The 72,089-nt window shown below is 42.9% G+C and overlaps 1 protein-coding gene and 1 long non-coding RNA gene across 2 annotated transcripts; one reads left to right on the forward strand and one right to left on the reverse strand.

Annotated features, from left to right (window-relative positions):
• Positions 1 to 7,421: 7,421 nt before the first annotated feature.
• LOC132367813 (NUT family member 2G-like) lies at positions 7,422 to 14,995 on the reverse strand. Its single transcript, XM_059926403.1, has 7 exons — positions 14,980 to 14,995; positions 12,311 to 13,025; positions 11,229 to 11,357; positions 10,058 to 10,181; positions 9,260 to 9,505; positions 8,738 to 8,854; positions 7,422 to 8,216 (listed from the first exon to the last, which is right to left on the reverse strand). Exons 1-7 carry the CDS (start codon positions 14,993 to 14,995, stop codon positions 7,422 to 7,424), a joined length of 2,142 nt encoding a protein of 713 aa, XP_059782386.1.
• A 3,858-nt stretch (positions 14,996 to 18,853) lies between these two features.
• Positions 18,854 to 42,505, forward strand: LOC132366918 (uncharacterized). Its single transcript, XR_009503601.1, has 3 exons — positions 18,854 to 18,928; positions 22,938 to 23,083; positions 42,408 to 42,505. It is a non-coding gene; the product is annotated as an uncharacterized LOC132366918 (long non-coding RNA).
• Positions 42,506 to 72,089: the final 29,584 nt, after the last annotated feature.

The raw sequence follows: 72,089 nt of genomic DNA on the forward strand, positions 1-72,089 counted from the left end.
CACTGGAATTTTGATTGAGTTTTATTGAATCTGTAGATTGTTTGAGGAGTATGGACATTTTAATAATATCAATTCTTCCAATACATGAGCATGGGGTATCTTTGTGTCTTCTTCAATTTATTTCATCAATGCCTTGTAGTTTCAGTGTACAGGTCTTTCACTTCCTTGGTTAAATTTATTCTTATTTTATTCTTTATGATACAATTGTAAATGGGATTGTTTTCTTAACTTCTCTTTTGGTTAGTTTGTTATTAGTGTGTAGAAATGTGACATACTTCTGTATAATGATTTTATATCCTGCAAATTTACTCAATTCATTTATTAGTTCTGACAGTTTTTCGATGGAGTCTTTAGGGTTTTCTATATATTGTGTCATGTCATCTGCAAATAGTAAGAGTTTTACTTCTTTCTTCCCAGTTTGGATGCCTTTTATTTCTTTTCCTTGCATAATTGCCCTGGCTAGGACTTTAGTGGTCGTCTTTGTCTTGTTTCTGATCTTAGAGGAAAAGCTTTCAGCTTTTCACTGTTGAATATGATGTTATTTGTGGGCTTGTCATATATGGTCTTTATTATGTTGAGGTATGCTCCCTCTATACCCACTTCATTGAGAGTTTTTATAATAAATTGATGTTGAGTTTTCTCAAAAGTCTTTCTGCATCTATTGAGAGGAGCATATGATTTTCATTCTTCAAGTTGTTAATGTGGTATATCACATTGATTGATTTGCAGATATTGAACCATCCTTGCATCCTAGGAATAAATCTCACTGGATCATGTTATATGACCATTTTACTGTATTGTGGAATTTGTTGTTTACTCTCCACGTGTTTGTGAATTTTCCAGTTTTCTTTTTGTAATCAATTTCTAGTTTCATACCATTGTAGTCAGAAAAAGAGCTTGATGTAATTTAAATCTTCTTCAATTTGTTAAGATTTGGTTTTAGCTTTACATATGATCTATCCTGGAGAATGTTCTATATGTACTTGAGAAGAATGTATATTCTATTGCTTTTGGATGGAATGTTATATATATATGTTAAATCCATCTGATCTAACATGTCATTTAAAGCCAATCTTTCTTTATTGATTTTCTGTGTGGATGATATATCCGTTGATGTAAGTACGATACTCAAATCCCGTACTATTATGGTATTGCTATTTTTCCTTTGAGGCCTATTAATATTTGCTTTATTTATTTAGGTGCTCCTATGTTGGATGCATAAATATGTACAAATGTTATATACTCTTATTGGATTGACCCTTTTATCCATATGTAATGTCCTTCTTTGTCTCTTGTTACAGTCTTTGTTTTAAAGTCTATTTTTTCTGATATAATTATAGATAGCTACCCCAGCTTTCTTTTGGTTTCCATTTGCATGGAATATCTTTTTCCATCCCTTCAGTTTCAGTCTGTGTGTGTCTTTAGCTGTGAAATGAATTTCTTATAGGCCACATATAGATGGGTCTTCTTTTTTAATCTATTCAGCCACCCTATGTCTTTTGATTGAAGCCTTTAGTCCATTTACATTTAAAATAATTATTGATAAGTATGTATTTATTGCCATCTTGTTAATTGTTTTCTGGCTATTTTGTGATTTCTCTGTTCCTTTCTTCTCTTGCTCTCTTCCTTAGCGGCTTAATGACTTTCTTTAGTTGTATGTTTAGATTCCTTTCTTGTTATCTTTTGTGCATGTACTCTAGGTTTTTGCTTGGTGGTTACCATGAAGCTCACATATAACAACTTATATTTTTAACAGTCTAAGTTGGTAACAACTTAAGTTTGAATGCATTCCATAGGTCAAAGTTTTTACTCCTCCCTCCTCACATTTTATGTTTTTGATGACATATTTTACATGTTTTTATGTTGTATATCCCTTAACTAATTATTTTAATTATAAGTCTTTTTACGAGTTTTGTCTTTTAACCTTCATACAGCTTTATAATTCATTAATCCACTACCTTTACGATACACACTTACCTTTACTGGTGAGATTTATACTTTCATGTGTTTTCTTGTTACTAATTAGCGGCCTTTCATTTCAGCTTAAAGAAGTTCTTTTAACAATTCTTGTAAGGCTGAGTTAGTGGTGATGAACTCCTTTAACGTTTAGTCATCTGGAAAACTCTTTTATCTCTCCTTCAGTTCTGAATATAACTGGGTGAAGTATTTGCTGGGTGAAGTATTCTTGGTTGGAAAGATTTTTCTTTCAGCACTTTGAATATATTGTGCCACTCCCTTCTGAGCTGTAACATATCTGCTAAAAAATCTGATGATAGTCTTATGGAAGTTCTTTTGTATGTAACAAGTTGTACTTCTCTTGGTGATTTTAAGATTCCCTTGTTATCTTTAACTTTGACATTTTAATTTTAATATTTCTTGGTATGGATCTCTTTAGGTTGATCTGCTTTGGAGCTCTCTGGGCTTCCTGTATCTGGATGTCTGTTTCTTTCCCCAAGTTAGGAACAGTTTTCAGATATTATTTCTACAAATGTTTTCTGCCCCTTTTTCTCTTCTCCTTCTGGAGTTCCTATAAGGTGAATGTTATTCCATTTGATGTGCCATAAATCCCTTAAGCTATATTAATTATTTTCATTCTTTTTTCTTCCTTATTCTCTGATTGGATGAGTTCCTCTGACCTGTCTTTGAGTTCACCTATTCTTTCTTGTGCTTCATCTACTGTATTTCTAAGTTCAGTTATTGCGTTCTCCAGTTCTGTGACTTCTATTTGGAACTTTCTTATATCTTCTATTTCTTTGTTGAAGTTCTCACTGTTTTCATCCATTTTCCTTCTGAGTTCAGTGAGCACTTTTATGACCATAACTTTGAACTCTTTATCAAGTAAATTACTTATGTTCATTTCATTAAGATTTTTTCCTGAGGTTTTATCTTGTTCTTTTTTTGGAGTATAGTCCTCTCTTTCTTCATTTTGCTTGACTCTCTGTGTTGGTTTCTACGCATTAAGTGAAATAGTCACATCTCCCAGTCTTGAAGAGCTGTGTGACAGATGAACCTTGTCATTTAACGCTGTCTACTCTTGGTTGTCTCTCAAAACTTTGTGATTGTCTAAGCAGTTTATTTTTAATAGACTTGGCACACCCTCTCAGCAGTTGAGGGTTTGCCAAGACCAGTGAGCATCCCAAACTGGAGGATCACAGTCAGCACCTAGATTCAGGTTGATAGGAAGCCAGACAATTTGGTAACAGCTTTTAAAGAATACAAATATATTCAGTCCTGTGAGATTGCAAGTGTAAGCCTTGCTGGGCCCCAGAAGCAAGTAATCTGAAGATATTCCCTGGGGAGCAGTCACAAGAAAACAGGGCTTCAGATGAGTGTACAAGCTCCATTCTGGGAGATACCAGTGAAGTGCAGTAAGGCAGAGTGAGGGTGGAAAGATGGTACCCCCAGCCTACCTTCCTTGAGAGCACATCCGTAGCCTCTAGATGTGTGCTGAACCTGAAGCCTGCTCTTAAGTTTTGTCCCTACTAGCAACTAGGCCTTTTTCATGTAAAGGCTGGGACTGTGTCTCAGTCTGATGTGTAGTGGTACATCCTGGGGGTGGTATCCTGCCAAGAACTGTCTCTCCAATTGTTACAGTCCCATGGGATGCAGAAAAGAGATCCCTCCTGGCCTCCAGAGCCAGGTGATCAAGGAGCATCCCCTGAGTGGAGGCCACAAAAGTGGGATCTCCCGTCTTGGAGATTCTGGCTCTCTGGAGCACATCAGAAGGAAAGTGTGAAGATGATGCTTACTGGCTGGAGTGAGGCGGTGGGAAGAGTGCAAAGATGACACCATCTGAATAAAGGGGAAAAGGGAAAAGAAAAAAAGAAAAAGAAGAAGAAGAAAAAAATATATGTATATAGCAAGACAGAGGAAGAGCAGGGAAGAAGGAGCCAGCTGGCTGGAGCACAAAGTTGTCACCTGCAGGAAAGGAAAAAGGGGGAAAAAGATGGCACCTTTCAGCTTTATCAAGGCAGAGAGAGAGCAGGAAGATGGCACCCGCCAGCCTCTGTCCCTGGGGAGTATTCCAGCAGGCCCCTGTTCCTCAGATTAATGCTTTAAAATTGGGAAGTGAGTCTCTTTCACAAAAAGTCAGAGTGCTTTTCAAAGGGCTGCTTCTGCACTTGGCCCTGGGACAGGTGAGTCTGTGCACAGGCCCTTTAAGAGCTGTTCCTCAGTCCACCACAGCCCTGTGGGTCTCATGGGATGTGCCTTGTTGGTCTTCAAAGTCAGATGTTTTGGGGGTCTATCTCTCAGGTGCCAGCCTTAAAAGTTGGAGTGCCCAGTGTGGGGTCCAAACCCTTCACCTCTCAGGGAGAAGCTCCAGGTTTTGAGCTCCTTCCTGATTGTGTGTCTCCACACCAGGGATGGGATTTATGGAAAAATTGTGTCTCAGCCTTTCCTACCTGTTTTGATGTGGTTTCCCTCTGGTTTTCCTGATGTGAAGGGGTTGCTCCACCATCTTTTAGTTTTTTTCAGAGGAAAGTTTTCCATATGTAGCTGTAGATTTGGTGCGTTTGTGGGAGGAGGTGGGTTCAGGATCTTCCTATGTTGCCACCTTGAACTGGAACCTATTTACTACGTTTTAAATTTTGGTTTTCAATCGTTCAGTTTGTTACTAGTATATGGAAATATGATCAATGTTGTGTATTAATGTTTACATATAGATCTTATATTCTGAGATCCTGCTACAGCAATTTATTATAATTTATTATGAGTTTTCTTATACATTCCTTGGAATTTTCTATGTAGACAATTATGTCATCTGTAAATAATGACAATTATATTTCTTCTTTTCTAATATGTATGCCTCTGTTTTCCTTTTCTTGCTGCACTACACTAACTAGAATCTAAAGTACTACATTGAAAACTAAGAGATGAGAGTGGACATTCTAACCTTGTTTTTGAACTCAGGGAAAAACATTCATTCTTTCACCATTTCATGTGATGTTAGAAGTAGGTTTTTTGTAGATGTTCTTTATTAGGTTGAGGTAGTGACCTTCTATTCCTAGTTTTCTGAGCATTTTTAATATGAATAGGTGTTGAATTTCGTTAACTGCCTTTTCTGTATTAATTGGTGTGACAGTATGTGTTCCTTTAGACTCAATATGGTAGATTACATTGATGATTTTTTACCATTGAACCAGGCTTGCATCCCTGGAATAAATTCCACTTGGTCATAGTCTGTTATTCATGTGGATTCTGATGGTAGGTATTCTTGTGGATTTCTTCTAGTAGGGTAAATTACGGTTCCCCAAAAAGGTCCGTGTTTAACCCCTCCTATGACAATATGTGAATGTCACCTTGTATGGAAAAAAGGACTTTGCAGCTGTGACCAAGTAAAAAATCTTGAGATGAAGAGATTATCATAAATTTTCTGGGTGGGCTATATATAAACACAAAGATTTGTATAGGAGGGACACAGGAAGAGTCAGAGTTGGAGAGACCATGTGATGAGGGAAGCAGAGATTAAAGTGATGCACTTTGAAGATGGAAGAAGGGACTAATTCCAAGGAATGCAGGCAGCCTCTAGAAGACAGAAAGGGAAAGGAAACAGATTCTCCTGTAGGGCTTCAAAAGGAACAAGCCCTGAGACACCTTGACTAATAGACTACTGAGCTGCAAAAACTTTCTTTCACAAAGGGTCAAGGAGGGCTGGGAGCACATATGTGCTGCCCACCTGGACAGAGGAGGACCTGTGAGGCTGACCTACAGATTAGTGGAGGTGGAGAGACATGAGCCCCTTTCTTCTCCAAGCTCTTTGCAGGGTCCAGCAGAGAGCCATGCCACCTGTGGAAGCCTGCGGCCCCAGTTTTGCATGCTGATGGTGTAGGGGTCATGTTCAGGGAGTCCCTGTTGTCCTAACCCCCGCCTGGGTCCTGGGGAAGGAATCAGAACTCAGAACCTGGAGAAGAGCCTTTGGCCAGCAGGGAAGGGGGGTGAGGCCCGGGGCAGGTCTACAAAAGATCAGAGCATCTGAGTGCTTTAGGAGGAAGGGGCTTCAGAGGTGGGCCAGCACAGGCTGTGACGGAAGCTAAGCAGACTGGGAGGGGGGGCAGTTCGGGGAGACAGCAGGGGTCTGCTCCCTGCCCCTCATTGTTTGCTCGTCTCACCCTTATGAGCGGGTCATTTCCCCTGCTCTGATGATTCAAAGTCTCTGCCGGCAACCGCAGGACGGTGACTGAGGCCTCCACACTCCTCAGCATGGATCCCAGCTCCCACCCAGATCTGGGGCCGCAGACACCTCTCCCCCACCCCTGCTGCCCCTGTGAGCAAGCTGTTCTTGTGAAACACGGTCATAGTTTGTCAGGAGGAACTGTTTTCTATGGGAATACAAATCAGTGTGGATACCAATACACACACATGTCCAGCCATGGGTGGAAAGGGAAGGGACAGTAGTTCTGGGGTGTCTTTGCACACCCCTAGGCCCCTAAGGCCAGTCCCCACAGCCACAGCCAGATGGGTCCTCCTCCCTCAGTTGAAAGAGATGCTGCTGCACAGAAATCCCACAAGTTCCACAAAGGGGCCCAACTGTCGTTTCCCTTAGACACACCTGTAACGGGTGCCCCATGAATTTCCCCGCGCCCATTCCCCTCGTTGCATCCTCACTGGGATTAAGAGGTAGCTGCCTCAACCACTCTCCACATTGCAATAATCCCAGTGGGACTAGAGAACGCTCCCGCTATGACGAGGCAGACAGTCCTGTCCCCATGGCCAAGACTTTTCCTCTCTGGTCAGGCCACCCACACAGGAAACCCTGGATGAGCGGAGGGTCACCCCAGCGCCATCGCCTGGCCACTTCAGGGAAGCAGAGAGCAGCTCCATAAAGACAAGGGCCATCTGCAGGCTCCGTCCTAGAAACTGGTTAGTGTCCAGAGGGCTGAGAGGCACAAAAGCAGCTCTCCCTCCCCAGACGGTTCAGGGATGCAGAAGATGCTACAGATGCCCCAGAAGGCCCCTAGCCAAGCAGGCTTTAGAGAAGCGGATGGTGAGGGGGTCCCTGGGGAAAGTGAGAGCTATGCGTTCCCAGGGGCAGCCTGAGGAGTCCTTGTCTATGTGGAGGAAAGGTTTGGCCACCTGTAGATCCATAGCTCCTGTGACCTCCCTCACCCTTCCTTCCTCTCAGGATCGCTCTCTATGGAGCAGCTCAACACGAAGAAGATGACAGTGGCCTGAGAGCATTTCCCACGAAAACTATCTTTATTCACAATTTACATACATCACTCCAAAGGTCCTGCCCACACCCACCTCCCCCACCTCCCTAACCCCCCACAATCGCACTTCCCCTCCCCGCCCTGCTGGTCCTGCCCTCCCTCCCGTCCTCCCACATCCTCCAGGATCAGCACTGGGGTGAGGAGGAGCCCCTAGGCTCCCCTGGGGGCCGCCCTGGGGGGCTCGCCCTGGAGGGCCGGCCCGGCTGTTCCCTACTGGCTGCAGTGCTTCCTCTTCTTCTTCCTCCTCTTCCCTGTGACAAAAGTGTCACGCTTTCTCTTTCTCGGCTGTGAGGGGCGAGCCAGGCCCAGAGCCAAGGCTGGCCTCGCAGAGACCCCGTGGCCAGCCCCGGGGATGGACAGCTTCTCAGCAGCGGCTGGGCGCCCACACAGAGCCCGCTTCCTCGACTTGGGAGCAGCTGGTGGAGCTGGGCTGGGGCCTCTTCTCTGAGGGGAGGGGGCCTGGGGAGCACTCTGGGCCCCCCAACCTCCAGGGGAGGCCAGGCCTGAGGCAGGGGCAGGACTCTGGGACAGCCCGCAAGGCGGCAGGCTCTGCGGAGAGGCCAAGAGGGAGGCCAGGCTGGGGAGCGCCTCCTCGTTCTCACTGGACGCGTCCCTGGGCCCTCGGGCCTCCGGAACAGGAGACGCCTCTCTGAGAACAGACGCATCCCTGGGTCCCAGTAGAGGGCCAGTGCGCATTTGACCCTGGGGAGGGGAGGGCCGTCCGGCCCGGAATGGAGAGACCTCCTGACGTCCTCGACAGGGAACAAAGACTCTGAGCACGAACGGGCCAGTGTCTGTTCGGATGGGCCTATGAAGAGCCTCAACATCAATCTCTGGTGGGCAGGCTTCATCACTGACCCCTCGATGGCGGTCTTGGTCGTGCCTCTGGGCACCTTGGCCGGCGTGGGACTCAGATGGACTTGAGCCCATTCCGGGTGCACTGTGGCTCGGGGCTGCCGGCCCACCCTCGTCCTCTTTCAAGGCCAGGAGTCGTTTCTGCACCAGCTGGTAGGAGGGAGGAGGACAGTGACGGCTCCACACGCACGTGTGAGAGGAGGAGCACTGGGCAGTGGGACAATGGCCCTGGGGGGGAGGAGGGGACGGGTGACCCCAGGACTAGACTCCAAATACAGACACGGTGGCATTCCTGCCATCCTCCTGCACCTTATTCCCAGCTGTGTGTCCTTCCCTCCGCTCCCGGCTCCCCATCCTCTCCTTCCTATCACCCTGCACTGTACCCACCCCAGAGAGGGCCCTTCCCCATGCCAGGTCTCCGAGGTAGGGAAGGGATGGACAGAGCCATGTGGGCCTCCTGTTCTGGGGCCCTAGCTCTCCCCTGCTCACTGGGGTCCCTCCGTGCCGTGGTCTTCCTGGGTGTCCCTTGTCTCCCCTGTTCTACCTGCGATCCCTCCCTCCTCTGGCTCCCCTGGGCCACCTGGTTTCCCCTGTCCCCTGGATCACCTGGGGTCCCCCCTCCCCTGGAGTCCCCTGGCTCCCTAAGTGTCCCTCTCCCTCCCCTGGCTCACTTCTTCAGGGGTGAGTCCTTCCTCCTGCTCCAGCTCCTCAGCAAGGGCCAAGAGATCCAGCTGTGGGTCTGGGGAAAGCAATTCTGCCAGGAATCGAGGGTGAATGACTGCCTCCACCTTGGACAGAAAGAAGAGGCTGTGAGCATCCTTGGCCAGGAGTGGCCTGTGACGCAAGAAGACCAGGAGGGAAAGTGCAAAGCAGAGACCCACCCCCACTCTCCTCCTCAAGGCGGGGATGGTCAGCACACACACACACACACACACACACACACATACACACATGCACATACACAGTCACACACAAAAGAGCACATATACAGATGCACATACACAGACACACAAAGGCATACACACAGACACAAACATATACACACATACACCTGCGTAAACCTCCCCTAACACCAGGCTCAGGAACAAGGAGCTGAGCTTAAGTCCCATCGGCCTGAGCAGAACCCAGATCTTGGGTGCTGAGAGTTCCATGCCCTGGCATCTTGTAGACCCCAGGTTCCAAGCCCAGCCTACCATGGTGACAAAGTCTTCCTGGGAACACAGCTTGTCAATGTAGCTCAAGAGACCCGGGTCCAAGTAGGTGCTGTCCTCTTCCTGCTTCAGCTCATTTCCATCCTCTCCACATTCTGCATCTGATTCGCCAGTGGCTGAGTGGACGGGCCCCACCAGCGCCTCCATGATGTCCACATACTCCCTCACAGTCTCAGGGGGAATCTCCTTGGGCGCCTTGGGCTCCGGGGGCCACTGGGATCTGTGTGGCTTCGGGTGCGAGGGCTGGGCCCTGGGGCCGCACATCCTGGGAGCACAGGCTGAGGCAGAGCAGGAGGAAGGGAAGGAAGGTGAGGGACTCCCGGTCCACCTCCTGACCACCGACCGCACGTTGGTGAGGGCATTGTTTGGGGGACATTGATGTGGGTGTGGGAGGGGCCAGGACCATCTGAAGCCTCATGCACAGTTGGAGAGGGGAGGTTAGGGGGTCATCTAAGAGAGTCACAAGTAAGGAAGTGGGGAACCTCCAATTTTCTAGGGGTCTCCCCTTCAAGCCCACTACTTAGGCAGACTTCGTGTGGGGTCCTTTGACAGGGAGGTGTGAGAGGAGTTACAAAACTGACCAAGTCAATACCCCGTAGTGACAAAGGGCAGCTGAGACCCCACCCCCCCAACCCCCGCCTCGGTGGCTGTTTTGGTTGAAAGACCAATGCCCCTGTCTTGAAAGAAAAGGATCCACATGGGGACGGTGGCCAAGCCTAGGCCCCTGTTACCTGTGCCTTCAGCTCCAGTGGGAAGCTGGGTGCCTGGCTGAAGGCCCACTTTCGGGGCTGGGGGCCCCCGAGGATCCAGCTTCGGTGGGGCTGGAGGAGGCAGGTCCTGCGCGCACTGCATCCACTGCAAATGCTGAATGTGCATCTCCTCCTCGGCCGCAAATTCCATGAACCTGGGGGGTGACGGAGGCACAGGCCACCCTGAGAAAAAGGCCTGGGTTCTGGAGCCCAACAAAGGCAGCCAAGAATGAGGCACTGGGAGAGGATGTGCCTTGGGGCCGTCAAGGCCCTGTGAGGTTCTGTCCACAGCAGAGAGCTGCTCCTGGAAGTGATAACAAGATCTGGGACCCTTCCTGCCTCACCAGCACTGGAGGGCATTCAACAGCATAGACCCAGGTCGCTGAATTGAACCAGGTCAACGGGACACATGGCTGACCCAGGGGGCACCCTCCTCATGCCCCCCATCCCCATCCAGAACCACATGAAGGGCTGACAGCCAGAGGCTGGAACAGGCATGTGTTCCCCACAGGGGTCCTTGCCCGAATCCAGGACCCTGGGCTGGGAATGAGAGTCCTGGAAGATAAACCTGGAGACAGGGCCCAGGAGAGGCTGGACGATGTGGATGCTGAGCTTAGAGGAGAGGCCTTCCTTTCCTCTGAAAGGCACTCGTTTGTTTGGTTTTGTTTCTTAAACCAAGGGGATTACCATGGAGCAAACACTGGAAGGGCCGGAGACCCTTGGGCTGACGACAGCTGGCTTCCCCAGCTTCTTCAGGGATTCCAGGGTACCCACTTAGGCCACTTTTCATAAGGAGAGGAGGTCCCAAATCTATGTCAGTGGCCGCCAGCCACCCACCACTAAGGAAGCAGCAGGCTGGCGGGTGGAGCTCTTTCCCCGGCCCAGCCCATATGGCCGGAGTTGGACCCCTACTGGACACACAGCTTCACCCTGCCCCGTCCTGAGACCTTCATATCAAGGCAAGGGTAGGTCAAAATCAGGGGAAGGCAGAGCTCCTGGTGGAGGAAGGACAGAAGTCTCAAACTCTCAAGGTGAGGGAGGGGTTTCTGGAGGACAGTAGGGCCCCTGGGCTGCGGGGACCCTGTGCTGGGTGACAGCCCTTCTCCTCTGTCCTCTCTGATGAGCACCCTCACGGCCAGACCCTGCCCTCACCCACTCACCTCACCCTCCACGCAGCCCCTGGGCCCAGGACGCTGACTCACTTTTCCGCCATCTTGTAGTAGATCATCCGGTCAAGGTTGCTTATGCGCCGCCATTCCTGCACGGCCCTCCACAGTCCCTCCTCCTGCGTCATGCTGGGCTTCAGGCGGGCCAGGGATCGAAGCACTGGGCTGTAAGCCCTCGGGGTCAGTCTCTGGGCACAGCCCAGCCCCCACCTGCCTGACCCCACCCGACAATGTGGACCACACATCACTCAACACAGCATGACTGAGCGACAGGAGGGTGAGAGGCGGCTGTCTGGGAGGGCAAAGACAAGCCTTCCCAGCCACTGCTGTCACCGCCTCACACTCACTCAAGGATGACCATCCACTCCCAGGCTAGAGCTGAGACATTTTGCCTTGGGGAGCTCTTTTCCTCTTCAAGCCTGCATTTTCATCATAAAAATCACTATCATCAATGAGGCGTGGCATGTGCCAAGCAATCTGCTAACACTTCATAGATTAGCCCAAGGCGTCTTCTGCACAGTCCTCTGAGTGAAGTGTAATTGTCCCCTTTTTACGAGGGACCGGAGGTTTAGGATGGAAATGCCTGCCAGGCTCACAAGTCTAGTGGGAGAGAGCCCACGCCCTTAGGAGAGCTCTACCATCAGCCTGTTCCTCGTGGAATTCTCCACAACGAAGTGGAGGCATGCATAAAGCGCCCTCCTGGGCCCCGCGCTCCTCCCCCTCCTCTGAAGTGACCTCCCCTGGCCATGTACGCTCAAGTCCTGTATGAAGGACACGGCACCACAGGAGAGTGCGGCATCCACTCCTTGGCTCCTCACCTTACACCACGACCCTCTCTGACTGCAAGTCTTCAGTCCATATTACCATGAGAATCATGGAAGAGCAAGCTGGCCAGACTCACAGGGTGGTGGGGCCAGTTGAGATAGGGCACATTTCAGTCCTGATGTCACGGACTGGTAGGCCCACCCATGTGACCGACAATGTGCCTTCTCATAGCATGGACATCGCCCTCACACCTTCCTTCCAGTATCCCTAGAAAGCTAACGTGCGAGTCCATCCCCAGTTCCTCTTTATCTAAAAGCTCCCATAAGCTGAGGACCCCCTGAGCGTTCACTCACATGAGAAAGCAGGAAAAAGCTTCTCCATCAGGACTCAGGCGAAAGTGTCTCCGGGCCAGGGGCTTGAGGTGTTGCCAACGTCGGAAGTTACTGTACACGCTCTGGGTGTTAGAGGAGCCATCCTGCGAGGCGTTGGACTGGTTGGTGGCCAGGCGGCCCTCCCTGGAAGTGCCATGTGGCCATGGCCCAGAGTTCACTGGGCGAATGATAGGGGCCAGCTGGGCAGCTGGTGGTGGAGCTTGAGGAGGAAAGCCTGGGGTCCAGCCTCCCTTGCCAGCCTGACTAACTCCAACAGCTGGAGCAGTCACAACGGTCCCCATCACAGGGGTTGCTATGAATTCGGGTGCAGGACATGCAGCACTCCTGCTGAGGGCCCCTGGAGCGCTCCAGTTGAGGGGGGCCTGAGTAACGACAAAGGTCTGAGTCTGGGGGGCCTCCACTGTCCTCCCTTGTGACCTGACTTGGACAGTGAGGTTGCAAGCCCCAGGGGCACTGGGGCCACGGCCACCATTAGCCACCAAAGGCGTCCTGGGGAAAGCTGGCAGCAGCAGGCTGCTGCCAGGAGGGAATGCTGGGGTGAGGGGACGTGGCAGGTGCTGCTGCCAGGGTGGCCGGTGCTGGGCGCCAGGAGTGGGTGGAGGGAAGGGCACTGCCGTGAAAGTAGACAAGGAGGCACCGGGGTTCACGGTCACATCCGTTCCCAGCACTGGCCATGCTGTGGAGGCAAAGGAAAGGAGTGAATGGAGGAGGAGAATGGGCAAGTGGGACTGAGGCTTTCTGTGGCATCAGAGTGTAAATCTCCACAGGTCAGGGACACTTGGACAAGGGAAACTGTGCAGCGTGCAAATGTCTTCAAGTGATTTTCATGCCCTGACCTCCAGTTGAGAATTATTCCACTGGCGACCCCGTGCCCATCCACCAAGGTCCCTGAACCCTGTCTGCCGAGAAGAAATCGCCTCAGCAAGCACTGACTTGGAGAACCTCCCTAAGGCACCCCCTGGCACCTAAGCCTCACAGGCTGTCTCCCAAGACCTGGAACTGGGTGGACATCCGCTCTGTGAGAAATGCCCCTCAGCCGGCGTACTAGCAGGTAGGGACCTTCTCCAAGGTAAGTTCTAGGCCCCCAAAGGCCCTTTGTGGACAGGCACTGTGTAAAATATTGGGGCCCCACCTCCTCCTCAGTCCTCCTTTTCCTGATGCTCAGTAGAAATCCCCTCTTTCTTTCCTAGCCTCACAAAACAAAACAAAATGCTGGAAAATATCTCTCTAATGGAATCCTGATACAAACCCTTAACACTGGCCCAGAATGCACCTGCATCTCAGAACAACCCACAGCAGACATGTAACATGGGCCAGGTCCTGCCACCCCCTCCCCAGTGCCCAGAGTCACTGTCATCACTCAGGAGTTCTGTTCCTAGGAGGCGGTGCGGGTTGGGGGGGGTCTGAGAAGTAGGTGCGTGTCCCTTAGATTCTGTCATTTCACAGCCAGTGATGGCTGCAGAGGATTAAACAAGGGCCAAAGAATTGTCATGTTACATTGGTCGTGGGAGTACAGACCGCCTGTGGTCCTTCCCCTTCCAGCTCCCAATAATGGAAAGACAATCTAAGAAGCAGGCATAAGCCAGGTGCCATGGCGATCAAGTTGTCTGGAACACATCCTTGTTCAGGAGAACAAGGTACACGCCACGGTGCACCTAATTAATTAGAACAGGTGTCATAGGACATTTAATAATAACACAGAAGATCGTCTTCCTGCCCCTGGGCTACACTCCTTCCCCCTTTAAAAGAGGAAGCAGCCTTCACAGACAATCCACCCATAACAACCCCACTCCACATCTGTCCCCTGTCCATGAAGGAGTGACATGAAATATGAACAAACTCTTCCTCTCAAGGCAGCCTGAGAGTCCACCATGAGATATGGGACGAGATGAAGTAGGTCTGAAGTACTGCGATTCCACAAAAGCAAGAACAATTCAGAGCAACTCAGGAATCTGAGCCCTCTCTTGGCTGAAGTTACACGGTTGCCCATCCCCTGTTGAATCCAAAGCAACAGTTGCCTGAACTGAGAAGTGAGCTCTGGGCTGGGAGGAGTGGATGAGGTGTGGGCTGCGGCAGTTAGAGTAACCTCCTGCCTAGCTCTCGGAGAGGACACTTCACTGCAGGTGTGGCCACACACAGCCCCACTGAATAGTTTTCTCACCAAGACCATCTCTCCCCACGGCCCCCTTAGATACAGTATGCTCCTGTTCAAATGCCTTAGAAAGATATGGTGAGGCAAGCTTCAGGTGTCTCAGGAACACAAGACAGGTCTAGGCTTTCCTCATGACCCTCCCTGTGTCACCACCAGGACATCACACACATCCTTACACACACGTTTCAAAGTGGCTTGTCTCCCTTCTAGAAAGAATCAACCTGCCTGCTGCCATCCTTTCTCCATAGCCAGGGCAATTCCTCTTGATCCACCTCCAATGACCCCTCCTCCCCAGTGCAGTCTCAGGTTTCTTCAGGCTCCCCAGTCTCCCCAGGTGAAATGTCCTCGTGTGTCCAGGGCTCTCTTCTCCCTCTACTTCAGTCCAACTGTGTGCCCACTGTGAAGTGTCACGTGTGAACCCGAAGGATGTGAGGGATGGCAGGGTCTCTGAGAACACACCCCCAGCCTATAGGCTTACCTCCTTCTGAAGCCATCCTGCAGGCTTGGGCACGGACTACTGCTGCCTGGTAGCCTCAATGAGAAAAGTCAAGACCAGGACCCAGAGAGTGACCTGCTTCAGCAGACGCTCAGGATCCAAGTGAAGGAGGGGCAGGTTTGAATCTAAACATTCTGCAGTGAGGGAGGGGCAGAGGGCACGTGGGTCTGGGTAGGGTGGGGGTGGGGAGACATTCCACGAGGGCTCTGGCAGGTAGGCAAGAACCGGAAGTTCCTTCCACCTCACACAGTGGCAACACAATTGGCGTGTGCCTCTTTATGCAGTTTATAAACTGTTTTTTTGATTCAAGGCACCGAGGTTGGACTTGATGTTCCCTTCCTTTCACTTCTTTTTCCATCAACCTAGTTTTGTGTCCCTCAACACACTCTGCTTCCTACCTGGCTCTTGACTTACTTCAACAGAGACTAGACTTTCTGAACAAAATTCAGAACTGTTAGTCTGATAAACACTTGGGTATTTATGGCCACATGGAACTGAGTATTTGAAATTAGGATTGTCTCAGCAGATCCAGTGTCTTTGACTGCTGTATATACATCACTCCTAAGGGAGTGGTCCTTGTGCTCCAACCAACATCCAGCAGGACCAGCCTTACTAATGATCCTTTGTGCTGGAAAGCCCCCGTCCATCAAAAAACCGTCATGCAGCCCCCATGTCCAAGACCAGAATTCACTAAATGTCTTTCTCATAGTATTCCATGGTTGTAAAAGATTTAGTTTTTTACCTTTTAAATGATTTTAGTGTAATATTTTAAGCGAGTAACACCTTCTCATGGTTCAAAATTAAATTGTGCAAAATGGAATATGCAGTGGCGAGTCCTCCTCCCACCTCTTTCCCCTGTCAACCCAATCCTCTTTCCCGGAGGAAACCAGTGTTATCTCTTTCATTAAAATCTTCCCAGAGATACGTCATGCAACTAAAAACGAAGGCAATCTGTTTTCAGTTTTTAAAATGCCTTCATTTTTTTTTCTAGTTGAAAATTCATATATGTTCCTATATATCTGAGGATATTTCCAATGATTGTCTTTGTACAGGTATCGTGGCTCCTCTGTTTCTGCACTAGATTCCTAGAACAACAATTTCTAGTCTCTTACATTTCAAAGACCTGAAAGAATAGGGTGGCTTGATCTAGTAAAGAAAGGTAACAAATGCCTAACTGAATTTGACTTTTGAATTTCACATAAACAATGAATTCATTTTTAGTACAACTTTGTCCCATGCAACATTTTGGACATAGTTTTACTGCAAATTCTTTCCCTGTTTATCTGAAATTTATGTTTAACTCGAAATCTGTATTTTATCTGGCAACACTACCAAAAAATTAGAACATACTAAGCTATTATCAGTTACTCATCCTTATGAGAAAGAGAACTTGGAGTGACGAGACTCAAGTGTGCATCTTGGCTCCAACAGAAAACACAATTGTAAACATACACAAAATCTGCAGGCTCTTTGGATGAAATGGATTTGGAAGAGCCATCATATAGCACTGAACATCTTGGCTTAGTAGGAGTAAGGACAGAAGTAAGGAACAAGAAGGCAGAAAATCTTCTTCTCTTTCCTTATGTTAAAGGGACTAAACATCCTAGAGCCCTGGTTTTTCTAGGTGTTAAAAGTCCACTACCCATGAGATGGATGTGCACCTTGACACAATGCCAAGAGTTTATCCACCAGTGTCCAATCCCCATTCAGACAAGCCCACTTCCATCTAAATCCTAGCCTGCAAGCCCTGCTTACAAGTTTGTTAATTTCCTGTCTGCATTACATACACTTGCTCTTTACAATCTAGGCTCATCGTTGCATATGGCCCCATCTGCATGGGAATGATGGTAGCATTCCTTTTACAAAACTTGTCTGATTATTATTTTCATATTGAGAATCCATGTCAGTCAGTTTACCACTATCAAAATGATATGAAAGAGTATTCGTGGTTTGTGTTGTGAGAAGAGAGGACTGTTAGGAAACTTGTCAAGGGAGATGAAGGCTGAAAACCTCAGAGGATGGCAACCAAATCTCTTGCGAGACGAGATTCTCTCACTGCTGTAGCTGCAGTAGAACTCCAACTGATTGTGGGGTGTTGGGGAAGGAAACAGAGGTTTAGAAGGACTGTTCCACAGTGTGAAAAAGACTCCTGTTGGTGCTTAAGAAGTTCCTTGCCCCTTGTCAGGAAAAATTGACTCAGAAGAAGATGAGAAGATAAGGTGAGAATATTTCAAGCAACAGCATGGTGAACTTTATATCTAAAGAAACTCCTGTCGGGGACTGAAAAAAAATAAACAGTTTGGGAATATCGCTCAGTACTGGAGCTTTTACAATGAAGGAAAACTCATATGATTTTCAACCAATAACTTCATACTAGAGGGATGGTGAGGCAAAATATTGTACCCAGTTACTCGAGAAAGGCAGGCTTCCTTGTTGCTTCCTCCCTTTGTTCAGTCATTCAACCAATTATTTACAAGATTCTCACTCATAATTCTGATACAGTATTTGAAGGACTCTTCTCAAGGCCACTGATACAAAAACTGCACTGTGCAAAAATTAGCCAGTCCCAATTCTGCAATCACTTTTGTAATACTTCAAAATCCTACACCCCAGAGACAGAGATAATCAAATTAGCCCAAATGTAATTTGGGAAGAGTAGTCACAGAAGGGAGTATCTAAAAGTCCTTTGGATCATGATCTCTGACTATTCCTGCACAGAGGCTGCGGGCAGGCATTGACTACTGAGAAAAAACATCTCTGGACATGCATCACAAGCCTCAGAAGACAGTTCATCTTCCACTCAATCACGAAACGTTAAAGAAATGAAGAGATACCATGTTTGTGTCTTGTGGAGTTTTCAAGTCTGTGCACTTGGAGGCGCTTAGTGCTGTTAGACGTGAGGGGTTTTCAGAGGCATCCTGTTGAGTGAGAAATGCTCTAATCTTGCAATTGACCAGAAAGAGGATCTGATGATTGAAGTTTCTTTGGGAAGTATTACAAAGTCAGGTCAGTAAGTTGATCCTGCTACTATTTTTGTTGTTGTTGTTGTTTTTAATGCCAACTGAAAGTCTGCAAGATATTACAAAAAAGGAGGGAGGGAAAGTAAAATTGTTCCCATACTACCTGCTGTGTTGAAATTGGCCCAGATTGTCCACTCTCTCTCAAAGTTATTAAAAAAAAAAAAAAAACCGTACAAAGGAAACACCTGTGAATCAACATTTATTGAAAAACCTCCATGTATTAAATACACTGAGAAAAAATATTCTAGTAGAGTAAATACGTTTGGAAAAACTCTAGGAATGGAGTCAGGAGACAGTATCTTAAGAGTGTTTCCCAGGTCTGAATTCTTTGCTAGAATTGTTCTTTAGCGGAAACTTCAGGCTTGCTAGGAAAAAGGACCTACTGTTTTTTGAAAGGCATAAAGAAGAACCAAGGAACTGCAGTCCAAAGGGCATGAAAGCACTTGCCCCAATTTGAGGCTACTGTGCTTAGAGCGGAGCTCTCCAGAACTCTTTGTAGCTAAGTGCATGGGTTTCAGGTGTGCAATAGAAAAATCACGAGTGCACATCTCACAAGAGCTGGTTTTAAGAAGACACCGTCACGAAGGTTCCCGGCGAGGAGCGTCGCCAGAGATGCTGCGTAGCGTGCCCGACCCTGCATTTCTCTCCTCTCCTGCAGAGACCTCCTGGAACAGATCCCCGCGTGCCCCGCGCCTGCACGCCTGCGCACGCCTGCGCACGCCCACTGGGGCGGGGCTCTCAGGCACGTGGACCGCCGTCCTCCAACAGCTCCTGGCGTCTGTTGGGGCAGTTGGCTCGGCTCCAGAAGACAGGAGCGCATGCGCGAGCGCGGAGGTTGGGGCCCCAACGGCTGTCCAGCGGGGGCGGGGCCTGTCATGGCCGCCTCTGGAGTCAATTCTAGGAACCCTGAGGTAAGGGGTACGGGGACTTTTCACCCCTCAGGTGTCACCGCTCTGCGCTGGTGTTCACCCTGTGGGTTATTTGTGCCCTTGTCCGTGTAAGGAGACTCCCCACAATGTGGATTCACGCCCCCATAGAGCTCGATTCCCTTGAGGGGTTTACCCCAGGGTTATTGGCACCACTGGGGAGCCGGCTGCATGAAGGGTTCAGTGATTGCGGGGCCTACGGTGGGGGGTAAGTAGTGTGTGTGAGCTATTAAACAGGTGCCGTTCTAGGCTGCGCGTTCTGAAGAGTACAAAAGCTAGAGGGACGTTCTTGCGAGTTGAAAACCCTCATCTGATTCCAAAGGTGTAGCTCAGGTGATTGGAAAATGAGTGAAGATCGAAGGAACACACTCATGGTTTCACTAGTGTCTTCCTTCTTATCATAAAAACATCAATCAACACTTATGTTCAAACTGCATTCTTTTGTCAGTGATGGGAGCAACTTTGCTGAATGTGGTAATAAACATGTATTTGTAGTCTGATGTCAAATCATGATTGATTTGCAAGCATAGATGGGGTCTGTACATATTTAATTGGTTGGTGGGAATCTGATATGTAGTCAAAGGTGTGGGTTGGTTTTGTCTGTGGATGTTTGTGTCTGAAGGGAGGTCATGCCTGTGTTTTTGTGAGAGTGTGTAAGAGTGAGTGTTGTACTTGGAGGGTGTTGAGATGTGACGCAGGCATACTCAAGGAGTTGGTGGTTAGGTGTTTGTAATTAGGTGTTTGGGGAATATGTTTACATGTGTTTTTATCACCCATGAATTTGGGGATTTATGTGTGTCTAATGGTGGATTTGGAAGGATTATCTGCATATGCATAAGGGTAATGTCAGGAAAAGTAGTGGTGTATATTACTTTGGGTGTCCAGTCTGTTTATTTTGTATATTTGGGGAATGTAGGATGATCATTTGTGTATTCAGGGCACGTTGTATGGTTATGGGATGTTTGTGTGGGTGCATTTTCAGGAGCTGTCTATGTATATTTGGATGTGTAGAGGGCAAGTCTGTGACTATTTTCTGGGACTGGTGGATGTTGTATATGTAGGTATGTTGTGTTTGTATGATTCTGTATTCTGCAAGATGGCAGAGTTAATTGTGTGTGAGAGGTTGGGAATGTGGGGTTATGTATATGCCAGTAGTGTGGTACTGTATGTGTATTTGGAACAAAGGGCATATAGGGTGATATTATTGCATATTTGTAGTGTTCTGGGTAACTGTGGTTCTATTTGGGACTTGTGGAGAGTTATGTGTTAAATGAGTTTGTGTGTGTATTCAAGGGGCATGGCCACTTGGAGGAATATTTGCTGAGGCTGTGCATTTGTAATTTTCAGTAGGAGCCTCTTAAGCGTATGTATTTTGGGAAGTGAGTATATGTATATCTGATAAAGAGGTGGGGTTCTATGTTTCTACAGGGAAGTTGGACAATTGCATTTCTATATATTAGAAATATGTGATACGGGTATTTGTGAGTATTTGCATATGTGTGAGCTGGCTCCTAATAGCTAGGGATAATTTGATATACGGAAGTTGTTTCATAAATGGTTTGCTGGAGATACTTGCATGTATCTTACTTGTGTATTCTAATCTGTGTGTGTGTCCATCATCAGGTTCATGCATTATCAAAGTTTGTTCATAAGGTATGGAGTTGTTAGGAGTATTCAAAGTGTATTTCTTTGGAGAATGCTAGGGTGTTTATACATGTGTTTGGTAGGAGCAAGAGGTGGTCTGTCTATATATTCAGGGTGAGGGTAGAAATATATATATATAAACACCCCCCCCCCCACATATACAGTTTATATGTTGGGGTAGTGGTGGGAAGCTTGTATTCTGGAGAGGTAGCATAATGTATAGTGTTTGGGAGGGGATCTGTATGTTCAGGGCTTGGGAATATTTGCATGTGTGTGTCCATAGGTGTGTGAGAATTGTGTATGTATATTAGTAAGACTGCAGAGGTTGTCGGTGTTTTTCTGTTTTGAGTGTGTCTGAGCATTTGGGGTGTATAGTCATGAGTAGTTTGTGGGTGTGTGTATTTGTGATTTGTGAGTATATCAGGAGGCTTAGAGTCCTCTATGTGTCTATTTCCAAATGTAATGCCTGAAGAATTTAGTGGTGTTGCTTGTATGTGTGTTCTCAGTATTAGTGAGGTGGACTTATATGTACAGTTGACCCTTGAACAACACACGTTTGAACCACACGGGTCCACTTCTAGTGGATTTTTTTTCCAGTAAATACTACAGGACTACTACACGATCCATGGAGGCAGAACCACTGCATGGAGGGTTGGCGCCCTAACCCCCAAGCTGTTCAAGGGTCAGCTGTATTTGATAAGAATAGGTTATTTGTGGCTGTGTGTGTTTTTGAGTTCCTGGGGCTTCTGGGGTATGTATTCTGGGGGATGTGAGAGTTTAGTTTGTGTGTTTGGAAACCAGTAGACGGTGTAGGTTATGTGTGTATGCAGGAATCCTGGAGTATATGTATTTTAGGGCTGTGGGACTGCATATGGGTCTTTTTTGGGTTGCACATGAGACAGTTGTGTACTTGGTGAGCCTGTGTGTTTAGGTACTCAGTGTGTAGATCTGGATGGCATATTGGTTGCACATGTTTGTTTTCAGGCCCATGTTGTGTGTGTATATATAGTTGTGAGAGTGGAATGTGAATATTCAGGGTGAGTAAGGTTTCGTCTGTAAAAATTTAGGTAGTAAGAGGTGGTCTGTTTGTGTATTTATTCAGGGTGAGGGTAGAAATGTACGTGTGTGTTCAGGATATATATATATATATGTATATGTACAAACACATATGTATATGTGGTATCCTTTTGGTTATATATCTGTGATGGGAGTTGAGGGTTCTACTTGGGGTGTAAGTGGATTGTGTGCACAAATTCATAGGAAAAGGTATGGGATGTGCTGGAACTTGTTCATACTATCTTGGGATAGTCAATGGTGCATATCTCTTCCCAGCTCTGTGTTCAGTGATGGCAAGTGGGTAGCTTGCGATTGGTCATGCTGGGAATATTTATACCATGTAGATAGCATAAGTGAAGTCTTTCCCACCTTTCTCGGAGAGTTTTTTAGCACTTACCAGCACACCACTGTTGTGCGTGTTTGGATGGATGTATGTATGAAGCAAGAATATTTGGGCATCGGTGGGTACGTATGGGACACCCATGTGAATTGTGAGTGGGGCATCTGGGGCTATGGGCCCCTGTATATGTGCATTGACCCTGGTAATTGGGAATCATTGCATTGCTTCTATCAGGTTGGTCTGTTCTTTAGGGCCAAAGAATCCCCATAAATGTTGTTGATTCCCAGTAGAAATCATGCAGATGGATACAGGGGTGTCTGTACCTTAGGCAGGTGGACACTCCTTCAGCATTTGGGTGGTCCTAGCATCTGGGTCCCTAGAAGGGGGGGCCTGGTGGACAAATGGTCATGCAGAGCAGAACCTTCACAGGTGTGTTGTTGGCGTGACAGGCAGCAGTCAGAAAATCACGGGGCTTCCTGGATAGGAGGTCAGATGACCAAGGGCTCTCCCAGGAAAATACCCTGAGAATCAGTTGGACAGCTACAGGCGTTACTGGCTCTTCTGGGGCACAGCTGACGTGCAAGAACACCCTCCACATGGGGTCCAGAGCCACGTGTCCCTGAGCCCAACTGCCCCAGGGTGGTGGGAACTGTTGCGTTTCAGGCTGGTCAACTGTATCACTAGGTCTCAACCAACCTGTCTCCGTGGAAACCTAAGTCCTCAGGGATAGGCAGGACCTCTAGGGAGCAGTGAGCTGACAAGGACAGAGGTGAGGAGGCTTTGTCCCTGAGGGAGAGTTGGGAACTGAGACCTGGAGAGCCTGGGGAGTCCCACTCTGAGGAGATATGACTCTGATGTTCCCAAACCCTTTAGACATGTTCTCTGTTCTTTTCTGAAGGCTCATGATGCTTCCAGCAGTGGGAAGCTTATCTCAGTTTCATGTTTCTCTGATAGGATGAACTGACCCTTTTATTCACTATTCCACATCGAGCTGCAAACCCATCAGATGGAACCATGTGATCATTGTGGCCACCAGCTGACCCCACAGCCACCTTGTGCCTCCCTTGGACCCACCCAGGAATTTCTGAGCCTTCTTTATGGTGAGTCTTGTGGCCTTTTCTCCCTCATTGTGAATCCTCCTGCCAATAAAACATGCTGTGAACGTTAACAAAAGGAAACCTCAACTAGAATTGGAGTCTGGAAGGCCCGTAGAGGGAGCTCTCATGCCGTGTCACTCATCATAAATTACCCCAACAGGAAGAGGTCATTTACTGACCCCAAACAGGAAGTGCAACCACTTTACTACCCCAGCTGGAGGAGGGAAGACTTCCTTCCTGGCCAGCAACAAGAAATAGAAAATAGAAATAGCTAATAGAAAATTCCACAGTTCAGCCAATGAGAAGCCATTGTCACCTGAAGTTTCACTTTCCTCCAGTGAACTTTCATTTTTTCCCTTGATGATGACTTTCTTTCCTTGTCCCACCCTCTTTACTTTAAAAGCCTTCTGGGACTTCCCTGGTGGTCCAGGGGCTAAGACTCTGCTCCTCCAATGCACGGGGCATGGGTTCGATCCCTGGTCAGGGAACTAAGATTTCCACATGCCATGTGGCGTGGCCAAAAAACAAAAAGCCTTCCATGTTGTGTAACCCGTTGGAGTATCTCCCTTTCTATCAGATGAGATGCTGCCTGATTCATGAATCGTTTAATAAAGCCAATTTATTCAAAATTCAAAGTAAATCTTCAAATTTACTCAGTTAAATTTTGTTTTTTAATACATCAGTGGCATTCAGAGGTGGCCACTAACAGTTGAATATGTATCCCTCCGGAAATGTTCTGTATAAAAATATGTATGTGCACTTTTCTAAAATCCACTCTTATGATTCCTCCTGCTAACAGGATGATTTTATGATTAATTGCTTATCTTTTTAAAAAGAAAAAGATAAATATATTGGTGGCAGTGATGGGATCTGAAGCAAATTTCTGATAACATTTGGGACAAGGAGAAACAGGTGTGGTGCCCACAACTCCTTTGAGTTCACTGTCTTTTGCCATTCCTGAAGGTTGTTGGTAAGCTCCTCTTGGTTTGAGCTCCATTCTCTTTGATTGAGTTTGTGCTCGCAATCTAATTGGCTTTCCTTTACAGGGCAGGTCAGTTTGGCTGGTAGAGGATTCTCCCTGAGGCCAAACCCCTAGCCTTTCAGAGGGAAATTCCCAGGACACAGTAACATCTCTTGGTTATTGCCAGTACATTTTTGAGTGGTAAAGCCTAGCCCCTAATTTTGTTCCCTGGATTCCACATTGGGCACTGCTGGCAGTGTAGTCTGCACTTCCCCATCTGTTTGGCATCAGCCCTCAGTTTCCATGCTTGGAACTGTTGGTGGCGGCTATAGTTCTCCATTTTGTTAGGCATCAGTTTGCAGTCCCCATTCCTTGGGATTTGCTGGTTGGATCTTTTTCCTCAGTCCAGGGATCCCTGGGAATTGGTGGTGGTGCATACCAGGCCTTCTTTTGGCCAGGACATAGTAACATCTCTTTGTTACTGCTGATATATTAAGGCGCAGTTCTTTTGTGTGTTCTTTTGGGTTGACAAAGGCTAGCTAAGGAAATGAGATCCTTTATCACCAAAGAGTTGAGAATGCCAGCTTCTGGCACACCTGCTTATTTTATATTTGAGAACTATGGTCCTGGAGGCTGTAGATATTTAGAAAGATGGCAAAATTATACTAATATTGATCTAGAATTACAGTGGTCATCGTGGGGAATGTTCCAGTTAGACAAGATTGTTCATTTAAGGAAAACACTAGAGAGCAAGGGTTCCCAAATTGGACAGGGAGAATGAGATGCCTGCTTTAATTGGTATGTAAAAGTTTACAGAAGGTTTCAAGATTCCAAAATAGCTTCGTTTAGAGACTTAGAACAAAAAGCTAATGAAAAATTAAAGAGAAAAAAGGTACCTGAAACAAAAGACCATAGGACAGATGTGACTGCAGAATCAACTCCTACTGTCCCCCCCTTTCCTTTTTCACCTGAGTACTCTTGTTTTACTCATTTTCTGTCTGAAATACTTTTCTATTCCCAAGAGAATATTTAACAATTGCCATTTAAAGTAAAACTAGCTGAGGTTGCAGGTGAGCCCCCTCAGGTGTCCTTTACCCCTTGGTCAAAGACTGAACTGAGAGCTATAGTCAAAGAATTCTCTAAACCTAGGGAGGAACCCCCAACATTTTTTGAAGAATTTAGAGTCACTGTCACGGCCTATGTCCCCAAACTGCTAGATCTTTATCCACTTGTACACATGTTGGTAGGACTGGGGGAAGCCCCAGAATGGACGCGGGAAGCAAAATGACATAATCCCTAGGATGATATTCAAGATCCTCAACCTAAAAAGGCTTGCAGAATAACAACTAACCTTTTATAAGCTATTCCTAAAATCTTCTCTGCTCACACTTGGTCTATTATTAATTGGCCTAATAATGATTGGCCTGTTATTCACTCATACAAACAAAAGAGGGGTGAATCTGTGGAAGACTTTCGAGCCAGTTTGTAGGGTCTCTTTTTACAGCATTTGGGGTTGCAAGCAATAAAAAGGCCACTCAGCCTACTTTAACTGCCCTCTTTGTAAATGGATTATCTTCTGAGATTAGTGGATTGATAAAAGGGCAGAAAATAGGCTGGGAGGCTGTAGGCCTGACTGAACTCCTGACTGTAGCTGAGCATTTTGAAAGGACCTTGGAGCAAGATCACAAACAGAAATCCACCAAGCTCATAGCCTTACAGTTACAACAGCTCTAAGGCAAGAGACACAAAATAACACCTAGGCCTCCCCCATTACAACCTCCTAGGGGTCCATGATCAATTCGATGACCCAAAGTTAATGTTTCATTTGTAATCAGTGAGGACACTAGAAAAAAAGGTGTCCTCAAAGGTGCTATGCAAACTCTTCACAAATGCTCTCATATCTGTCTCAAAGGGAGGGTCCCCCCATGACCCTCTCCCCTAGTTGGCAGAACTCCAGAGGTTCTCTGGTAAACTATTACCAGCAATTACCTTAAACAGCCCAGAGGAAAATAGAATGAAAATTGATGAAAAACTGCCAAATTTTAGTTGATACTGGAGCTATGCTTTCTACTTTAAACCCCACTCTCATATTTTACTTTGAAATCTACATTAAACCCTAACCCTAACTGTAAACATAATTACCTAACCCTTTAACACCCTAGCCCTAGCCCTAACCAGAGCTGTGCTTTCTACTCTAAATCCCACCCTCAAAGAACAACAGGTCCCTCTGAGTCAAGAGGATGTTTCCATAGTGGGAGTACCTAATAAAGTTCAGAGAGAATTTTTATCTCAACCAAGATTCCTTTTTGCTATGCAATATAGCCCCAGTTAATCTATTCGGTAGAGATCTCTTTTCTAACTTAAAAGGGCCAGTACATTTTGCCTCCAGTGGAGATCTCACCTTAAATTTTCCTGATCAACCTGAACCTGATTATTTATGTTCCTTACAATCTGTCCTGGACATAAAAGAGGAAGTTCAGCACAAGTTCTCTAATTTGGTGGAGATGCCTGCAAATTTGGGGGCTACTTCTGACAGTGTTAACATCAGAAGAATAAAAAAATGCAAACCTATAAAGATTCAGATAGGTGTAGCTAAACCTCTCCCTAGGTTTCCTCAACAACTATTAAAGCCTGCGGTCATACAAGGTCTCACACCTATTGTAGAAGACTTAATTTCCCGGGAGGGGAGGTAGTCATTCCTGTACTCGTCCCTGCAGCATGCCAATCTTGCCTGGTTGGAAACCTGGCAGGATGGCGATTTGTCCAGGACTTGGGAGCTGTTAATAAAAATAGTTATTCCCTGTTTTCCTGTTGTTCCAAACCTAGCCACCCTTCTGTCACAAGTTTCAACTGACTTGGAATGGTTTACTGTTGGAGACCTTTGTTCACCTTTCTTCAGCATCCCGGAGACCCAACAGCCAATATCTATATGCCTTTACTTGGAACAATCAACAATATACCTGCACTTTTATGCCTCAAGGGTTCACTGGGACCCCTTCTTTTTTCTCCCAAGTACTTCACCAAGATTTAAGTACCCTCTAGTTCCCTGAGAAATCAACCTTTTTACCATATGGAGATAACCTCCTGCTGTACTCAGCTACTGTAAAGATTCCATAAGGCATGCATAAAAGATTCCATTTATTTCCTGCAACAGTTAGCTGAGAAAGAACACAAAGGAAAAATTACAATTATCTCTAGATACTGTTCATTACCTAGGACATAATCTAAGCACTGAAGGAATTCAGCTATCTCCAGAGAGAATTAGGCTGATACAGGAACTTCCTAGACTCACAACTAAGTGCTAGCATTGTGGATTTCTAGGTTTAGCTGGTTATTGCAAGCTCTGGGTTCCAAATTTTTCTCTGTTACCTCTTCCACTCTATGAACTTATTAAAGATTTAGTCCCTGAATCCTTTGCTTGGGAAGATAAACATAAGCAGGCTTTTATAAGGCTAAAACAAGCACTGCAAGAGCTGCCTGCCTTAGGGTTACCCAAATGATCAGGTTCAGGTTGATCCGGAAACTTTAAGGTGAGATCTCCACTGGAGGCAAAATATATTAGCCCTTTTAAGTTAGCAAAGAGATCTCTACCTAATAGATTAACTTTAGGTTATGCAGAACCTTTTACTTGATTTGTGCATGAATGGCATAATCAGGCGCCGCGGAACTATGTGAGCATGGTAGTAAACATAGGCCTTTTGCCTATTATAGCATGCAACTTGAGTCAGTTGCTTATGCCTATCTCAGTTGTCTTAAGGTTATAGCCACAACTGCAAATTTAGTGGAAGCCTTGGCAGATTTGACTCTAGAAAATGAAGTTTATTTGCAAACTCCACACATTGTCCACAGTCTTCTTAACTCTGAATTGACAACGTTTCACTGCAAGTGTCACTAGATTCACTTCCTGTGAAATCCTGCTTTCACCACCTAATCTTTATCTTAAACTTTACAACGTTCTCAATCCTGCTACACTACTACCTCTGTCTCACAAAGGTGAGGACCATGACTGCAAGGTAACAGTGTCCCATGGGAATTCCCTGGTAGTCCATTGCTTAGGACTCCGAGCTTTCACTGCAGGGAGCGCGGGTTCGATCTCTGGTCGAGGAACTAAGATCCCACAAGCCACGTGGTCCAGCCCAAAACAAAAACAAACACAAAACACAAAAACAAAACAAACAAACAGAAAACAATGTCCCATTTTGTGACACCGTGTCCTGAGTAAAGATGTTACCAAGTCCAAGCTTGCTGTGCTTGCCGCACGACAGGCCAATAAGTCGGAGATGAGGTGTTGAGGCAAGGAATATGACTTTATTCGGAAAGCCAGCAGGCCGAGAAGACGGCGGACTAAAGTCTCAAAATAACCAGCTTATCGGGGTTTGGATGCCAGTTTGTTTTATAGCACAGAGATGGGGAGGAGATGAGGAGGTAAAGTAAAAGGGCCATAAGTTTTGCGAATATCCCCTGGAATGGCCAGCCTCAGGGAGGGGATGTGTTAATTTCTTCTTAATTGCAGCCATCCACAGGTGGGCAGAGTCCGTATGTTTCCCTGAACAAAGGCACTTTGGTTTAACATTCAGGCAGAGGAACAGGGTTCCCCGAGGCAGGCCATTATGTACAGACAGTATCCTTTTAGTGAACAAAAGCAGCGGAAGGCAAAGGTTAAAGTCAAAGAAAGAGATCCAACGTGTAGTCAGATTTGGTTCTTCCCTGTTCCAATTCCCTACTGTCAATGTCCATTCCACAGTCTTGTGGAAAAAGGGGTGACGGCCCTTCTAATTGCTTCGTCAGATGGAACTTTCCGGGAGTGTCCACCATCGGTGCCAGTGTTCCAAACGTTGTTTGTTTGTTTTTTTTTGTTCCTCTCTGGAAAGTGTCTACACCTGTAGCCTTAAAAAAATATTCTCAGCCTAAAAGTTGAGAGTTATGATCTATTTGACGGGAATTTTGAGAGCTTCAAGCCTGGGAAGCAGCATCTCAAGTTAAGGAATTTAGCAGTTTTCTATGTATGGGAAGATGCAAGAGTCTGGGCTCACTGAAATCATTCATTTGATATGTACCTCAGCTACCCGGGGCCTGTATCCTATATTCTCATATCCTGAGTTTCGTCAGGGCTCACCGGCTCACGTTGGAGGGCTGCAATCGCTAATGACTGATGTGTCAGGCAATATTCCATTTCTCAGATCCTCTCCTCTTGGTCAGGATTTTGACCAATATTTGGGAGACACTTCAGGATCAAATTTTGTCCCACGGTGCTGGGAGGCTCATCCCAGGTCAGGGGAGAATTCTTGATATGCCACTCTAGGTGCTAGTTTTTGGACTAGGCCCTATTGATAATTAAAGATCCTCTGGATCCTCTATCTAATTATGACCCAGGAGACATTTTCCCTTGTTGCTTCCTCCCATACCTAGAATCACACTATTACAATTATTTTATGTTATAAATGTGATCTATTTCCTCAAGATGTTTAGCCATAGAAGATATTGTTGGAGGCCTGGTTACATACTGGGTACTGTAAGAGACACCAATCTTATAAAATAGACAGGATATAAGTAATGCAGCTAGTAACGTTAACAAAGACACAGTGCAGCAGGGAGACACAAAGAGCAAACAATCTGGAAACAAAGAACAATGATCAGTATAACTACTTGTAATCCAATTGCAATAGCGAGCGACCAGAGGTACCATAACTGAGTTAGTGAGCCATCCGCTGTTTCAGTGTACCAGCAGTGCATACTTAGACATGCACGGCTTCATCTTTGAGACAAGCATACGCTACTGGCAGGATCAACCAGGTAGAGAGAAAAAGATAAATGTTTCAATTCTGCTTACAAGGGTATAATTTAACAAATTACTGTAAGTCATAGTTAGTTTAAGGGGAGGGTTTTGCTTACACCTGGAAAACACAGATTTAAAGCAGTCATTTTTCAGATAGAAATCATACAAATTATAACCATAGTCACCAGTTTACCCAGTCATGTGCAACTAATCGTTTTTGTTAACAGCTTTATGAAGCCATCAGGTTTCCCATTAGAATTCTTCAAGATCTTACCCAGTTCACCTTTATGGTCTGAAAACCAGAAACTTGTATTTATCCGAAGGTCCCTTCTATAAATCTTCTTGAAGAGGAAGCATTTTTGCAAAGGCATCAGAGTGAAACCATAACTGTGTACAATGACGAAAGACTTAAGAAGGCACTTTTTTTGGGGGGGGGGGTGGGTGTAATTCAGATTTTATTGCTTATTATGTCATTCCATACAACTTTAGGTAAACACGTTGAGAAAATATACTGGGAGTATTAAACAGATGATGGCAATATTGATGAAAATGTTCAAGTGTTTTACATAAGGTAGTTAAGAGGCACCGCTGCCACCATCATCCCCCCCCCCCGAAATTTGTACATTTCGTGTAAAAAGAGTAAAAATAGTTCATTGGCATTTAACTAGCATTATTCCTTGTAATCTATGAACCACTATATGCCTGAATAATTTCAGAATCTTCAGAGCAAAACAAAGCATTTTCTTCCACTAGCAGACATAGCAGTTTCCGTTTCTTTAAAAAACAAGCAAACAAATCAGCACAACAAAATCTATACACACAACCCCAAAACAAAAAAGTTGGCATATTCCAGTGGTCCGGAATTTTGACGTTTCTATCGCATTAATTCAAGAAATAAAATGTGATTCAGCATTTTAAAATGAGACAAGCTTCTTCACCATAGTTATACTTACTTTATAATTGAAACGATTTAACTGAAGCCAATGTTAACCCAGCAAAAACCATGGCTATAACTCAAACTGCTCTTTTGATAAAGAAACTTCTTTAAAAGTTAACTATTCTTTAAAAACTCAGACCCGAGCTGCACAGATGTAATTGAGGAACCAACAACTGACTCTTCCAGAAACCACAGCAGCAGTTCTAAGTGTTTTTGAAGCTGGGGAGTATATACAGAATCACTGTAAACGGCACATACGCATCAGTAACTTCCTGCTAAAACAGCATTTGAAAGACTTCTATGTCTATTTTTACAAAGATGAGTGGGCTGAGACATACATTTGGCTACTTGAAAAGAAACAAAGAGAAGGGACGTTTAAATCTGATTACGATGCAGTTGACAAAGTAACGTGGTTACTGCGGTGACATGCAACACTTTCCGATAATAAAGAGAATTCTGACTGGTAACATTTTACCAGGACATACCAAATTTTAGGAACTCCATATAATCTGTAGAATACCTGTATCATTTGGCATACAATGTAACCTAAGAAGATTTATTGCTTATTTGACAACACTTCCCGTGTAATTCAACATACCAAGTCAACCGAATTAGTTAATATCTCTCTTTGGGATGTTTCAGGGGCCCTTTGAAGCACCCCAAAGTTAGCTAGAGCTCAAAGGAACTTCATTATAATTTGATTTGGGAAGTTTTGTCCGAAAAATAAGAATAGGGTTTAAAACAGTCAGGATCACATGTCAGTGTGAAACAATAGTTATTCAGTTAGCCAAAGTAACAATAAAAGATTTCAAAGGCAAGTACAGAACAGATCTCTTAAAAGGTAGAAAAACTTAAAATCTGGCATCAAAAGCAGTCCAAAATCTTAAAAAACCTTGTCTTCTTCACAGAGAGAAAAGCGAAATTCAAGTTTTGCACCAGCTTACTTTTAAAATTTATTGACTCAATTAAACTTATTTTAAACTTAGTCAATCCTGACCACGTACAGAACTCTTTTTTTCAGGGTCCACTTTCCATAAACCTTCTGTCACTTATTTTAGCACAATTCTGACTTTCAAGTGGTCAAATATCTAGAGAGACTAATTTTAGATAGACCTTCCTAAAAGATAAGTATTTTAAAAAGTTCACCTAAAGCTCTTATTTCATTTGCATTTTCTTTCCTTAAAAGTTTCTTCACATCAGGTTATTTCCTTGCTGACAAATTTGCAATAGATATAACAAGATTTTATTTAGCTTATAGTAAACCTAGGCACAATAAAAGTATTATACTTAATGTTGATGACTCTAACAGCATGTCTATATTAATTAGATCAACAAACGACCGTTAGTACCAGGTCTTAATTAATACTGACTATTTCCCAGTTCACATGAACCTGAAGCTCATTTAGCTCAATTTCTCTTGTATTTAGAATAGTTTGGTTTGTAAGTGCTCACTTTTCTTTAAGCCAATTAAATAGAGCTCATCCACAAATCAACCTCAGCAATGTTATCCAAAGACAAAGACACATACGAGGACACAAACATACAGAGACGTCATAGTTGTCCAAATTCCATAGTTGTCCAAAATTTCCAAATTTCAGCAGGGAGTCAGGTACAGCCATGTGAAACCCCTCAGTTTACAAAAAGAGGTTGGATTCAAATTAGGTTTCTGACAGATGGAAAAAATCAAACTCACTTGTCTAGATGGCTGAATTTTTACAGAAAAGACACTTAGGTTTTTAATTTATCCTTGATAAGTCAATTTCTAAATTACTTTACCCTCTTTTAAAAAGATGCATTTTAAAAAGATGGCAGAGATGAGGGTTCCGGAGAAGACCAGAAAGGACGTTTGCATCTCAAAGATACAGGCAAGTTTTTCCTAGGATGACTTTGTTTCCCCTTTGTTTAATATTTCCAAGCCTCTTAAGATAAACAGGGAGGGTTTGGGGAGTGGTATCTATTGGAGAGTCAATCAACTCGTTCCCCACTGTCAAAGTTCCCTGGGGCTCCTGTGGGGAAATTAGAATGGGGCGCCTCAAGTCCAAGGGCGTCGCCTGGCCTCTTATAGGTTGTCAGCACAAGGGAAATTGCCCTGCTGTGGAAGTGGCTCCCGGTCCAAATTGGGTGGCCTGTGGAGTCTTAGATGGTGATACTAAATCCGGCTCCTGTGCTCTGGGGGTTAACACAGAAACTTCTATTTGATCCCCGTGGGTAGGGGAAACAGGAGGTGGTGAATATGATGGCGGCATGGGGGGAGGGTGGGCAGTTGGAACAACTGCCGGTGCAGCTTGCTGTTTTGCAAAACACTTGTAACTGCGAGATCCTATAAAAGTTGAGTGAGCCATTCAGGGGCTACCGCCCTTCTGATCCTGTATTTTGGGTCCGCACCCTATTACAATAGTATATCATGTGTTTCTTAGTCATAGGCTCAGGGCTATGTTTCACCCATTTATCTAATATAGGCCCCAAAGGGCTCTCCTTCAGGGTAGATGGAGTATTTCCCATTGTGTACACCAAAACGGAAAAGACGCAAGCAAACTCTGGCATCAGTGCACACCAAACCAAGACCAAAACCAACGAACCAGTTCCCAAATCGGTTCTGAGGGGGTGTAGTGGTGTAGAGAGCAGCCGTCTGGTCCAGAAGCCCACAGGCAGCTAGGAGGAGCTGTGTTAGTCCAAAGGCTCCGGGACACATAGTCCATTCTCAGTCCAGAAGGAGCAGCCAGGGGGAACCAGTGGGAGGGCTTGACTAACTGACCTTTGTGCCTGCTATAAAGCTTATTGTTTAGCTCTTCGCCAGTAAAATATGGAGGGTTTGTACGTGGCTGCATAAATGGGTCTACGAATGATGGACAAGTGTGGTATTTGTTGCCTCAGGAGTGTGAAGAGACCTAAGTCAGACGAGTTGGGCTTGCTATAGTGTGTTGGGGGGCTGAATAGTTAACAGTTGAGGTTTAGCTGCAAGAGGAATTTCCTGGCTTTTAGAGGATCAGTTAATGCCCAGAAATGTAATAGTTGTGGAGAGCCCTTGAATTTTCTGTGGGGCAGTAGCCCACCTGGATGTTATAGATGGGTCACCAACCATGTTAGGGCCTTGTGCACCAATCTCCTGAGGGGCTCTGGATTAGAACATCAGTATAGTGCCAGACGGTGCAAGGGGACACCAGGTCTTGCCAGCAAAGACTGTAGGCAATAGCTGGGCTGTTAAGATAGCCAGTAGGCAGACAGGTTAAAACACACTGGGTGCCTTCTGCAGTAAAAGTAGACTGCAGCTGGGACTCCTCAATAACTGGTACTGAATAGAACATAATAGCTAGATTGTCACAGCAAAGTAATTCCCTGGAGCCCTTTGGATATCCTTAATTAACTGGACAGTGTTGGAAATGGGAGCCTTAATAGTGGGGATCAGCATTGATATTTCCGTAGTTGCTTATAAGGCGCCACTCATTAATAGCAGGCTTTAATAGCAGCCAAATGGGGGAATTGAAAAGGAGAAATGGTGTGTTTAATGACTTCTTCTTGTCCTAAATTTTGAATTTTGGGCTGCAATCCCACAGCCCCCTGTCATACATGTTATTGGGTGATATTTGCTGTCTTAGGTGGCAGTCTTATGGGCTCCCAATATTCAGCTTCCACCAGGAAGACCAGGGATTTGGGTTTGTTCCAAATGGCGTTGCGGTACATCAAGGCACCCGTAGCTGTACCGGGAAAGGGTAGGGCCAAAGGGGCTACCACCACTACAAGATTTTTAATAAAGATTGTTTCAGTAGTGACAGTCAATGGAAGCTGAATGCTTTCCACTCCCCTGACTATTATGCGTTGTAATCTAACGTGTGGCCCTTGCTTATAATTGAAGGGTTTCCCAGGAAGCACTGTAATTTGAGCTCCAGTTGTCAATGAGAGCCATAAGAAAAGTTGTTTATGTGTGTCCCAAGGATAATTAGAGAAGTATATGGGCAGTTGTCCCAGAGGAGGGCCATGCTCCAGGGATCTGCCAGGTCCCTAAGGCAGAGGCCTTGGCAGAGGTCAGGGTACAGGATTCGGAGAGGTGACAGCTGCCCATCACTCCAGTCTGCTGAAGAGTCTGTAACGCCTGAGCAAAAATTTCTACCTTGTGCTTGGGCTGTCCCAAGGTTACGTCATTAGGGACCCCGATCTCCAGAGCTGCCAATACAGGGAGGTCTGTTAGCCATCCCATGAAGGATGGAGCTGTGTGAAGCACCACCCCTTGGTGGAGACCAGTAAGGGTCCCAGAAGTCCCTCTATCCCTTAAGGGTCCTCTGTTGGGTTCCTGGCCGATGGGGCAGCGGGGCCCATGTGCCTTTACTGGCAAGTGAGATTTGGGGCTTCAGAAAAATTATCTTTCTCATATCTAGCTACAACATGGATGCAGTCCAATGCCTGTTGTACTGTATCTGACGTTTCTTTGAATTGTAACAGCATGGCTTTATAATTAGGGGGAACACAGTTCTCCCCCTTCCCTTGGAGAAATGTTTTCTAGAAAAATTTGCATTTCTATCATGGTATAGTTACATGTCTCTGTTTCTTGTTCATGCTGGTCATCCGATGTTTTGGTGCAGTGGATGGTGACAGGGAATACCTGGAAGGGAGTTTTCCTCTTCCCTGACTCATATGCTGCCACTTCCCGTTTAGGGTGTCCCAGTCAGCCTCGGTGGGGTCAAGGGATGATTTGCAACAGCAGCAAGAATTGCAGCAACATAGGAGGCACTTACCTCAGCGGCATTTGCCCTCTCGGGGTGCCATGATGCCCCTGGTAGAGCTGCCTCTGTCATGGGTTAGGGCTGTGTGGGGAACTCATGGATGTATGTTTGGGGTATAGGACGGTTTGGGGTAATAGTAAAGCTGTGTAGAGACTGTGTATGTGTGATCTGGGGAGAGATGAGGGGCCTGAGTGCCTTTATGAGTGTACGGTTGGTGTAGCATGGTGCGGCTGGGTGGTGGGGCTGATTCTGGGTGTTTTGAGGCTCTGTGTGCAGGCATTTGAGAAGAGGTAAGGGTATGCATTTTAATGTTTTGTGTGTTGGATCTGTGTGTATTCAGAGTATAGGGGTTATACATATGCTCATCCTGTAGGGTAAGAGTTTAGGGAGTGTATTTTTGGTGTGGAGGAATTTGCAGAGACTGGGGTTGTCAGTGTAAATTGGGGTTGCTAGCTGTGTGTGTATAATCAGGGGATGTGACAGAGGCTGTTTATAGTATCTCAAGAGGGAGATGGGTGTATGTTTGTATTGGGGGTGTGAGTTCATCATGTGTTCTGGGGGGAGTATTTAGGAGAAGGTTGGAAACATTGTGTCTCTCTGATGGTATTTTGTGTTTGTCTCAGCTTCTGAGGCATGGTACATACGTGGATGTTCACAGCTGTGGGGGGACTGTATGTGTCATATTTGGATTTTGGGTGTTGTGTCTTATATTAAGAAGTATGTGAGTTTGGTTTGAATGTATTTGGCTATTGTTGAAGGGTTTGTGTGTTTGCATTGGGGGGTTATATGGGGTTGGGTGGATTTTTGTGAGATATGAGGATTTAGGTGTTTGATTATCGGGGGCCGTTGGGGGTGTGTTTTTGTATTCAAGACTGTGGCTGTGATTTTATTGGGGTTTGTAGTGCATGTATACTGGAGCAGGAGGGTTCTGGGCACACAGGCATCTGCTTATAGGTAGGGAGTTTGTGTGTTTGAGGATGTTTGGAGCTCTGTGGGGCTGTGTGATGGTGGTACAGGTGACTGTGGGCAGGTGGAGTGTGTGTTGGGCTGGAAGGGAAACTCGAGGGCATGTTGGTGACTGTGAGGCGCCCATGTGAACTCCCACGTGGACTGACCTTTGTTCCTTCTGATCTTCTATGGCTTGTACCCATCCTGATCTTCTGTGGCAGCTACTCCCCTGGAATGGTCAGCAATACTCTGCTCATTCTTAGCCAGATGAGTCAGGAAATGTCACTTCCTCTGGCAGCTGGATGTGTCTCTTGCAAGTGAGTGGTCCTGGAGTCCAGGGTGCAGGACTGGTGGACAGATGCAGAGTGAGGCTGATTCCCATTCCCCCATGAGCCCTCTCCTCAGTGAGGTGGCCAGGAGGTCAGGGCTGTATCTCCAGAGGGTCAGACATGACCAGTCCTCTCTAGAATGTGCTGGAGGGGCCAACTCATTGAATGGACCCGGCCAAGAGATAAACAGACCCCGAGGACAATTCCTAAGGGAGAAATCTATACCTACCCATCTTCCACTTTCTCCTTTGGATGGCCTCTACCACAAGGTAAAAGCTAAGCCCCCTCACACGGCCCTTCTTGGCCTGGTCTTACTGACCGGCCAGTCTCTCCCCACATCCTGGCTCACTCTGGGCCCTCTGGTGATACCAGCATGAGACCCCCTGCATGTCAGTTCTCACCTCCTTGCCTTGGCCCATGCTGCCCTTGCTGTTTGTCCTGCTCTTCCTCCCCCAAGGCCATGAGTCACCTTCTCCAGGTGGGAAGGATCCACTGAAAATGCAAATTTGGGTAATTACTGCATCACCTGAGTCTCTAGCACGTGCCAGGCACTATGACGCTTGCCAAATCCATAAAAACCCCACAAAGCGGATGTGCTATTAGTTGCACTTTGCAGGTGATGAAGCTGAGGTTCAGAGGTGAGCAACCGTGACCAAGTACCCTGTATGTACCAGAATATCAATCAGACTGGTCAACGTAACCAATAAAGCCAAACATTAGTCTGATCAGGACGCCTAGATGCCAGGCTGTAAAGGCGCAAAATATGTCCCAGCAAGAGAAGGAGCAGTGCCAAGTACCCCAGCAAAGAAGCAGAGTTCATATCCTGCTTTCTTAATCAAAATAGCTGCAGATCAACCCACAGTTTCCTAGTCTGTTAATAGGAGGAAAATACCAATGTGCGTTGTCCTATAAAACTACCTTAAAATAATATGTATGATCCCGAGTGCTTTGGTAATGACCCCAAATCATCATCATGAAGTTGGGATACTTCTTCAAACACTGCAAGTCTTACACACTGGCATATAGAATCTGTCAAGTCAGTTCTTTGGGTAATGATGGTAGATAGAAGTGGCCCAGAAGGACAGAAGACAGAAAATAGAGCAGAAACTATTTGTCCAGAGGTGACAATGGGTCATAGCCAAGGTTCAAGCATTACTAGGGAGGTGGTGAAAATAGTAATGGGCATAGAGTGTAATAAGTCAAGGATATCTAATGTAGTTTCCAATGAAAGTTTGTGAAAGACATATAACTAAAAAGATAATAGGCTGGGAGGTGAAATAGTACAAAACATTTGATATATTTTTTACAAGGATAAAAGAAGATAGAAATGAACATTAAAGAAGTAGGTCAAATAGAAAAACTGTAAGATGGTAATAACCTCACAATATGATGAGGCAACTTAGATTTATTTTGTTTAAATAAATTGGTAGCCTATATTTAGAGTAGTTTTAAGTTTAAAGAGAATTTGAGCAGAGTATAGAGTTCCCATACACCCCCTCACATCTATTCCCCAAACCAAAGTTTCCCCTATTATTAACGTCTTGCATTAGTGTGGGGCATTTTTTACAAGTGATGAGCCAAAGTTCATACATTCCTATTAACTAATATCCATAGTTTACATTACAGTTTACTCTGTTGCATATCCTATGGGTTTTGATGAATGTATGACAAGCATTGACCATTACAGTATCATACAGAATAGTTTAAGTGCCCTACCTTTTCCAGGATGTCATATAGCTGAAATCATACAGTATGTATCCATTTCAGTTTGGCCTCTTTCATTTAGCAATATGTGTTTAGGGTTCCTCCATGTCTCTTCCATTTAGTACTCTTATAGCTCAAGCTGCCATAACATAATACTATAGGCTTGGTGACTTTAACAACTCACAGTTCTAGAGGCTTGGAAGTCTAAGATCACGGTGCTGGCCAATTCAGTGCCTGGTGAGGGCTGTCTTCCTGGCTTGCAGACAACTGTCTTTTCACTGTGTCCTCACGTGGTGGAGAGAGACAGAAAAAACTCTCTGGTCTCCTCTTATAGGGGCACTAATAGAGCCTAATCCTCATGACATCATTTAATCTAATTACCTGCCAAAGGCCTCATCTCCAAATACCATCACTTTGTTAGAGCTTGAATATATGAATTTTGTGGGGACAGAATTCAGTTGATAGCCTCATTCTTCTAACAGTATAAAATATGACGAATAAAGAAAGCTCATCATTAAATTATCTCTTTTCTAGAGTTTCTGTCCCCATGTAGTTATCAACTCCTGGGTAAGATAGCCTAGGAAAGCAAAATTTTAAAAAACACATGAACAAGTTTTTTTGAATCTCAAAATGATTTGAAGGCAAGAAACAGTGTTTGAGAGAAAATTGGGGAACCTTACTTGCATAAGAAAAGGTGATATTCCTGTTCGGAGTTGAATGCCATTTTGGAGCCAGTCAAGCCAGGCTGAGGAAGCACATTCTAAGCAGAAGCAATAAAATTGTGTGCAAAGAGCCAGGCTTGTTCTAGAAATTAAACAAGCCCCACTGTGAATGTGGAAGAGTGAATGAAGGGATGAGAAGCAGGATAGGTGAATGGAAACTAGGTTACAGAGGCCTATGAGTACAGATGGGCATATGCATGTAAGAACACTACTCATGGCAGGGAAAGAACCACCTGGATGTATCAGAAGGAACAAGTTCTTAACACTCACAAATGGAAAAAAAAAAAAGAAAGCCTGGTCTTCCCAGCTAGAATGGAAAACTGTTTAATACATGAGTATTCAGAATAGTTTTCAATCCTGAAATGTGGGGAAAAACTTAACATGGTCTAAACATTACTTGGGTTCCACCTAAAAAGCTTAAAAGCAAGACTCAGAAGGATAAAATTATTTTTAAGTAATTTAACTGCATCCCAAAACAAAGTTCAAGAATATGTACAGAAACACTAAAATATTTAGCACCAGAAAAGGAAAATCTACAGTGACTGTCATCCAATAAAAAAATTACCAGGTATATCAAGAAGCAGGAATATAGAACCACAATGAAGGGAAAAAAAACCTAATTAAAACTGACCCAGAAATAGAAAAATTACAGCATTAGTAGACAACAAAACTAAAGTAGATATTATAATTATATTTCATATTTTCAAGAAGCTACAGGAGGGATTAGACATGTAAAGGAAGGTATTTTTAAAAAAGCAAATCAAAATTTTAGAGATTAAAACTAAAATAGCTGAGATTAAAAGTACATTGGGTAGAAATGACAGTAGATTAGACATTGCAGAAAAGAATTAGTTAACTGAACAAAAAGCAATATACATTATTCAAAATAAACACACAAAGAAAAGAAAAAAAACTTTAAAAAGATATGAATATCAAGAGAATGGGAAGTCAAGTCATAGATGGGGAGAAAAAATTTGTAAAAGACAAATCAGATAACGGATTGGTATGAAGATATACAAAGAACACTTACTGCTTACCACTAAAAAAAGAGGACAACCTAATTAAAAGTGGACAAAAAATCTAAACTGACACCTCAGTTAAGAAGATATAAAATATCAAATAGGCATATGAAAAGATGCTCAACACCTTATGTGTTTGGAGAACTGCAAATTAAAACAACAATGAGAAACCACTATGCAGCTATGAAGAGGACAAAAATTCAGAACACTGACAACACTAAATGCTGGTGAGGAAGCAGAGCAATAGGAACTCTCATGATTGCTGTAGGGAATGCAAAATGGTACAGACTCTTTGGAAGACAGTTTGGCAGTTTAATAAAAGAGTAAATATACATTTACCGTAAAATGCAGCAATCAAGCTCTTTGGTATATACCCCAAAGAGCTGAAAATTTACGTCCATACAAAAGCTTGCACATGAATGATTGTGGCAGCTTTGTTCATAATTGCCAAAAATTAGAGGCAACCAAGGTGCCCTTCCATAGATGGATGGATTAAAAACAAACAAAGAAACAAACAAAAACCTGTTCCACATTCATACAATGGAATATTATTCAGCAATAAAAGGAAATAAACTACCCATGAAAAGACATGGAGGAATTTAAATGCATATTACTAGGTGAAATAAACCAATCTGAAAGGGCTACGTACTGTATAATTCTTAACTATATGATATTTTAGAAGGCAAAGCTATGGAGACCGTAAAAAGATCAGTGGTTGTTGGGGGTTTGGGAGGAGGAAGGGAAGAGTAGGTTGAATAGGTGGAACACAGGGGATTCTTAGGTCAGTAAAAGTATTCTGTGTGGTATTACAGTGGTGGATACATGTTGTATTAGTCAGAATTCTCCAAAGAAGCAGAACCTATAGAATACATGCATGTGTTTGTAACAGGGAATTAGCTCTTATGATAATGGAAGCTGAGAAATCCCACAGTCTGCCATCTGTAAGCTGGAGACCCCAGAAAGCTAGTGATATAATTCAATCCTAGTCCAATGGCCTGAGAACCAGGGGAGGTGGTGATATAAATTCCAGTCTGAGGTCAGGAGAAGATGAAATATCTCACCTCACACCATGAGGCAGGAAAAAGGGGCAAATTCTTCCTTCCCCCAGCTCTTGTTCTATTCAAGCCCACAACAGACTGGATGATGTCCACCCACACTGGGGGGGGGCAATCAACTTTACTGAGTCCACCAATTTCAATGCTAATTTCACCTGGAAATTCCCTCACAAAATATACCCAGAAATAATTGTTAATCTGGGTCCCCCATAGCCAGTTAAGTTGACACATGAAACTAATCATCACAAGTCGACCCTGTGTCAACATGACACCCATATGCATCTCCTCAAATCTTACTTAATCCCCAAATAAGACAATAACAAGGTCTTAATTCCACTTAATATGATACAACAATTCTGAGTCCAATCAAAATATACTAACCCTATCCCCAGAAGAGGAGGTAAATCATTGTGATATAACTTAAAGTACTATAATGTAAAATTAAGAGTACTTACATATTATGATATAAAATCAATACAACTCATGTTACATAATAAGGGAATATGAGAGAGAAAAAACAAATACACACTTAACACAAATATATTCATAGCAAAAAAAAATGGTGTACTCATGACAATTACAGTCCTGGTTTCTGTAAGTGGTCAGTTATAGCTGGTCTTTGTAACTACTTTCTTCTACCCATTCTGTATTCTTTCTATCTTCAGCAAGCACCTCAGCAGATCGTGGTTCTTCCCTGGTGGGTGACCAAATCCTTCCTTCTTGAATAGTCTGGGTCATTAGTAGCCCTGCCTAGACTGGGTTGTTGTAGTTTTCCACTGCTTAATCAAAGAACATGGTAATACTAAGGGATGCCTTAAGCGATCTACTATATCCAGATACACTTTTCCTTACTTCCGTGTGGAAGAGTAGTCCGCAAGTAGTATCCTTGTATCAACAAACACTTTCCTTTCCTTCTTTGTCTGTTGATTCAGAGGCATGAGGAGCCCAAGGTAGCTGGGTGTTAGTCTTAACTCCCAGTTCTTTGGAATCTTTGCTGTGTCTCCTGGTAGAAGCATTTTCCCCTTTGGAACTCAGACCAGCAGAGCATAAGGTCACAGGAACAAAAAGCAAAAATTTGATAGTGGGTCACTAGGGATAATACTGAAGAGTTGAAAATAACTCTTCTCATTTTTGTCCCTTAAAATTCCTGGACCCGAGAATCCTGGCTATGGAAGAAAGAGGACCATATATTGGACTCCAATTCAGAGCATATACAACCCTCTGGAGAACCTTGCCCTGGGACAAGCAGAGGTATTGTCACATAGGCAGCCCTGTAACTGAGTCTTCAGAAGGCCATTCCACCATTCTATCCAGCCTGCTGCTTCAGGTAAGACTAGTGAATTCCAAGGGCCCATTGCCTCACTTCATCTGCTGTGAAATGTATTCCTTGATCTTGAGCAATGCTTGCAGAATCCCATGACAGTGATAAGTCATTCTGTAAGATCATGGATGGTAGTTACGCAGAAGTGACGTATGCAGGAAAGGCAAATCTGTACCCAGAGCAAATGTCTATTCCAATAAGAACAAAATACTGCCCCTTGCACAATGAAAGCTGTCCAGTGTCATCAGTCTGCCACTGACTAGCTGGCTGATCACCCGGGGAATAACACCATATTGAGGGCCCACTGTTGGTCTCTGCTGCTGGTTGATTCTTTTTGATTGGGAATTCAGTAGTGGCTGTAGCCAGGTCAGCCTTGATGAGTGGAAGTCGATATTGCTGAGCCCATGCGTAACCTGCGTCCCTGTCACCATGGCCACTTTGTTGATGAGCCCATTGGGCAATGACAGGGGTGGCTGGGGAAAGAGGCTGACTGGTCTCCACAGAACAGGTCATCCTATCTACTTGAGAATTAAAATCCTCCTCTGCTGAGATCACCCTTTGATGATGAGCATTCACATGAGACACAAATATCTTCATGATTTTCAACTATTCAGAGAAATCTGTTCACATACCTCTTCCCCAAATTTCTTTATGACCAACTTTCCAGTCATGCTTTTTTCAATTCCTGACCACCCAGCGTGTCTGACCATTTCTCCTTCCAAGTGTTTCTCCCTCAGCCAGGTGCATGGCCTCAAGTTCTGCCCACTGGGAGGATTTCTCTTCACCACTCTCCTTCAGAGATGTCTCAGAGAGGGGCTGAGGGCAGTAGCTATCCACTTTTGGGTAGTGCCTGCATATTGTGCAGAACCATTTGTAAACCAGGCCTGCCTGAGTCTCCCTCCGTCAATTAATAGTAGGGAAGTCCCCTTGACGTCATAGGTGCAGGCTGGGAGAGAAAAGGTAGTGTAGCCGAAGTGAGGACTGTGGGCCTTTGAGCTCCTTCTTCATGGAACTTACTTGTGCCTTCAAGACCTGCTCTGGCCTGATCACATATATACCACATCCATTTGACGATGGAGTGCTGCTGTGCATGGCCTCTGTTATGGCTTGGTGGTTAAGATTCCACTTAGTTCATGCTGGGCAGCTCAGGTCACATGGTGACTTGATGGCCCAAGGTTAAGTGTTCAGTCTCTACAAAGTTCAGTAGCAGACCTCTTGTTTCTCAAAAGGAGACTAGTTACCAAAATGATGGAAGGGCCTTGCTCCACAGTTCTTAAGGCCTGTGCTTTGATTCACCTATGAGGGCCTTCAAGAGGCTCCAGACAGCATCCTTATTTGCCACAGACACGTCAACACCATTGTGTCTTCTGGATCTTATGGCCCAAGTGGCAAAGCAGCTTGCACTGCAGCCTGGACCTGTTACACAGCCTTCTCTTGTTCTGGGTTCCAGCCTAAACTAGCAGCTTTTGGAGTCACTTCATTAAAAAGTCTGGAGTAGCACATCCAGATGAGGAATATGTTGCCTCCAAAACCCAAAGAAATCAGTAAGAGCTGTGCCTGTGCTTTGGTTGTAGGAGGTGTCAGAGACGACAACTTATCCTTCACCTTAGAAGGGATATCTTGACATGGCTCATACCACTGGGCCCCTAGAAATCTCACTGATGTAGGAGGCCATGGCATTTTGTCTTATCTATTTTTTGTCCTCTGACACATAAATACCTTACCAACAAATCTAGAGTAGTTGCTACTGCTCGTTCACTAGATCCAACCAGCATAGTGTCAGCAGTGTAATAGACCAGTGTGATATCTTATGGAAGGGAGAGTCAGGTGTATTTTCTAGCAAACTAAATAATGGCATCAGGCTGGAAAGTTGATATACTCATGAGGTAGGACAGTGAAGGTGTATTACTGGCCTTGCCAGCTGAAAGCAATCTGCTTCTGGTGGGCCTAATGGACAGGGATGGATAAAAAGGCATTTTCCAGACCAAATCCATATACTTACATACCATTTACCAGGGTGAGTGTTAACTTTCTCAAGCAATGAAACCACATCTGCAACAACAGCTACAATTGGAGTCACCACCTGGTTAAGATTATGATAATCTACTGTCATTCTCAAGATCCATCTCTCTTCTGCACAGGCCAGATAGGATGTTGTAGGAATCACCACCCCTGCCTCCTTCAAGTCCTTGATGCTGGCCGTAAACTCTGCAGTCCCTCCATGAATGTGGTATTAAATTTTATTTATTGTTTTCCTAGGTAGAGGCAGTTCTCCTGGCTTTTACTTCGTCTTTCCCATCATAATAACCCTCCCTCCACAGGTCAGGGAACAAATGTGGAGAATCTGCCAGCTGCTAAATATGTCTATACCAAGTATACATTCCAGAACTGGAGAAATAACCACATGATTGGTTTGGAGAACCATTGGGCCCATGGTGAGACAGAACTGAGCTAAAACTCCATTAGTCGCTTGACTTCCATAACCTCTACTCTGACTTTTGGGCCCCTGCAATGTTTTAGGTCTCTTGGAATTTGTATCATTTCAAAGCCAGAGTCCGTTGTTCCCCAAAAGGTCTAATAATTTCCTTTTCCCCAATGCACAGTTACTCTGGTAAAATGCCAAACATCATTCTGGGGAAGACTGGGGCAAGAATTGACAGTATCAACTTTCAGAGTGCCCTGGGGTCCTTCCTCAATGGGGCCCAGCCTCTCCTTCATTCCAGGGGTTCGGGATCCATAAACTGGCTCATGTCTAGGAATGTATTGAAGGGATGTGACTCTCTGTTTTTATGATTTAGGTTCGACTTTTATTCACTTGACCTAGAACTTTTCTGCTTATACAGAGAAGTACAAATTTAGTAGGCTTCCTATCTATTTCACTTCTAGGAACACCATGATCAATTAATCAACACCGTAAGTCAGCATGAGTCAGACTATTCTGATTGCTGCTTTGACTCTGCTGTACATTAAGGCAACCATGTCCACTTTGCCTTCAGTGGTTGAATATTGTCACTTGGCCCCTACCACCTCAGGATTCAATTACCCTCTTTGCATTTAGGTTTTCCAATGCAGTGACTGCATTTCCCACTGTGAGGTCTGATCTACAGAGAAAGCAACCATAGAGTATTCAAGGTGTCAACTGAAAAAAAATGCGCAACTTAAAAGTTGAAAATTATGTTGCATTTGGAACCTAACTGAGGACTTAAGCCTGGGATACAGCCTCTCAGATAGCTCTGGGGACAGTTCCAAAGAGAAACAGAATATATAGGAGTTTTGCCAAAAAAACCCAAGTAATCAAACATCAAAACTTTCCTGCTAATTAAAGGAAAACCAGACATCTCAAGTTAACGATTTTAACACTTTTCTATGTATGGGAAGATGTAAGAATCTGGGCTTAATACAATTATTCCTTTGATATGCACCTAAACTATCTAGGGCCAGTATCCTGTTTTTCTACATCTTAAATCCCCTCAGGGTGCACTATCAGGGGTGGCTGCAGTGGCTGGTGGCTTGGTGGCTGCAACATCCTTTGTTTACTGGTATGGCAGGTGACATTCTTTGTCCACAAAGGATATTGGGGATCCTCTCATAGATTTATTCCTCACACTATTGATGGAAGGTAAAACTTCTGGAACCCCCCAGTCAGGTGAGCAGGTTTTAAGTGACAAATCTACTCTAACATTCCTCTATCCCTAAGCCTCTGAAGTTCTTCTCTAGCTTAAACTGAGGCAAGTCCAGCATTTCCAGGGTACTCATGGGGGGCCACCTTTTGGCCTATGTTTCAGCCAACCAACCAACAAAACTGCTAGAGCCCTTTCTAATTCCTCAAGCTGCAACAGTAAATGCAGAAGCCCTATTTAGTGAGCCCATACATTCAGCCTCCTTCAACCTTATAAGGAATTCCTTCTTCCATTTTCCCACACCTTTAGTACTTATTCCCACACATTTCCCAAGATTTTGTCTGTGTAACTTAGAAAATGGAAGTCATTATTTTGGAATGTAATGCACTTCCTCATGAGTCACAGATTGTATCCCACCTTTAGGGACCTGCTGAGCTTGAGTCTAGTTAAAGGTCCAGAAGTAAGGTGGGGTGGTAGGGGTGGGTCCTGAGGAGACTAATAATTATGTTACATGACAATTGCGTCAGGGGAGGCTATGACCCTTTCCTCAGGCAATGCAGGGTTAATCCTCTCAGAAGGAGATGGAAAGGCTGATACCCTGTATGTAGAGAGGCCGCTTCCACTGGGGTTGAGGAAGCCATCTCTGCTGGGGCTGGGGAGGCCAATACCACTGGTGATAAAAGATTCATCACAGTTTAGGGACTCAATATCCCCAGCCTCATCAGGATCTTCCCACAGGTCCCCATCCCAACTTATAAGATCCAGTTCTTTCCCAATCAATGCCCTCACATTGATTCAACAGTAGATGCCCTTCAAAACTGGGAGTTCAACTTGCATTGTAATTCAACCAGTTGCACGATGAGGTTCTGTGCTTGATTTCCAGCCCTGTAGCTACAGGAGACAGTGGTCTCCTTCAGGGCACATGGTCATTTATGTGGCACTTGAGCTGGGAGTTCAAATCACCAAGTTCATCCTTTTCTTTCAGTGACATAAGAAGCAACAGAACAACATAATTATATACACTGGTTTTCCAAAAATGTTCAAAAGTATCATATACGTTCATCCCAGAGAAATTAAATTTTATGTCCATGCAAATATCTCTACATGATTGTTTCTAGCAGCTTTGTTTGTAATAGTCCCAAACTAGAAACAATAAAAATGTTCTAGAATAAGTGAATGATTAAACAAACTGTGGTACATTAATACTATGAAACACTACTTAACAGTAAAAAGGATTAACTGCTGATACATGCAAGTACTTGGATGGATCTCAAAAAACATGCTGGGTGGAAAAAGCCAACATTTGAGGTTGGTGTTTGAAGGTCACATATTATATGAATACATTTATATAGCATTCTCAAGATGACAAAGAAGGAGACAGATAAGTGGTTGCCAAGTTTTAGGGATGGTGCATGGGGGCCAGGGTGGGAGGAAGGTAAGTGTGACTATATATCGGGGTAACAGGAGGGAGATCTTTGTGGTGATGGAACAGTTATGTATCTTGATCTTGGTGGTGGCAACACATGTGATAATGTGGCACACATATACCTTGTAGCAATGTCAATTTCCCAGGTTTGATAGTATCCTATTGTTACATAAAATGTAACCAATTAGGAAAACCGGATGAAGATTACTTGGGGCTTTACTGTCCTATTTTTGCAACTTCCTGTCAGTTTATAATTATTTCAGAAGAAATCATTAAAAAAAGTAATGTGTTCAAATAAGAAAAAGTCTATGTAGAAGTGTTTTTTTGAGGGTGCTAAACTCTTCAAGACAACTTCAACTTTCAGGCAGTCATTTTATCATTTGTAACATAATAAGAGAAGCAAAAATTGTATTAGGGACTATATCTTGGGGAAAATTTCATGTAATTTTTGACACACTGTATTAGAAACATTCGTTTCTGCTGAATAATATTTGCTAACTTTTGAGTTAGGTTAACCACAGGTAGATAAGTCTAGTAACCAATGAATAACATTAACAGAAAGGCAGTCTCTTAAGATACGTGATATCATGCTCTATGGATTTTTTCATTAATTTAGACAATTTTGTAGAGCTCCGATGTCAAGGTAAGTGACAAGTCCAAAGCTGCTGAAACCTAATGAGAATTACAAGAGGTTACATGGTAAATTGTGGCCAACCGATTCCAGCGGTCCCCAACTTTTTTGGCACCAGGGACCAGTTTCGTGGAAGACAGTTTTTTCCACGGAAGCAGGGGGGATGGTTTAGGCAGTAATGTGAGCTACAGTAGCGGGCGTGATTCAGGTGGTAATGCAAGCAGAGTGGAGCAACAGATGAAGCTTCTCTCTCTCTCTCTCACCCACTGTTCACCTCCTGCTGTGCCCCCTGGTTCCTAACAGGCCTCGCACAGTGGGTTGGGGACCCCTGGATTAAGCGATGAAAATAAAGAGTTACAGAGCTGGTATAGAATTTAAAGACTTCACAGTGACATATTGTTTGAGAGACTCTGAAGTGATTTCGTGGTGTTTCCAAGTTTGCTGGGGACTGGGGACCAGGCCTAACCCAGACTATTTGGCCCCTGTACCGTGATCTTCCCTGAGAGCCAGGCTCTGTTGCTTTCCTGCACACTCCCCGCTCTTTCCTCACAAGTTGTCTTCGTTGCACGGTGCAGCTTTAGCCAGATTTCAGGGCACAGAGAGCCTGCCTTGAACTGAGAGCATCTCTCCCACACATGCGCTTGAGGGCAGCCTGGGCTCTGCTCAGCTCTGAAGAGTCAGTCTTCAGTGAACCCTATTACAGTTAAGGAGCTTCTCTGTAGCTTAAAATACTTGAGAAAGAGGAAAGAAAACTATTTTAGAAAGTATCTAATTGGAGCTATCCCAATCATATTTTTCATCAGTTACTTTTGTGATTCCAGGCTTTTATAAGTGCAATGATTCTGACACATTTTTAGGGAGAAAAGAGAGTGTTCTTTCCTACTTTAGTTATACTCTTTCAGTCACTGTAGTTTCATATTATTGAAAGTACAAGACCAAAAACATCCACATATTCATATTCGCATTTGGAAAGGTGTGCTTTAAAAATGTTTTTTAAATGCATTCTCACTATCAAAGTCACAAGAATACCTTCTGCAATAGGGAGGAAAAGGTGACTGTTATTTCTCTGTAAAATCAAATATGATACAGACCAAGTGGTAGGCATTCAATGAACGTGGCCCCCGAGACCATGTGTGGTGGTGATAAAGCCCTGGGATAGGAGTGCTGGCCAGGTCCTTGGTCTCTGGGTGAGTTCTCTTCATCTGTTCCATTAGAGGACTGATCCAGAGTCCTTTCAGCTTACGCATTCAATGATTCTGTCCCACTAGTTCTTAGGCAAAATAAAACAGAACAAAACAAAACAAAATCAATAAAAACCACTTAAAAAGTAAATGAGAAAACTCTGCCTGACCTAATGTGAAGGAGTCACTTACTGTTCCCTATTTTGAATGGTATCCTTGTAATACCTATAAGTGGTTATCTATCTGGGTATTAAAATGTTTTCATAAGGACCTGCTGTACAGCACAGGGAAAACACTCAATATTTTGTAATAACCTATATGGGAAAAAATCTGCAAAAGAATATATATATGTATATGTGCATATATATATATATGTATATATAACTGAATCACTTTGCTGTACACCTAAAACTAACACAACATTGTAAATCAACTATACTTCAATAAAATAAATAAATAAATTTTTAAAATTGTGTTTTCATGAGTAGATGCTCCATGAGCGAGCTGCTGGCAGGGGAAAATGCAGTGTGCTGCATCCGTATGCTTTTTCTGTGCCAAGTATTATTTGAGGAAGGAAAAAAACCTGCAACAATTCTGCTTTTGCAACATGACTTGAATCACCAGAATGTCTAGAATTCCTGTGTTCTCAAGGTGCTATCTTTCAGTTAGCATGGAATTAAGGAGATGAGGGGAATGGAAGTCTAAAATTCAGTCCTTAACTGTGAAATGCTTATTAATGGAGGTACATAAAGCTTAATATATTGGAAAGTGTGTGGACTCGGTCATTTAGTAAAAAATATTTGGGGCTTACTATGTGACAGGCACCGTGTGACTTGCGGTGGATGTGTAAGGCTTGGATGGTGTTCCCAGGAAGCTCAATATTTAGTGTGGCATCTTCACTCTAGTTCTGCCAATAATTAACCATGTGAGCACTTTGGAGGCTGTTTCATCGGCACTAAAAAGGAAAATGAGAGCACAGGGCTTGAGTCTCTCAGGGGTCCCTGTTTGCTTCTATGAACCTGCTGAGAGTAAGGAATGTATTCATGTGTCAATTGGAGGATAAACTGTTACGTTCTCTTCTTCTTTTGATGTATGTACATATGTATGTATGTGTTTATTATTTATTGATTTAACTGAAGCTTAGGATTCTTTTTTTAATTTGGTTCTTCAATTATACTCTAAATAGAATTTGTTTACAATAGGCTGTTCCTTGACAGCTTTCTTCTGGGAAGACATGAAAATACAACAATTAGGTGTATCAACTCATTCAGAATGACAATGAATGAAGGGAGCAGATTCCCCTTCTTGGTGCCCCTGGCAGCCAGTGTGAGGGCCTGAACCTTGGGCTCGGCCACTGGGATCCTGCAACCCAAGACTGAGAGTCGTGAAACAAGTGGGGAAAAGATTAAGAAGCAGTCGGATTTTATTGTTGTGATTGCAGTTGTGGAGTTCTTGGGGGAGGGGGGCACCACAGCAGGCAGGAGCAATGGCCTGTCCAGCTATATGGATGGGTCCAGGGCAGCTGAGCTAGAGCTCTTCAGTGGCAGAAGCAGTACCCTGGGTCACATCTTTCTTTTTTCTTTTTTTTTTTTTTTGATTGGTATCATTTATTTTTGTTAATTAATTTTTATTGGAGTATAATTGATTTACAACGTTGTGTTACTTTCTGCTGTACAGCAAAGTGAATCAGTCATACATATACATGTATTCACTCTTTTTTAGATTCTATTCCCATATAGGTCATTACAGAGTATTGAGTAGAGTTCCCTGTGCTATACTGTAAGTTCTTATTGGTTATCTATTTTATATATGGTAGTGTGTATATATACATCTTGACCATTTCTATGACACATTGTTTTATAGGACCTGACTATACTTCTGAACTAGTGACCACTTCTACTTTCACTTGTGAACCATTTAATGACCTGCTTACAAACCCTTTTCTTCCTGTCACTAAGTTGCAACTCTGATTACTTAGAGATGGTCAGACCCATAGGAGGGATGCGTCCACCAGCTGGCACAACAGTGGCTCCACTGAATTAAAGCTGATGCTGCCCCTGGCATCCTGGGCTCTGCTGATCACTAGGCAAGCTTGGAAAAAAGTGTTACGAGATGGGTGGGAGAAATCCTTTCTGATGATCAAAGGGATCGTGTGTCCTGCCTCCCTACATCTATAGCTTATGAAAATTCAAGAGGCAACAACACCACATTGGCTGGGCTGTGAAGGTCTCAGTTCCTTCAGAAATGAAGGTCTGGATCATGTCACCAAGTGAAGACACCAATGAGCCTGGTGCTGGCTGAGAACAAGGTGACCATGGAGCAGAGAGTGGCTGAGGGACCTCACAGTATCACGAATGATGCAGAAGCACATGCCTACACATGTTTCCTTCCATGCTCCATAACTCATTTTCCTCCCCCATCCCTTTCCCTTGTCAGACCATTTTATATAGACCACTATAGTGATGGTTACATTCACCATTACTCTGTGGGTTTCTGATGATGTAGATGTGCCTGTGACCATCTTAGAGGAGGATTAGACAACATCCAGAGACCCTAGGATTGGGGCTGGATGCAGAGACTTGAGGTCTTCTGCCTTTGGTGAGTGGGTGGTACCCTTCCTTATCTGAAAGAGAATTGTGTTCAGCAAGACTTACAATTTCTGGAATTTGAAGTGTGTATGTTACTGACCAGGGTTCTTGGTCTCCTTAATCAATAGAAATTGATCAGAGACCAGACAAGAAATTCAGGCAAAGCTTTATTGGGACCCCTGCTGCAGCAGGGGGAGCGAGAACAAGCAACAGGTTCCCTTGCTCGCTTCCTGGGGGTGGGGGTGGGGGCAGCTGGTTCCTTATATGGGGGGGAGGTAGTGGTGTGTCCCGGGGTTGGGCCGGAGGGGTGGCTTAGGTGGTCTGCCCACCCCTTTGGTGGTGCTGAGTGCAGGGGGCATGCGCAGAACCCAGCCTTTGCTCCCGACCCCCGTTTTTGCTTCTAGCTCTTCAGAAGTGGCAGTTGGGCTTTTTTGGTCTTTCTGTATCTTTTGTCCAGAATTTGCCCCAACTGTGCATGCACGCAGTTATTTTTAGTCCCTTATAGTTTCTTTGCATTTTGTTGCTCTAAGAGACATTTGTCCAGGTGCAAGCACTGCAGCACTGCAGCAAAGGCTCCCAGGTCCCAGCCTGTTTCATGTACATGAATAGATGTAAATCTGGGAAACTGTGCTTGTTATTTTTCGACTGTCCAGCACCCACCCGCCCCTGACTCTGCGGAATTAACCCAGATGTGATTTCCTATTGAGAGGCAGCATGTTTCCTGCTACTGTGGAAACCACTTCACCTGCAGATGAGAGTGGGGCTGTGACCTGCACTCTGTGTTAAGCAGGTTGTTGTTCTTTTCTTCCACCCTTTTTCTTCTCCTTCTTCTTCTTCTTCTTCTTCTTCTTCTTCTTATTATTATTATTTTGGGATAAGAACACAATGTAAGATCTATCCCCTTAGCAAATTTTTAAGAGCACGTACAGTGTTACTAACCAGAGGCACTATTCTGTACAGAAGATCTCTAGGACTTATTCATCTTGCATAACTGGAACTTTGTTCCCTTTAACTAACACCTTCTCTTTTCCCCCTCCCCTCAGCCCCTGCCAACCACCATTCTACTCTGTGCTTCTGTGATTTGACGATTTTAGATTCCTCACGTAAGTGGTATCATGTAGTATTTGTCCTTCTGTGTCTGACTTACTTCACTTAGCATAATTTTTCCACATTCATTCATGTTGTCACAAATGGCAGGATTTCCTTCTTTTTTAACACTGAATAATAGTCCATTATATATATCTCACATATCTTTTATCCATTCGTCTGTTGATGGACATTTAGGTTGCTTCCACATCTTGGCTATTGTGAATAATATTGTTGCAGTGAATGTAGGAGTGCAGAAATCTTAATGAGATCCTGATTTCAATTCCATTAACTATATACCCAGAAGTAGGGGAGGTTCCTCAAAAAAAACTAAAAATAAGAGGATTGTTAGCTCTTGGTTGGTCCTGAACAGGCAAAAATAAAGGGGGCGGCAGGGTCCAACCAAAAGGCAAATATGGTCCTGCCCCCTCACCCACTCCCACCCTTGATCCAGGGGTATTTGGTTTCTACTTATTTCCCAAGCCCAGTCCTTCAGCCTCTTATTGATTCTGTGAGCCCATAAGATGCTTTAATAAATTCTCCGTTTCTTAAGAAAAATTGTCCAATAATGCTGCTCCCAACAAAGAATTATGCTACTCCTTACTGTCAAAAGGAATTTTAGCATTTATAATTCAGAGTTTACTGAATTGCAGTATAGTGCAGGCCTTGTAGTTTCATTACGAAGGAAATCCTGGTTTACTCCATTAAAAATTTGTGACCTAAAATAGAAGTTGAGTCAGATTTTTATTGACTCAAGCAACAAAGAAGAGCTCTGTTCTTGTGGAGTTTTGATAAATGCCTTAAGAAACTTAAGGATATCAAAGTGATTTAGAGAATTTCAATAACCTTCCCAAAACATGTTCATACATGCTATCCTTATTCTAAATTGAGAAATGTGTAATGCAGTTGTATTATTTTGTGTGTTGATATTAATAATACATAGAGGTTTTTCTTTACTTTCTGATCATGAAACTCCACCCCTAGGGAATTCTGGCCTTTCCATGAAAACAAAATTCTCCATAAAAAGCTGTGGGGTGGGACCCTGGGATCCCACTCCAGCAGATGCCTTTATTTGATTTGATTACTTGTGTTGTTCTTCATCCCATTAGTTCCTTGCAGTAAAAATTTCAAATGTTGCTTGTGAGACTGAAATGCCAATTAGTTGAATCAGATGAGAATCTGGGTCGATGATGAGTCCTTATACCCTTCCCACCTCCTAGGGTGTGAAATAGGCAGTTATGCCACATGGTATTTCCATATAAACTCTATCAAAACATAAGCTTATAAGTAATGACAAAAACTGAGACAATGACTTAGCTCTATAAAATATATTTTGAGATAGAAAGATATATGTGTAAGTCCAGCTGTAAATTCAGGCTCAATTCTGAAAGATGATTATTATTCAGACCCTGAAAGAGTTTTTTGTTTTAATTTATTTTCTTGAAGTATAGTTGACTTTACAATGTTGTGTTAATTTCTGCTATACAGCACAGTAATCCAGTTATATATATATACACATATATATGTGTGTATATATATATATATACACACATATATATATATATGTATATATATATACACACACACACATATATATATATATATATATATATATGCATTCTTTCTCATATTCTTTTCCATTACAGTTTATCACAGGATACTGAATATAGTTCCCTGTGCTATATGGTAGCACTTTGTTGTTTATCCATCCTATATATACTAGTTTGCATCTGCTAATCCCAAACTCCCAGTACTTCCCCCCACCCCCCCACATGGCAACCACAGGTCTGTTCTCTACAGACCTTGAAAGTGTTTTGAATATTTTGGATTAGATAAACAGGAAAACAAACATTCCATATTCTATCAAGAAGGATGAGAAAAAGGAATCAGGTAGATGTGTTCCAAATTTTGACATTTTAACTTCAACTAAATATGAATGCATATCCTGTGCTTCCCCTCAAACAGATTTACATTTAATTGAGAGTAGGAGGAAAAATTCTGTTCTGAAAGAGACAGAGACTGTTTATGGGAATCGAGACGATTACTTCTGAGGGTGGGAACAGTAATAATAATAGTTGAATCTATAAAGATCCTGCTATGGCCAGACATTGTACCAAGTCTTTCACATGTGTTAATTCATTTAATCCTCACAGCACCTCTGTGAATCTGACATATTATTATCCCCATTTTACAGATGAGGGAGCTGAAGCACAGACAGGTAAATGACTTGCCCAAGTTCCACAGCTTCTGTGAAAAGCTAATTTTCAAAGTAAACATTTTAGTGCTATTTGACTTTTTAAACTATGTGCCTCTATTAATTTTGTGACTAAAATTTAAAAATTCCAATAGAATAGAGATTTTTTGCTTCCATTATATTTTTTTCTGGAAAAAGTATTATTAAGTTTGCCCCCAAATACCACTGAATTATAAAGTTGCTTTTTACAGTTATACATCCAAAACTTAATGCAAAATTGAGATCTAAAGATAATAGGCAATATTTTATATTGGTGTTTGTAATATCAGGGCACAAACTTTTAGAAGTGACTTTGTTAGCCAGCCCTCCTGTAACTAAATCTATTTGGAAATCTCAGCCTATTATCTTAAGGTGTCTTTAAAATGAATTATCAGAGTGGCTGGGCACATCTGTACTTAAAACACTATTTGTCTAATTGCTTCTACTTAAGGAAACATTACATATTACTAGAGATTTCAAATTGATTTTAAATTAAATAAGATCTAGTAAAACAAAGAGCAACATAAACTGTTTTAACTTGCCCCTTGCTTTTGTTGTTTTGTTTCGTTTTTTTCTTCTTTTCAAAGAGTTTCTTACCAATTTCTTCAAAGGAAATCAGGAAACTCTACATGTTTAGATAAAGTTCTATCTATATCATAAGACCCAGGACTTCAGATGAAAAAGGTTTTATAGATAATCCTCCTCCTCTTGAAATATTTATAATAATTCAGGACATACCTTCTGGTCAATCATATCATCTAGATAAATACTATTTTTAGTTTGTATTACTTATTCAGTACCTATGGAGTATTACATAATGCAGTGTAGTCCAATTTATATATGAAATACAAATTTAAATAACTGAATTTGGTGTGTAGTGCACCTTTATTTCTTTTAAATATAGACATATTTTAAGAGGTGAGCTTTATTAACTTTACATGGACATATCTTTTTGGAAGTGGAGTATTAAGTTTGAATAGAATAAAGGTTTACAAATGGATATTGGCTAATATATGCATTTATATATATACATATGTTATAGAAATAATTTTGTTTTATTCTCTAAAACATCACATACATGTTTTCACCCTGGGAATCGTTCCTATGTAAGTCAGTGCCTTAAAATATATATGCTAATAAACAATATTCAATGTGCTACAAAAAGAATTTAGTTAAATTTTTAAATGAACTTACCTTCTAGTTACCTCATTTCAATATTTATAGATTATAGGAATGAAGTACAGGAAACTGAATTTTACCTTATAGGGAACTTGCATTCAGGAGCACCATCAATTTGAGCCTGCAATGATTGTGCAAATATGTCTAAGAAAAGAAGCATGCACTTAGATGCAGAAATTCTTCCATCTTACAGCTTACAGTGTTTAAGAAGTTGATCTATATGCATATATAATAAGAAAGCTTTTAAAAATATGCTTTTGAAATTCAGTTGTTTATACAAATATTTTTAGGACAGTAAGTTTGAAGAATATGACAAGAATTTAGAGCACCAAAGTGTTTTGTTTTGTTTTTTAATTGCCAGGTGGTTAAACATCTTTGTCATAAAGCTACAGTAAAGGCACTCATGTGAAATGTACATGTGTGAGGTGTAAGAAGGGATCTCCTCTCTTGGTTACACTATTGCCAATAGCTATTTCAGTCTCGTGAATTCAAACATACTTGGTGGATGCTCCAAGCTTAGAGTCCAAAATCATCCACATGTTTTTGATTGAAATCTCCCAAGATCTTAGATAATACTAAAACAAGGGTGGGAAGATGTTATATGGAGAATAAATGGAGCACAAGTACAATGAAATGTGATTTTTCACTTGATGAAACAGAGGTGAATTAGAAACTATAGAAGAGAGTGTACAAAATACCCCAAATAACAGCGATCTAAAGTCCCTATTGAAAGCTAGCTTTTCATAGGATATTTTAAAAGAATCAAAAGAAATCATTTTTTTTGGTTTTAGTTATTCAGCAGTTTTTTTTTTTTTTTTTTTTTTGTTCCTCTGTATGTGTTCTGTCTTTTATTTTCTGGATATTTTAAAGATTTTCTCCTTATCTTTACTCATCAGTAATCTGAGTATGATGTGCCCAGGCTTGGTTTTCTTTGTATTGATATTTATCATGTTTGGGGTTTTCTTTTAATTAATTAATTAATTTATTAATTTTGGCTGTGTTGGTTCTTCGTTTCTGTGCGAGGGCTTTCTCCAGTTGCGGCCAGCGGGGGCCACTCTTCATCGCGGTGCGTGGGCCCCTCGCTATCGTTGCCTCTCTTGTTGCGGAGCACAGGCTCCAGGCGCGCAGGCTCAGTAGTTGTGGCTCACGGGCCTGGCTGCTCCGCGGCATGTGGGATGTTCCCAGACCAGGGCTCGAGCCCGTGTCCCCTGCATCGGCAGGCAGATTCTCAACCACTGCGCCACCAGGGAAGCCCCCTTGCCTTGTTTTTTTTTTTTTAATTTTATTTATTTATTTATTCATTTATTTATGGCTGCGCTGGGTCCTCGCTTCTGTGCGAGGGCCCCCCCCCAGCCGCGGCAAGCGGGGGCCACCCTTCATCGCGGCGCGCGGGCCTCCCACCACCGCGGCCTCTCCCGCCGCGGAGCACAGGCTCCAGACGCGCAGGCCCAGCAATTGTGGCTCACGGGCCCAGTCGCTCCGCGGCACGCGGGATCCTCCCAGACCAAGGCTCGAACCCGTATCCCCTGCATTAGCAGGCAGATTCTCAACCACTGCGCCACCAGGTAAGCCCCCTTGCCTTGTTCTTAATCTTACTGAGAAAGCATCTAGTTTCTCACTAATAAATATTATATTAGCTGTAGGTGTTTTGTAAATTCTCATTATTAAGTTGCAATAGTTCCCTTCTATTTCTAGTTTACTGAACGTTTTTGTCATGAATGAATGCTGGATTTGTCAAATGCTTTTTCTGTATCTATTAATAGGACCATATAGTTTTTCTTCTTTAACCTGTTTATATGATGAATTACACTAGTTGGTTTTCTTATGTTGAACCAGCCTTGTATACCTGGAATAAATCCCACTTGCCCATGGTGTATAATTCTGTTCATACATAGTTGGATTTGATTGACTAATATTTTGTTCAGGATTTTTGCAACTATATTCATTTGTCTGAATTTTTCCTTTTTTTGGTAATGCTTTGTATGCTTTTGGTGTTAGGATAATGCTGGTTTCATAGAATGAGTTAGAAAGTATTCATTCTAGTTCTATTTTTAGAGAATAAGCATACATTTTCCCTAAAATATTTGTTAAAGTTCACCAGTGAACCAATCTGGCCCTAGTGCTTTCTTTTTGACAGGTTATTAATTATAGTTTCAAATCCTTTAATAGATACAGGCCTATTGAGATTGTCTGTTTCTCCGTGTGTAATTTTGGTGCTGGAACAACTGGACAGCTACATGCAAAAAAAAAAAAAAATGAATCTAGACAAAGACCTTACACTTTTCATATACATTAAATGGATCATAGAACTCAATATAAAATGCAACAGGACTTCATTAAAATAAAATAATAATAAAGTAAAATGTAATGCCCCCGGTAAGCCTTTTGAGATTCTTAAATCATGTGTTTCTCCCTAATTATGCCTTAATTTCACCTGGTTTATACCTCTGCAATATTTATAAAAGAAATCTTGCATGTTATATGTACATGCCTATCAACTCCATTGGACTGTGACCTCGTTGAGGGCTGGTAGGATGTGTCATTCATCTTTGGTGCCAGTTCAACATTTGTTCTGGTACAAAATAGTAAGTAGAACATATCCTTTGAATTGAACAATGCAGAGTTTTTGTTAATTGAAAATTCAGTTTCACAGGCCTACAATTACTAAATGGTATAGGGACACAAAACTCTTTATAACTAAAACATTCACGAGTCCATTTATGAAATCAGTGTCCTCTCAGCTCTCCTTTGCTCATCGTAGTGGAATTGATCCCCACCCACCAGGTCAGGTGTTTGATTAGTTCTTTTTCATAGGGGAATGGTGCCAATAACCACTAATCAAAACAATTGCAATGAAGTTGATTGCAAGGGAAATAGTCCCATCAAAGGAGTATGATTAGACTTGGTAAAAGAGGGGCAAAGGGAAGGGAGAAGGAAAAGCAGAAGTGTACGAGCAATCTCCCCAAGTAAGGGGGAAGACCAAAAAGAAGGAAGAGTGGGGCAGTGGTGGAGGTTCTCCCCAGGGTTCTCTGCAGGCAGACAGCGGGAACAAGCAGGGCAGGGAGGTGGTGGTGAGTAAGGACACCTCAGTGTTGTAGGTGTAAGGACACCTACAGTATGGAGCTGCAGGCTTAAACTTTCCAGAATAAATCTCAGCTTTGGATAGGAGCCTGTTATCAGACCCACCCTCAAATCACTAGGCACTAACTATCCTATGGAAAAGGGCAGAGTCCAAACTTTTGATTAAAAATAATATATGAGCTTAAAAGAAATATAAGCCTATATATTTTTAACAGAGAAACTTAACATATCTACTAGATATTGGGAAATCTGAGCTCTTATGAACCCAAATAAAAGCAGGGAAAAGATAGCAGAGATACTGTTTGAAAGTGACCGGTTTTTTGGTGTGTATGTCCATGCAGGTAGCCCTTATTACTTTCTGTGCCCATGATTTGTTGACTGGTGCACATTGTGCTACTCACAATTGCTCCTTATCAGAGTATCATTTTCATAAATTAAACTCATGACTCTCATGCAAATGTAAAATGAGTATATGGCACAGATTTAATGAACCCATTAATAAGAGAACTGGCATGATGGTAGTGCTGATTCAAAAGAACTAAATGGGGTAGAAGCTTTTCTAGTAGCTGGAAGAATTCTTAAATAGGATTACTGATTTTAGAGAAAAAATAGCTAATGTTCTGTAGGGAAAATCAGCTAACATTCTGAATTTTGGAAATTGTATTTTCCATCAGAAAGGAATCATTTGCATCCCTACTGAACAGACATTATTTGTATTGCTATCTGACAGAAATCAAGGTACTAATTAACATCAACCCCTTCAGAATTACAGCATACCTTTATCAATAGTAAATAACAAGTTACACAAAGGTGCAAAGGTACATGCCTAGAGATTCAGATAATCCGCAGGCAGGCCTGATAATCAAACCCTAGCATAACTAAGAAAGAACAGGCAAAAGTCCCTTTAGTTTTTTTCAGGCTTTTGGATAATTTTCCTTAACACCATTTTACAAAGGTTTTTCTCTTCCGTATCTTACTGATGTCAAGGAGACTAGAATTACTGGGAAGGGTATTCTCAGATATAGTATCAAGTTATCCCATTGTAAAAAATACCAAAAACCAAAAAACTAATCTTGAAGCTATCCACATGATTAAAGAAAAACTATACGATTTTGAGCGAGAGCAGAAACTGCTCTTAGAAAGCATAGTATTAGTGAGTTCTTACAGGCTCCCAGGTAGCTACATCATCAGAGAGAAGGAAGCGCCAGAAGAGGTATTTTACCCATGTTTGGTCAATACGAGGGAGTGCAGAATTGCTTTTGACACAGTCTAGAGGCTGACATTGATACCATGCCAGAGACCCGTAAGCATGTTGTGCTTTCTCAAAGGTCTTCTCTGTGAGCTGAGCTGCCTTCGAACTTAGAACATGAATTGTATGGTTTTACCTTGAACAAGATTCTGGAAATAGTTTATAAAATAATATCTGCATATAGGCCTCACCTTGGAGAGAGCTCATGACATTCCTGGGCACTGCAGTGCTACCAGATACCATGAGAAATAGAGGCAGGACAAGAATACCAAGGGAGGGTTGCTCAGCATAGATGACTGATGTGACCATTGTGATGATCTGACCAACTCCAAAGTTCATTCCCATGGCACCACTAAAACATTTTTTCCCCTTCATTGCTGATGTCTGAGAGGAAATTTCTTTCCTCTACCCTCTTAGGTTTATTCGTAGGGGCCTGCAAAGTAAACTGACAAACGACAGAATAATGGAAGAAAAAACATAAATTACTTTAATTAATATTTTCTGTGTGAAAGAGTCCAACAGGAAGGAAGTGAAACTCAAAGAAGTAGTTAGACTTGGGGGCTTATATTCCATTTTTAAGAAAGGAAAGGGGGTTTGGAGGAAAGTGAGTAGGAAATATATGGGGAACCTGATGGGAGATAAGCGCTATTTTCATAAGGTTTGTTTATGTAGACTCACCTCAGTGCCCATTCTCCACCTTTGGGGACAAGAGTCACTCTCTTCTTCCTGGTTCGTGAGAGGGGGCCCCGGTCTCAGGGAAAATTCATGCCCTGCTTTTAGGGAGAAAAGGGGAGGGAAGATTTCTTCCTGCATCTGCTGATTTTCAATTGCTTTCAGCTCAACACCATATTTATGCCAAAGTGGCATATTTTGAGGTGGCATTTTTTTTTAAATTTATTTATTTGTGGCTGTGTTGGGTCTTCGTTTCTGTGCGAGGGCTTTCTCTAGCTGCGGTGAGCGGGGGCCACTCTTCGTCGCGGTGCGCAGGCCTCTTATTATCGTGGCCTCTCTTTTTGCGGAGCACAGGCTCCAGACGCGCAGGCTCAGTAATTGTGGCTCACGGGCCTAGTTGCTCCGCGGCATGTGGGATCTTCCCAGACCAGGGCTCGAACCCGTGTCCCCTGCATTAGCAGGCAGAGTGTCAACCACTGTGCCACCAGGGAAGCCCCCGAGTTCTTCAGCTTTTTTGTAAGATAGCCTCAATTTAAAATAATTACACTCATTAGTTTCACTCAGTAAGAGAATGCAATTCTATGCAATCGGTTTGTCAGACATATATCACAAAATAAAACAACCGAATAAAAGAATTCAGCATCCCTTCTCCAAACCGTCTTCCTCTCTGTTGCTCTCATGTTCCCTCTTTCTAACACCTAATTTCTATCCGTGGCAAGCCCTCCACCTCGGGTGACGCTAACTGTGTGAGTCCCCATAAACCAGACGTCCATCTGTTCTTTCTTTCTTTCGATTACTTCCGATGATAAAGCCACTCCTGTGTTACTGAGGTGGTGGCAACAATGGATATTTGTAGTGCGCTCCATCTTTTGTATGCCCTTCATTGAAGGCTGCTGAGTTGGTAGCTTCACGAAGGAGGATGCACTCTTCGGCATTTGTACGTGTGTGTTTGGGGAAGAGGGTTTTGTCATCGTTTTCATTCAAAAAGAAATGCTGACAGCTTCACTCCAAATGAATAGTGTATACTTTTCCATGTCATCAATATTGACATTTGGAAATCTTATTCATTAGTCTGTGATCTGGAAGGAAACTCTTTTAATGGCTCTTGGCCCTTGCATCTGTGATTCTCTTGTCATTGAATTCTGTAAAAAATTGATATTAACTCTGAAATTTTATACTTTTAAACATTATTGACTTCCTGGGAAGAAGTCATATGTTAGAACCTTACAGCATACACTTCAGCTATAGAAAAACAATTAAGTGCTGTTTATTTAATTTAATAACACAGATCTAGGCCATTGAATTTTTTAGCCAGACTTATTAAGATATAATTCACATATGATTATAACTCATCCATTTAGAGTGTAAAATTCAGTCGTTTTTAGTATATTCACAGATATGTGCAATGATCACGACGGTTAATTTTAAAACATTTTTGTCACCTCAAGAAGAAATCCCATACCTATCACCCTACTATCCCCACAAGCCTCCTATCCCTAAGCAATCACTTACTGCATTTTTGTTAAATCTCTAAAGCCTTCATGAATCAGCACTTTGCTACAAATCTACAACTCTCTCTGCCACTATTTCTTTAATTAGAAACTTTTTTTGGAGCAGTGTTAGGTTTACAGAAATATTAAGCAGATATAGAGATTCCATTTATTCTATTCTCCTGCCAACGCCCCATTCCCTTTTCCCCAATTATTAACATCTTGCATTAGTGGTTCATTTTTACAATTGATGAACCAATACTGATATATTCTTGTTAATTAAGTTTTACATTAGAGTTCACTATTTGTGTTGTACGTTCTATAGGTTTGGATAAATGGATAATGACATGTATTGACCATTACAATCTCATACATAATAGTTTCACTGCCCTAAAAATTCTTGTAATCTACCTGTTCATCATTCCTCTCTTGTCCCTAATTCCTGGCAACCCCTAATCTTTTTAGTGTCTCCATAGTTTTGCCTTTTCCAGAGTGTTGTAGAGTTGGAAGATCTTCTTCCGTGTTATCTTCCAGAAGTTTTATAGCTTTGTGTTTTATATTTAGGTCTGTGCTCTATTTTCACTTAATGTTCGTGAAAGGTGTAAGGTTTGTTTCTAAATTCACTTGTTTTTTTTTTTGTTTTTTGCATGTGGATGTCTAGTTATTCCAACATTGTTTGTTGAAAAGACTATCTTTGTTCATCATATTGCCTCTGTTCCTTTATCAAAATCAGTTGACTGTATATGTCTTGGTCTATTTCTGGGCTTTCTATTCAGTTCCATTGATCTATTTGTCTATTCTTTTGCCCATACCACACTGTCTTGATTACTGTTAACTTTATAGTAAGTCTTGATTTTGGGTAATGTTAATCCTCCAACTTTGTTCTCTCCCTTCAATACTGGGTCAGCCATTCTGGGTTTTGACAAACTTTAGAATCCGTTTGTGAATATTCACAAGATCACTTGGGATTTTGATTGGGATTAATTAAATCTGTAGATCAAGTTGGGAAGAACTGACATCTTAACAATTTTGATCATCCTATACATGACCATGTAGTATCTCTCCATTTATTTAAATTATTTGATTTCTTTCATCACAGGTTTGTAGTTTTTCCTCATATAGATATTACACATATTTTCTTCGACTTATACCTAAGTATTTCATTTTTGGGTGTTAATGTAAATGATATTGTGTTTTTAATTTCAAAACCCAGTTGTACATTGCTGGTGTACAGGGAAGCAATTAATTTGTATATGTGAAAAATGTATCCTGCAACCTTGCTGTAATCGCTTATTAGTTCTCAAAGTTTTTTGTTGATTCTGTGAGATTTCCTACACAGATGATCATGTCATCTACAAAAACAGTTTTATTTCTTCCTTTCCAATTTATATACTTTTAATTTCCTTTTTTTGTCTAATTATATTAGCTGTGAATTCTAGGACAATGTTGAAAAAATGTGTTAAGAGGCGATATCCTTGCCTGGTTCTTTTTTATTTATTAATTTATTTTTGGCTGTGTTGGGTCTTCGTTTCTGTGCGAGGGCTTTCTCCAGTTGCGGCCAGCGGGGGCCACTCTTCATCGCGGTGCGTGGGCCCCTCGCTATCGTTGCCTCTCTTGTTGCGGAGCACAGGCTCCAGGCGCGCAGGCTCAGTAGTTGTGGCTCACGGGCCTGGCTGCTCCGCGACATGTGGGATGTTCCCAGACCAGGGCTCGAGCCCGTGTCCCCTGCATCGGCAGGCAGATTCTCAACCACTGCGCCACCAGGGAAGCCCCCTTGCCTTGTTCTGTTTTTTTTAATTTTATTTATTTATTTATTTATTTATTTATTTATGTCTGCGCTGGGTCCTCGCTTCTGTGCGAGGGCCCCCCCCCCCGGCCGCGGCAAGCGGGGGCCACCCTTCATCGCGGCGCGCGGGCCTCCCACCACCGCGGCCTCTCCCGCCGCGGAGCAGAGGCTCCAGACGCGCAGGCCCAGCAATTGTGGCTCATGGGCCCAGCCGCTCCGCGGCACGCGGGATCCTCCCAGACCAGGGCTCGAACCCGTATCCCCTGCATTAGCAGGCAGATTCTCAACCACTGCGCCACCAGGTAAGCCCCCTTGCCTTGTTCTTAATCTTACTGAGAAAGCATCTAGTTTCTCACTAATAAATATTATATTAGCTGTAGGTGTTTTGTAAATTCTCATTATTAAGTTGCAATAGTTCCCTTCTATTTCTAGTTTACTGAACGTTTTTGTCATGAACGAATGCTGGATTTGTCAAATGCTTTTTCTGTATCTATTAATAGGACCATATAGTTTTTCTTCTTTAACCTGTTTATATGATGAATTACACTAGTTGGTTTTCTTATGTTGAACCAGCCTTGTATACCTGGAATAAATCCCACTTGCCCATGGTGTATAATTCTGTTCATACATAGTTGGATTTGATTGACTAATATTTTGTTCAGGATTTTTGCAACTATATTCATTTGTCTGAATTTTTCCTTTTTTTGGTAATGCTTTGTATGCTTTTGGTGTTAGGATAATGCTGGTTTCATAGAATGAGTTAGAAAGTATTCATTCTACTTCTATGTTTACAGAATAAGCATACATTTTCCCTAAAATATTTGTTAAAATTCACCAGTGAACCAATCTGGCCCTAGTGCTTTCTTTTTGGCAGGTTATTAATTATAGTTTCAAATCCTTTAATAGATACAGGTCTATTGAGATTGTCTGTTTCTCCGTGTGTAATTTTGGTGCTGGAACAACTGGACAGCTACAGGCAAAAAAAAAAAAAATGAATCTAGACAAAGACCTTACACTTTTCATATACATTAAATGGATCATAGAACTCAATATAAAATGCAACAGGACTTCATTAAAATAAAATAATAATAAAGTAAAATGTAATGCCCCCGGTAAGCCTTTTGAGATTCTTAAATCATGTGTTTCTCCCTAATTATGCCTTAATTTCACCTGGTTTATACCTCTGCAATATTTATAAAAGAAATCTTGCATGTTATATGTACATGCCTATCAACTCCATTGGACTGTGACCTCGTTGAGGGCTGGTAGGATGTGTCATTCATCTTTGGTGCCAGTTCAACATTTGTTCTGGTACAAAATAGTAAGTAGAACATATCCTTTGAATTGAACAATGCAGAGTTTTTGTTCATTGAAAATTCAGTTTCACAGGCCTACAATTACTAAATGGTATAGGGACACAAAACTCTTTATAACTAAAACATTCACGAGTCCATTTATGAAATCAGTGTCCTCTCAGCTCTCCTTTGCTCATCGTAGTGGAATTGATCCCCACCCACCAGGTCAGGTGTTTGATTAGTTCTTTTTCATAGGGGAATGGTGCCAATAACCACTAATCAAAACAATTGCAATGAAGTTGATTGCAAGGGAAATAGTCCCATCAAAGGAGTATGATTAGACTTGGTAAAAGAGGGGCAAAGGGAAGGGAGAAGGAAAAGCAGAAGTGTACGAGCAATCTCCCCAAGTAAGGGGGAAGACCAAAAAGAAGGAAGAGTGGGGCAGTGGTGGAGGTTCTCCCCAGGGTTCTCTGCAGGCAGACAGCGGGAACAAGCAGGGCAGGGAGGTGGTGGTGAGTAAGGACACCTCAGTGTTGTAGGTGTAAGGACACCTACAGTATGGAGCTGCAGGCTTAAACTTTCCAGAATAAATCTCAGCTTTGGATAGGAGCCTGTTATCAGACCCACCCTCAAATCACTAGGCACTAACTATCCTATGGAAAAGGGCAGAGTCCAAACTTTTGATTAAAAATAATATATGAGCTTAAAAGAAATATAAGCCTATATATTTTTAACAGAGAAACTTAACATATCTACTAGATATTGGGAAATCTGAGCTCTTATGAACCCAAATAAAAGCAGGGAAAAGATAGCAGAGATACTGTTTGAAAGTGACCGGTTTTTTGGTGTGTATGTCCATGCAGGTAGCCCTTATTACTTTCTGTGCCCATGATTTGTTGACTGGTGCACATTGTGCTACTCACAATTGCTCCTTATCAGAGTATCATTTTCATAAATTAAACTCATGACTCTCATGCAAATGTAAAATGAGTATATGGCACAGATTTAATGAACCCATTAATAAGAGAACTGGCATGATGGTAGTGCTGATTCAAAAGAACTAAATGGGGTAGAAGCTTTTCTAGTAGCTGGAAGAATTCTTAAATAGGATTACTGATTTTAGAGAAAAAATAGCTAATGTTCTGTAGGGAAAATCAGCTAACATTCTGAATTTTGGAAATTGTATTTTCCATCAGAAAGGAATCATTTGCATCCCTACTGAACAGACATTATTTGTATTGCTATCTGACAGAAATCAAGGTACTAATTAACATCAACCCCTTCAGAATTACAGCATACCTTTATCAATAGTAAATAACAAGTTACACAAAGGTGCAAAGGTACATGCCTAGAGATTCAGATAATCCGCAGGCAGGCCTGATAATCAAACCCTAGCATAACTAAGAAAGAACAGGCAAAAGTCCCTTTAGTTTTTTTCAGGCTTTTGGATAATTTTCCTTAACACCATTTTACAAAGGTTTTTCTCTTCCGTATCTTACTGATGTCAAGGAGACTAGAATTACTGGGAAGGGTATTCTCAGATATAGTATCAAGTTATCCCATTGTAAAAAATACCAAAAACCAAAAAACTAATCTTGAAGCTATCCACATGATTAAAGAAAAACTATACGATTTTGAGCGAGAGCAGAAACTGCTCTTAGAAAGCATAGTATTAGTGAGTTCTTACAGGCTCCCAGGTAGCTACATCATCAGAGAGAAGGAAGCGCCAGAAGAGGTATTTTACCCATGTTTGGTCAATACGAGGGAGTGCAGAATTGCTTTTGACACAGTCTAGAGGCTGACATTGATACCATGCCAGAGACCCGTAAGCATGTTGTGCTTTCTCAAAGGTCTTCTCTGTGAGCTGAGCTGCCTTCGAACTTAGAACATGAATTGTATGGTTTTACCTTGAACAAGATTCTGGAAATAGTTTATAAAATAATATCTGCATATAGGCCTCACCTTGGAGAGAGCTCATGACATTCCTGGGCACTGCAGTGCTACCAGATACCATGAGAAATAGAGGCAGGACAAGAATACCAAGGGAGGGTTGCTCAGCATAGATGACTGATGTGACCATTGTGATGATCTGACCAACTCCAAAGTTCATTCCCATGGCACCACTAAAACATTTTTTCCCCTTCATTGCTGATGTCTGAGAGGAAATTTCTTTCCTCTACCCTCTTAGGTTTATTCGTAGGGGCCTGCAAAGTAAACTGACAAACGACAGAATAATGGAAGAAAAAACATAAATTACTTTAATTAATATTTTCTGTGTGAAAGAGTCCAACAGGAAGGAAGTGAAACTCAAAGAAGTAGTTAGACTTGGGGGCTTATATTCCATTTTTAAGAAAGGAAAGGGGGTTTGGAGGAAAGTGAGTAGGAAATATATGGGGAACCTGATGGGAGATAAGCGCTATTTTCATAAGGTTTGTTTATGTAGACTCACCTCAGTGCCCATTCTCCACCTTTGGGGACAAGAGTCACTCTCTTCTTCCTGGTTCGTGAGAGGGGGCCCCGGTCTCAGGGAAAATTCATGCCCTGCTTTTAGGGAGAAAAGGGGAGGGAAGATTTCTTCCTGCATCTGCTGATTTTCAATTGCTTTCAGCTCAACACCATATTTATGCCAAAGTGGCATATTTTGAGGTGGCATTTTTTTTTAAATTTATTTATTTGTGGCTGTGTTGGGTCTTCGTTTCTGTGCGAGGGCTTTCTCTAGCTGCGGTGAGCGGGGGCCACTCTTCGTCGCGGTGCGCAGGCCTCTTATTATCGTGGCCTCTCTTTTTGCGGAGCACAGGCTCCAGACGCGCAGGCTCAGTAATTGTGGCTCACGGGCCTAGTTGCTCCGCGGCATGTGGGATCTTCCCAGACCAGGGCTCGAACCCGTGTCCCCTGCATTAGCAGGCAGAGTGTCAACCACTGTGCCACCAGGGAAGCCCCCGAGTTCTTCAGCTTTTTTGTAAGATAGCCTCAATTTAAAATAATTACACTCATTAGTTTCACTCAGTAAGAGAATGCAATTCTATGCAATCGGTTTGTCAGACATATATCACAAAATAAAACAACCGAATAAAAGAATTCAGCATCCCTTCTCCAAACCGTCTTCCTCTCTGTTGCTCTCATGTTCCCTCTTTCTAACACCTAATTTCTATCCGTGGCAAGCCCTCCACCTCGGGTGACGCTAACTGTGTGAGTCCCCATAAACCAGACGTCCATCTGTTCTTTCTTTCTTTCGATTACTTCCGATGATAAAGCCACTCCTGTGTTACTGAGGTGGTGGCAACAATGGATATTTGTAGTGCGCTCCATCTTTTGTATGCCCTTCATTGAAGGCTGCTGAGTTGGTAGCTTCACGAAGGAGGATGCACTCTTCGGCATTTGTACGTGTGTGTTTGGGGAAGAGGGTTTTGTCATCGTTTTCATTCAAAAAGAAATGCTGACAGCTTCACTCCAAATGAATAGTGTATACTTTTCCATGTCATCAATATTGACATTTGGAAATCTTATTCATTAGTCTGTGATCTGGAAGGAAACTCTTTTAATGGCTCTTGGCCCTTGCATCTGTGATTCTCTTGTCATTGAATTCTGTAAAAAATTGATATTAACTCTGAAATTTTATACTTTTAAACATTATTGACTTCCTGGGAAGAAGTCATATGTTAGAACCTTACAGCATACACTTCAGCTATAGAAAAACAATTAAGTGCTGTTTATTTAATTTAATAACACAGATCTAGGCCATTGAATTTTTTAGCCAGACTTATTAAGATATAATTCACATATGATTATAACTCATCCATTTAGAGTGTAAAATTCAGTCGTTTTTAGTATATTCACAGATATGTGCAATGATCACGACGGTTAATTTTAAAACATTTTTGTCACCTCAAGAAGAAATCCCATACCTATCACCCTACTATCCCCACAAGCCTCCTATCCCTAAGCAATCACTTACTGCATTTTTGTTAAATCTCTAAAGCCTTCATGAATCAGCACTTTGCTACAAATCTACAACTCTCTCTGCCACTATTTCTTTAATTAGAAACTTTTTTTGGAGCAGTGTTAGGTTTACAGAAATATTAAGCAGATATAGAGATTCCATTTATTCTATTCTCCTGCCAACGCCCCATTCCCTTTTCCCCAATTATTAACATCTTGCATTAGTGGTTCATTTTTACAATTGATGAACCAATACTGATATATTCTTGTTAATTAAGTTTTACATTAGAGTTCACTATTTGTGTTGTACGTTCTATAGGTTTGGATAAATGGATAATGACATGTATTGACCATTACAATCTCATACATAATAGTTTCACTGCCCTAAAAATTCTTGTAATCTACCTGTTCATCATTCCTCTCTTGTCCCTAATTCCTGGCAACCCCTAATCTTTTTAGTGTCTCCATAGTTTTGCCTTTTCCAGAGTGTTGTAGAGTTGGAAGATCTTCTTCCGTGTTATCTTCCAGAAGTTTTATAGCTTTGTGTTTTATATTTAGGTCTGTGCTCTATTTTCACTTAATGTTCGTGAAAGGTGTAAGGTTTGTTTCTAAATTCACTTGTTTTTTTTTTTGTTTTTTGCATGTGGATGTCTAGTTATTCCAACATTGTTTGTTGAAAAGACTATCTTTGTTCATCATATTGCCTCTGTTCCTTTATCAAAATCAGTTGACTGTATATGTCTTGGTCTATTTCTGGGCTTTCTATTCAGTTCCATTGATCTATTTGTCTATTCTTTTGCCCATACCACACTGTCTTGATTACTGTTAACTTTATAGTAAGTCTTGATTTTGGGTAATGTTAATCCTCCAACTTTGTTCTCTCCCTTCAATACTGGGTCAGCCATTCTGGGTTTTGACAAACTTTAGAATCCGTTTGTGAATATTCACAAGATCACTTGGGATTTTGATTGGGATTAATTAAATCTGTAGATCAAGTTGGGAAGAACTGACATCTTAACAATTTTGATCATCCTATACATGACCATGTAGTATCTCTCCATTTATTTAAATTATTTGATTTCTTTCATCACAGGTTTGTAGTTTTTCCTCATATAGATATTACACATATTTTCTTCGACTTATACCTAAGTATTTCATTTTTGGGTGTTAATGTAAATGATATTGTGTTTTTAATTTCAAAACCCAGTTGTACATTGCTGGTGTACAGGGAAGCAATTAATTTGTATATGTGAAAAATGTATCCTGCAACCTTGCTGTAATCGCTTATTAGTTCTCAAAGTTTTTTGTTGATTCTGTGAGATTTCCTACACAGATGATCATGTCATCTACAAAAACAGTTTTATTTCTTCCTTTCCAATTTATATACTTTTAATTTCCTTTTTTTGTCTAATTATATTAGCTGTGAATTCTAGGACAATGTTGAAAAAATGTGTTAAGAGGCGATATCCTTGCCTGGTTCTTTTTTATTTATTAATTTATTTTTGGCTGTGTTGGGTCTTCGTTTCTGTGCGAGGGCTTTCTCCAGTTGCGGCCAGCGGGGGCCACTCTTCATCGCGGTGCGTGGGCCCCTCGCTATCGTTGCCTCTCTTGTTGCGGAGCACAGGCTCCAGGCGCGCAGGCTCAGTAGTTGTGGCTCACGGGCCTGGCTGCTCCGCGACATGTGGGATGTTCCCAGACCAGGGCTCGAGCCCGTGTCCCCTGCATCGGCAGGCAGATTCTCAACCACTGCGCCACCAGGGAAGCCCCCTTGCCTTGTTCTGTTTTTTTTAATTTTATTTATTTATTTATTTATTTATTTATTTATTTATTTATTTATGTCTGCGCTGGGTCCTCGCTTCTGTGCGAGGGCCCCCCCCCCCGGCCGCGGCAAGCGGGGGCCACCCTTCATCGCGGCGCGCGGGCCTCCCACCACCGCGGCCTCTCCCGCCGCGGAGCAGAGGCTCCAGACGCGCAGGCCCAGCAATTGTGGCTCACGGGCCCAGCCGCTCCGCGGCACGCGGGATCCTCCCAGACCAGGGCTCGAACCCGTATCCCCTGCATTA

Source organism: Balaenoptera ricei, chromosome 6 (genome assembly GCF_028023285.1).
Source record: "Balaenoptera ricei isolate mBalRic1 chromosome 6, mBalRic1.hap2, whole genome shotgun sequence".
Classification (NCBI taxonomy): Eukaryota; Metazoa; Chordata; class Mammalia; order Artiodactyla; family Balaenopteridae; genus Balaenoptera; species Balaenoptera ricei.

Coding starts and splice junctions, on each gene's coding strand:
- LOC132367813 (XM_059926403.1), bottom strand. Junction 11,358..12,310: donor GCTTTTTCCTGCTTTCTCAT/GTGAGTGAACGC, acceptor GAGGGCTTACAG/CCCAGTGCTTCGATCCCTGG. Junction 8,217..8,737: donor AAGGACTCACCCCTGAAGAA/GTGAGCCAGGGG, acceptor CCCTCCTACCAG/CTGGTGCAGAAACGACTCCT.